This window comes from Manis pentadactyla, chromosome 3, assembly GCF_030020395.1.
Source record: "Manis pentadactyla isolate mManPen7 chromosome 3, mManPen7.hap1, whole genome shotgun sequence".
Classification (NCBI taxonomy): Eukaryota; Metazoa; Chordata; class Mammalia; order Pholidota; family Manidae; genus Manis; species Manis pentadactyla.
In genome coordinates, this window is record NC_080021.1 from 81868584 (window position 1) to 81940672 (window position 72089).

At 39.4% G+C, this 72089-nt stretch overlaps 1 long non-coding RNA gene across 1 annotated transcript; it reads right to left on the reverse strand.

Moving 5' to 3' along the window:
* Window positions 1–1257: 1257 nt before the first annotated feature.
* On the reverse strand, window positions 1258–30807 carry LOC130682888 (uncharacterized). The gene is made up of 2 exons (XR_008996315.1): window positions 30616–30807; window positions 1258–1712 (listed from the first exon to the last, which is right to left on the reverse strand). It is a non-coding gene; the product is annotated as an uncharacterized LOC130682888 (long non-coding RNA).
* Window positions 30808–72089: the final 41282 nt, after the last annotated feature.

Here is a 72089-nt window from a genome sequence, read left to right on the forward strand (position 1 = left end):
GGGAGTATAGTAACCATAATGTTGTTCAAGTAATTGTACATTAACAATATCAGTAAATAAATAAAGAAGTTGTCTTCCAAGGAAAAATACACAAAATCAAAAGAAAACAAATTGAGGAAAACATTTATCTGATAAAATAATTCAAGAAGAAAACACCTACAGTTCCAAAAGAAAAATAAAATTATACTGAAGTAACATTTTTCTTTTACCAGACTGGAAAAAAACAAAATGTTTGCTTGCCTAGCACGTTGGTAATGGCGTGAGGAACAGGCATTCTTATACTCTGTTAGTGGGAGGGAAAATCGGTAAACTTTTCTACCTATAAATTTGTTAATAGCTACTGAAGTTTAAAATGTCCCTAACCTTTGATTTAGAAATTCTACCTCTAGAACTTCGTCCCTCACTTACATAGGATAAGCAGAAGTCTATTAATTAACAAAGTATATGTGATAGTAAAAGGTTGAAAATCACTTAAATATCTAATAATATGGGATTCTTGGAATAACTTTCACATTCCTGTAAAATAAACTACTTTAACTGCTTAAAAGAATGAAATAGCTCTATGTATTTTGTAATGGAACAATCTCCCAGAAATATTGTTCAGTGAAAAAGTAAAGGCAGACTATTTGTAAGGCAAAAAGAATACTTTTGTAAATGCTTGTATTGTAAGCACTGAATATCTCTGAATTATATAAAAGAAGTTGGTAACCATCAATGTGCCCAGAGAGGGAGCTGACATCTCGGGGCACAAGGGAGACTTTCTTTTTATGTTGTGAATGTTTAATATTTGTATCATGAACATGTTGATAAGTGTGTTGGTGTAAGAAAGGATCACTTATCTCAGTGGTAATAAGCACGGTTGTTATGGTAACTACTTGTGGTTCATCCAACTTGTGGAAACAGCTAGGAAAAAAAATCATTTAAACTGTGGGAGATAAAATTAAACCTTCCTTGAGACTAATTTTATGCAAATATATATTTGTTTTGCTTTTTTAAATACAGTTTTTGGATTGTTTTACCAAAATGTACAAAAAAATTAAGAAAATAAAAATCTATTATCCAAAATTATTGTGATGGTGTTACCAAACAGTTAATTTAATTAAAAAATTCTAAGTTACTATCCAATATTCACTAAAATTAAGTACCGCTAATAGATACTAACCCACAGCCTAAGGACCTTGGTTTTCAATTATATAGAAAATGTAGCATCTCTCTCACCAATAAGAAACACAATCAAGAAAAGACCACACAACTGAAGACTTTGGACCTTCATATATTCAAGTAATTATTCTCAGCTCAGGTAATAATAAATAATAACAGTGGATAGTAATAAATAATAATAAAGAATTTCAGTTTGGAATGGATCATCTATTTGTTTCTTTGAACAAATAAAGCTAATGAGACTGTAGCATCATAACAGGTCTTTACTAAGACTTCATGTACTGCCATCTTCTGCCCAGTTTATGAAACTTGAAGTGCCATGTCCTCAGCAAATGCTCATCCCCAAAACTTGGGAACTCAGAGGTGGGAAATTGAGACAAACATAGAGAAAAAAAAGAAAGTTAATTGTTTTGTTTTGTGAATAAGAGATGGATCACAAATAATTACATTCACTTACAAAACTCAGACCTTGTGAATACATCCCCCCGAGTCTTCTCTCAGTGGTGGTCTGCTGATAGTATGTCACTCACTGTTAGACCTTGGCGTTCTTCCTTTTAACATAAACAAATTCACAGAACATTGACATCAGACAAGGACGCTCTGTGACCATGATAAAGTAGCCAAAAAACAAGATCACTGCATAATTTTTTATCTAAGGACAGACAAAAACAAGGTCATTGTGCAAACCACAGAACTACAAAAAACACCTCCCTCTTCTGACAATTGCAAGTGACTGATGCCTCTTTATTAATTACAGCTTTGACCTCACTCTAGTCTTCCTGTTTTGTCCATAAGATTTATTAAGATAGCCAATCATAGAATTATCTCTGCTTCCAGACAGCTTCCAGTTCAGAGCAAAGATCCGGTTCCTTAAGCACCCCCATAAATTACCAAACTTCTTGCTGAGATGCCCACCATTCCCCTAGTGTGTGGTCTCCATCATTGTAATGAGCAATAAGCCCTCCTTGCTTGGCGGCAGTGCATTCTCAGTGGCCTTGGCTGGAGAGGCACAGGAGTTGCCTACACTCAATGATTTAGATTCTTCTCCTTCAATTCTTTCTTTAACACATGTCAATCAGGCTTTCATCCACACAAAGCCACTGTAACTGCTCTTGTCTATGTCACCAGTGACTGCTACATGACTAAATCTGATGGTTAATTCACAGTCCTCAGGTAACTTGACCAATCCTTCCACTCATAATAGTTCTTCACTTGGTTTCCATAATACTTAATTTTCCTCCATAGTCAGCCATTCCTCATTAGCCTCCTTTTCTGGACTCTGTCTCATCTCCCTAATTTCTAAGCATGGTATGGCCCAGGGCTTAGTTCTCTGACTTCTAGCTATACTTATTCCCTTTGTGATCTCTAGTCCCATGCTTGTATCATTTATGCTGATGACTTGTGTATGTATTCATTCATCCCATCCTGAATTATGTATATTTGTATATTCTGAAATATAAAAATCTGACTAAACAATTAGAATTAGTTCACATGGTGTGCGGGGATCATGGGGAAGACAGTGTAGCACAGAGAAGACAAGTAGTGACTCTGTGGCATCTTACTATACTGATGGACAGTGACTGCAATGGGGTATGGGGAGGACTTGATAATATGGGTGAATGCTGAAACTACGTTTTTCATGTGAAACCTTCATAAGAGTGTATATCAATAATACCTTAATAAAAAAATTAAAAATTACAGCAGAAAATTTTTTTAAAATCTGACTAAAGAATGAATATATATAAATTGTATATTCATTCAACTCAACTGAATATATGTATTTTTTTCATTCTAGTTCAGTCAAACTTCTATCCTGAAATTGGCATTCATATCTAACTACTTCCTCACCATCTCCATTGTGATGTCGTATAGACCCCTCAGATTTGACATTTGCCCAAATATAGGTTCTGATATCTTCTGGCAGGGAAAGGTGAACACTTGCACATCTACCCATCTCAGTAAATGGCAGCCCCAATCTGAAGTTGCTCAGGCCCAACGCCATGGAGTCATGCTTGACTCCTCTCTGTGTTCACACATTGCATCACTCCATACAAAATCTAGCAGTAACCCTTACTGAATCTGGCTCCAAAAAATATCCAGAATACATGCACTTTTATTACCTCCTCTTTTACCATCCTGATTCAGACTGTTATCATCTCTCACTTGGCTTATTGCAATAACGTCCTTCATTTCCTACCTGCTTCTGACCTTGACTCCACTTATTCTGGTCTCCACATAGTGGCCATATTCAGCATTTAAAGGCATAAATCACATATGGTGCTCCTCTGCGCAAACCCCTGCAATGACTTCCTATCTCACTCCTTGTAAAAGCCAAAGTATACGGAAGTCAACATGACCTGCTCCCCTCACACATACAGAAACTTACCTCTCTAGCACTGTTTAAGTTTTTCAAGGCTCTTGCTTTAAAAAAGAACCCAATTATTTAGTGCATCAGAAGACTGGATTTCAAAGGCAAAGTTTCAGGACAAAAACAATTTTAAAAATTCAAATCAATGAGCATGAAATGTGGGATTTTTTACCTTAATGATCTTATAAGAGTCTAAGGTTAATGAATGACTACTGGATATATTGGCAACCCTAGGAAATGTCAGGGCCCTTGGGATTGTGGGGTCCTTCCCACCCCAGATGTTTGATGAGACACATTCTAGGACCCTGAGAGCCCCCCAGCCCCTAATCCAACTCCCCTCTGCTGGGCTTCTCAGGGGTCACCCCATACATGGCGCCTCTGCCACAGCTTCTCAGAAACAGATCAGAGAATCCTCATCAGGTTAACTTCCAGGCTGCATGTCTAACAGCTTCTTTACACCAAGGCTTAATCTAGCAATCTTGAAATAAAATGTGCCAAGTACAGCTTTTTCTTTATCCAACAAAAAAGATGTTAGTAAAGCAACAAGGATAATAAAGAATCACAAACTGTTAGATCTGTGTGAGCTCTTTGAGATTACCTAATCCAAGTTTTTTTCTGGGAAGGTCTACATAGTAAATAGCTTAGGTTTGGGAAGTCATGCAGTTTGTGTTGTAGTGACTCAGCACTTCCCATGTAGAGTGAAAGCAGTCACAGAAAACATGTAAACAAAGGGTGCGGCTGTGTTCCAGTGAAACTTTATTTGTAAAAATGCACTATAGGCTGCATTTGGCCTGTGGGCTATAGTTTGCACATTCCTGATCTGATCCAACTCAGTCATTTCATAAATGCAGACAAGATAATTTGACACCAAGAATAAATCAGGTGACCTATGTTCATTTTGACCAGGACAATCCCAGTATGTGCCTGCTGTCTCAATATAATTATTAACATGTCCCTTTTCACTTTCAAAAGCACCCTGGTTTGAATAACAAATTACATGTTCACCCTTTATAATATCACATCCTTGGAGTTATATAAATCCCCGTATTTCTGGTGTATTAACAGTGCCCCACAAAAAATTCAAAATTGAGTAAACATATAGCACAGATATCAGTAATGTTTAAAAACTACTGAAATTAGCTGAAGAGGCCTATAATATTTTTAATAGTCCAAAAGTAATCCATTTTCTAAAATTCAGAAAGTAATACTGGATAATGGAACAAAAGATTCAATAGACTGTTAAATGTTATATAAGTACACTGTAATTATAACTACTCAAGAAAAATATTGAACAGTTTTCTTCTGCATATACAAGCCAGCTTTCAAAGCACTAGTAGTAGCAAATATTTAGAAAGCTGGAGGCCCAATATTAACCAAGTTATCATAAGTTGTAACTTTGAATCCTATCCTTTGACATGACATACTCCAAGAGTTTGCTTCTTCCCCTTGGACACTCCTCCTTGATGTTTTCACATGATCTCAAAGTCAGGCACAGCCACAAATGGAAGCATTTTTGAGGTTTTTATGTTAGAGAAAAGCAATCAGCTCTGAGAATTAAAGGGAGGCAGAAGCTTCACGTGATTGCAATTCTTTCCTGTGCCCTGACTCTTCCTCTAGCCTGATTCATGCCTTTAGATTGGGTTCAGAGTCTCAAAGACTCAACACAAGATGTGGTTAACCCATTTTTAGGATTGTATGTTTGTATCTTCCCCAAATTCATATAGCGAAGCCCTAACCTCCAGTGTGATGATATGTGAAGATGAGGTCTTCGGAAGGTAATTTGGTCTAGATGAGGTCATGAGGGTGGGATCCTCACAATGGCATTAAGACCTTATAAGGAGACACCAGGAACTTGCTTTCTCACTGTCTTTCTCCCTCTTTCTCCACCACCTGAGGACACAGTAGGAAGGAAGCATCTGAAAGCCAGAAAGGAGGCCCTCACCAGGAACCATATCTGCTGACACCTTGATCTGGGACTTCCCAGCCTTCACAACTATAAGAAGTAAATGTCTATCATGTAAGTCCCCAGTCTGTGGTATTCTGTTACTGAGGCCTGAGCTGGCTAAGAGCTAGCATTCTACCAACAGTACCTGTGAACAAGCTTACCACCACCATTGTCTGGCAGATATAAGATGGCGTGCGTCCTTACTGGTGAAACATGAGGTTTTAGTTGAGACTTTCCAAGACAACCTGCCTGTGGGAATTTTTCATGTTTGAGAGCAATTACTCTTGAGGGTTTTAAATAGCTTTGACAAGTGTGCTGAGTTTTAGATTTATGTTTTTGTAAGAAATTATATTTAGGAAGTAATTTTACTCCTAGATAAAACATTTTATTTTCAGAGCAGAAATATTTGAAATAAGCTTGGGGGTAATCATTCCAAATGGAATGATAAAAGTTTATGTCACAGTTTAAAATATTGTCAACATTTGCAGCCTACCCTACTAAATTTGAGCCCTGAGGCTTGCAAATCATTCAGTTGTCATCTGCCCAAAATGAAATCTTATCTTTTGAGACTTTTGTGTAAATGGCTAAAATGCTGAAGGACATAAAATTACCCATTGCTATTGTCCCCAGTTTGAAGAGGGAAGTGGGAGCAAAATCACCTTATTTGAGATCATCAGTAAGGGCAGATTATGAACTGGATAATGTACAAAATGGATGTCTTTTCACATCTCCAGAAGATCATTCATTTTAACTCAGAATTAAGCTACCTGAGAGGAAGGGTCATACTTCTGTTTAAAAGTTTCATAGTGATTCCATAGTTATGCCAAGAATCCTGGTTGGAATTGACCACCCAGCACAGCTCTTGAAGAAGTCTTAATGACTAAGGAGTCCACCTTAATTACCCCTCAGTACGTGATGTCAGAGTGCAGTTTAAGTCAAGGTGCACTCTCGGTTCCTCTCAGAATTTTCACACCTAACAAATCTGCCACAACCTGTCAGGGGACTGACTCAAGGCAATGAATTTCTAAACCACGTATCTCTGGGTTTAGGGAGAGAAAAACACTACAGTGCTAGCAGGCCTCTCAAACACAGCCTTCCATTTCTGACTCCAGAAAGTAAAACGGGGCCACAATGCAGCGACAGCATCCTCTGGTTTACTTCATCCCCAGCCTAGAAGCAGCACAGAAACTGAGATTCAGAGAAAGAGAAATACTGTTTCTTCTCCCTGTATCCCCCCTCTGGAGTAGGCAGTGTTTACTGAAGATAAATTCATAAATCAGTGCCATAGGAGGAAGGATGGTATCTGGGTTAGTGTAATGGAGACAGCTAAGTATCCATCAAAATCCATCTTGCTTTGAGCGCCATGCCAAGCTATGTTATGCAGTCTCCCTCTTAGAGATGTGTGGCCATATGACTAAGTTCTCAATAATTAACTTAAGAAAGTGAGATCTCCTATTTCCATAGGCCCTGAACCTTTAGACAGTATCATTGCCTTCTCTGTTTCATTTTCCTTCTTGAAAACTGGTGCCCATCAGAAGGATTAGTGTGTGTAGAACAGGAATCCACCCTCATCTCTGCCCATAGGCTTGGGACTTTTGTTTCTTCAGAGGCCTTAGAAAGGAAACACCCACTCCTTCTCTACTTCTCAAAAGTCCTTCCAAGTGGAAGGAGAGTGATTTATCTGACTGGTGACTTGGACACCTGGCCCAGGCTGGCGGCTCTCACTTCGGAAACTCTCCTATCCTCAAAGTGTTCATTTTCTTTTTAGCCACTCCTCATTCTTGCTAATAAATATACCTGGATGAGGGGTCAGGGTTAACCTTCCTTGGGAAGACCTGGAAGCCCATCTTTTTCAGCTTCTGCTTCCCTAGGAGACTTGATGTGTACAGCAAGGACAGCCATCAGGGTAAGTGCCCTTATAAACCCCACTCTTCAGACACAGCTCTTTCCAGTAGCAAGCCTCCAATCCAGACTGTGAGATGGGAAGATAGTTGAAAGTTCCCTCTCTACTTGGAATAGAGAGCCAAGCATAGTCTTTATTAAACCCACTGGATTTATTGTATTATGCTCTCCACTTGACTCCTGGATTTATTTCTCACTTTGGTTCAGAATCCTTAGAGAAAGAAGGATGTAACTATTGGCACCTTTATGCCTCAAATGCAAGGGCAACGCCTCATAATACTATAAAGCCCAATATTTATTCAATTATACTCCTTCTGCTTTGACAATATGAATTTTGACTCATTAGGTTCATGGATACAATCATTCTGAAGGATTATTTGGCATGCTCTAGCTATAGTGTTAAAAATGTGGTATAGCTGAGACATCTACTAGAGTGCCAGTGATTCATACATCCCCTTACCCAGATCAAGTAACAAGCTAGCCAGGGTCATTTCCCATCTCCCCTAACATCTAAGTTAGGCCATGTGACTCATTCTCACCAGTGAATATTGAGCGGCTGTGAGGAGCATCATTTCTGTGCCACAGAGCTTAAGGGATATGTTTTCCTCATCCTTTGTTTCTCCCTCCCCTGGCCTGAAGCACACTGTCAGGATAACCCTGGAGGCCATGTCCTGAGCGTAGTGGAGCTCAGAATGGCTAGAGATGAGCAAATCAGCCATACCCACCTAAAACCTGAGTAAGAAATTAGCTTTTGTTGTATTTGAGCCATTATACTGCTTTAGTCTGCTTCTTACAGCAGATAACCCACCTAATAATAGAAGTGTGCAGTATTGTAGCTGTAATTCTACTTACAGGAATTGGTACCAGGAAATAATTATAGATATTCAAAAAAATTCATGCCCAAGGATGTTATTAGATAGCATTATTTATGATAGTGAAGCCACTTGGAAACAACATAAAGCTCAAACAAAAGATAATCCAGTAAGTAAACATATTTATGATAGAATATTTTTAAGTATTTAAAATAAATTTTAATTTTAAATAAAGGGATATAATAATTTTTTAAACAGCTAGTTAACACTTTCAAAGTACTTGCCACATTTCATGCACTGTTCTAACCACTTCCATCATTACAACAACCCAGTCATCTGCATTTTATGGATATGGAAACTGAGGCAGAGAGGTGAAATAGCTTACCTAAGGTCACACAGCCAACAAATGGTGGCACCAAGAAATGCTCATATGATAGGTGAGAATATCTGTTTTAGATATGAAGATTAAGAAGCAGAGAGCAAAAGAGATACATATTCTCAGTTCTATTATTTTGGTGAGTGGGTTGGCTCAACTGGGAGACATTCATGTATTCATTCATCCAAGCATTCAAAATTATTTATTGAATGTTTACTACCTGTGAGGCCCTGCTCTTGAGCAGTAAACAAGACCAGCCTCATAAACCTTCCCTTCAAGTAAGAGAAACCCAAGAAACAAATGTTGGTTACCATAGGGGAGCGAGGGGGAAATGGGTGCAATAGGTGAAGGGGATGAAGAGGTATAGACCTCAGATTAGAAAATAAATTAGTCACAGGAATGGAAGTACAGCATAGAGATCTTAACCAATAATATTGTAATGTCTTGGTATGGTAGCAGCGGGTAATCACAATTACTGTGGTGAGCATTTAATAATGTATATAATTATCAAGTCACTATGTTATACATCTGAAAACAATATAATATTGTATATCAACTATATTCTAAGAAAAAGAAAGAAATGCATAATGAAATTTGAAGTCGGCTTGAGAAGTGCTACACAGTAATGCCTATGGTAAAGGTAAGGGAATAGAAACTGATTGGGGGGCAGGGCACCCCCTTTAGGAAGGATCCTCAGATAAGGCCTCTATGCCAAGACAGAGAGGAGGCAGCAGGTCCTGCAGAGCTCTGGGGAGGGACTCTGTTCTCGGCAGGGGAAAGTGCATAACCCACAAGGCAGGAACAAACTTAGAGTGTTTGTTGATCAGCAGTAAAGCCAAAGTGGCTGTACTGGAATACATGGAGAGGGAGGAGGTAGGGCTGGCAGGCCCAGTTTGCACAGGGCCTTCCTAGGAAGGATTTTGGAGCTGTTTTGTGAGACAATTAGTGTGATAGATTGAGTTCCCTGGGACAGGCTCCAAGGTGGAAACATGTGGGCAGGAAGTTTCTAGAAAGGCATCTCAGGCATATCTATAGAAAAATGAAAGACAGGATTTGGCACAGGGAAGAGCTGAACTGTGATGCAGCCTTCACTGCCAGGAGCTCTAAAGCTAGAATGGCCCTACAATGCAGGCTTTATGCTCCTGCGCCAATCCCAGTGGATGCAGGCTGCCGTGAGGGTGGTCTTGATGAGGCAACTCTCTTCAGGAGAGTGATTCCTAAAGAGAGGCACAGCTGAGGGGTGTCAGCTGCCAGTCATCCCAGCATTTGGGGAAATTAGTGCCTCAGTCCTGGGAAGGGTATGTGGGCAGCTCGTCAGAGCATCCACTATGGGAAACCATTGGAGGATTCTGAACAAGGGAGTAACATAATTGGAATCATGCTTTTAAGGATCACCGTGGCTGCTGTGTCGAGAAATGATTGTGGAAGCAAGAGTGGAAGCAGTGAAACCAGTCAAAAGGTGAGTACACCATTTGGGCTTCTGGCCTTGCTCCGTCTAGAAAATAAGCCAGGAAGCAGCGTGGAGCTGGTAGGTATCCGGAGCAATTTCTTGGTTAGTCATATCAGAGAATCAGCAACCACTGAAGAATTCCATTTATTGTTTTAGCACAGGCAAACATGTCTGTAGGAAGTGTCACGGTTCCCAGAAGGCACCGTCAGTTCCAGTTCAGGGAGAGACAATGCCGTGATTGCTTTCTACAGTTACAATAATAAACCAAAAAGGACTTGAACCATAAGGTGACTTTATCCCATTAAGAATTAAGTTTGGAAACAGGGTGGCTGTTAATTGAAATTGACAAAAGAGACAAAACAGGAAATGACAATCGTCCTACCCCATTGGAGGAGACATCTTTTGTCCAGGCTACTGAAAACTTTACTGCAATAAGCACAAAAGGTATATATGAAAAATTCCAAAATGAAAATTTAACACTAAGTCTCCTGATATATGACCTTATCAAACCACAGATATAATTAGTAAATATTTTGCCAATTTGGATGTTCAAATGTCTCCAATCAAGAGAGAGGTTTTGAAACTTTTCTGTGCATGCTAACCACATATTTAAAATGCAAGTCCCAAGACATCAGTCCTAAACCCTTAATACAGGTCTGGTTGTGGCTCAGATACCCTGGATGATTCTGAGGGAACTCGTTGATGAACATCCTGAGAAATGGCATCTAGAAGAACATTCACCACAAGAAGGCAACCTGCATTCTAATGTGGTCAACCAGTTATGTTGTAAGTAAAGCAAGAGCATGCAAATGTGAATGGGCCTATGGTCACTGTCACCATAAATCGCCTCTGCCCCAATCAGTTGTATCTCACCCTTCAATAGGCCTGAGTTTAAAGTAGTCCTCAGTCCCAGAGTCCTACAAACACAAGTTCATAATGTTAGTGCCAGAATGTAACTCAGCTGAAAGTAATTAGCCAAAGGAAATGCCACAGACAAAAATCACAGGAACACAGGTAACCATTTGTACTTATCGCCACAGCTGCTACATTGCATAAGAAAGTTTGGGTTTCACACCCAAAGTGAAAGAATAACTTAAAAATCTCATAAACAACACACTGAAGAGAGAAAAGTCATTCTGATGCAGTAAGTACCTACAGAGGCCTGCTAAGATAAAAGGCTCTGTTCAGTGTTTATCTTGCTGGCCAGAGAACAAGGCAGGCAGTGAGGCCGAGTTGTAATTGACCTAAAAGCATATATGAGAAATGAACCAAGGAGAGAGAGGATATAAAGGCCTCATACCAAAAAGAGAGCTGGAAGGTAAAACCCAGCAAATCTGCAATTCAGATGATACAAAAACATATTAATGTATGTGATTCAATATACTGATACACTGGGTTTGTTTAAAAGTCAACTTAGTGTATTTGACAAGATACAAAAATAAATGTGAGGTTAAAGCTTTGACATCCTGTCTCTTAGACACACTAAAGGACACAGTTAACCAGAACAGCTGGATACAAGCTTTATTGGAACCTCTAAAAAGCCAATACATTCCACTGCTAAGCCTGTAAGCTGAAACCTACAATAAATACTGAATTTGTAATCCAAAATTCTTATTAATTCTGGTCAATACAATGTCTAGCCTTCTTGTAGGACCATAGAATTAGTGTTAGAATATCTATTTGATGCTTACTATGTTAGCAGACATTTGAAACTGCCTTCTGACCAAAGTTCTGTTTTCAAACATAAAAAGAGATTGTTATTTGATAAAAGGCCTGATACAGAAAGTTATATTTAGTACAAAACAGTCAATTCTTAATTATCTACAAGAATGTAAAAAATCAGAGCAAAAATAGTTAATACTTGACTTTGATATTTTAATACTTCATAGATTTCTCTTATCAACTGTTTTCTCTTAGAAAAATACTGCATTTAATTTTTTTTTCTCTTTTGTCCTGAGCACACTCAAAATGAATAGGAATTGGCCCAGAGAGGAAGGTGTCAGTGTTGCCAGGCAGCTGTAGCTGGGGAGGTCTCTCAATGAGCACGACGTGAAATCTCAACCTGGACAGGGGAGGGTTCTTGCCTCTGAATGAGAAAATTCTCAAGCAGAGCTGATGAGTGTAGGTAAGAAAGGAATTCATTAAAGAGCAAGTAGCAGGGAATGGCAGCTGCTTTGCAGGTGGCTGCGAACAGGAAAGTACAGAGGGAAAGAGGGAAAGTTCACTGAACTCCTTCTCAGCACAGGACAGATTCCCTTGCCAACTCCTAAAGCCAGGGTCACCATGTCCACTTGGATCTGCAAGGTGTGGGAACTAGCCCCTACCACTCCAGGATATGGGGGAGCTGTGGAGCCCAGGATTCAGTGAGATTATGTTCTGAAAACTTCCCAAAGAAAGGAGAGTTTCAGGCAGGCTACCTACTAAAGAGCAGATCACACAGCTGCAGTTCTGTCTGGGTCACCAAGGTGATGGGAACTTGCAGGCCCAAATCTGAGCTCTTAACAGCCCCTCCCTAATTATCAGGAGTAAAGCAGAGACCAAGTGAAGATTTGTAAATAGAATGAAATAGCAAAGAAACAAAGACTCTTACCACTGGAGAAGTCTAGAGAGACAAAACACAATGAAGTTAAGCAGTGAGAAAGCTTAATTTAAAGGTACACACTTAAAGAAAAGAAATTGCAGCATCTTCAGAGAGGAAATATGCTAAAAAGGCTGGGGGTTCCATATTTTAGTAAGTTTTGGGAATGTGACAGAGGACCAGGGCATATAGATCTATAAGTTGGTCTATAAATGCTTCTCTCTGGTGAGAGACATTATGTCTCTTCTCCTCTATTATCAGTCCTCCAGGTAATTCTGAAAAATTAACTTAACACAAGAAACTGGTCAGTTCCTCTTCAGGATAACAGCTTCTCTCTGGAACATGTTAATCAAAACTGCCCACCCTGCCCCCAAAGTGGGTTGAGGTAATATCTGTTTACCAAAGAATATGTTAAGAATTTTACCTCCTAACTTCCCGGTTTTTAAAATGGAATCTTATACATAAGATGCAATCCTTCCTTACTACACTGTTTATATCTCAGCTTGTTGGATAATTTATCATGATGCTTGTCCCATGTTTCTGCCCTATCTCATCAGGATAAATTCTGTTGAGATTTAAAGCTAACCCTTGATAATCTGGAATCAGAATATGAAAGGTATAGAACTTGTACTTCCATCTTTGATAGAGTAAGTAGGAGATTTGCCCTCCTACCAAAAACTATAAAGCTAGACAAAATATAAGAGGCAATTGCTTTCAGTAATTGAAAAACACGTGGCACAGAACTTTGATCCTTGAGAGAAGGAAACACGCACATTAACCTCCAAGATATCCCAATTTTCTGCCTGGAGACAAATTCTTTCTGTGGCAAGGAGGTGGAGCCTAAACAAAGCAGCAGTATCAATGAGCTGAGATGGTCTGAGCAGAGTTCTAGACTGCTGAGGCAGCTGGAATTTACAGAGCAGGAGGTTAAAGAAGGGGGAGAAACACAAAGGGTCACTGCATAAACCTTGGGTCCTTGGCCAAAGGCTGTGCTATGCATCTGCAGGGTGTATCTATAAGAAAAGACTCTGAAAGCTTGCAAAGATCATATGCCTCAGACAAGCTGAGATCTGTCAGGTGATACCAAAAGTTACAGAATGCTGAGAGACATTGGAGTTCTAGTTCAATCAGAGTAGAGTTTGCTCACTAACCAGCCACACCCTTGAATAGGAGCCATACTCCAGGATTAAATTCAAAACAAAATAGATTCTCCCAATAAGAATATACTAGTAGTATAAACAGCCCCATTAATTTAACTGGCTACCAAAACAAAATTCTATGCCCTTTCAAGAAATATTATACAATTCAGACTCCATACAACACACTGTCCACACTGTATAATATACAGCAAAAAATTACAACAGTAAAAGAATATAAAATACAATAGACATATAAGTAAGCAAGATAGCATTATTCATAATCATGGACAAGAAGAATTTAATGGAAATAGATCCAATTATGATCCAGATGTAATTATAATTGTGATCAAGACTTAAAAGAAAAGATAGTCATAATGAATGCAGATGGCAAAAATTGGCATAGAAATGGAGACTACAAAATAATGGAAATTATTAAATTAAAAATACAGTATCTGAAAATTAAACAGGGTTTAAATCTGAGTTTAACAGCAGATTGTAAATGCAGAAATAAATGCTTAAATTTAAAGATAGATCAATAGAACTTTTACAATATGAAGATCAGAGATAAGCAAATTGGAAAAAATAAACAAGTAAATATAGACCAACAACCTGTGAGTAACATTAAGTAGTCTAAATGTAATTGGTGTTCCAGAAAGAGAGGAAAGGGAAAATGGGGCAGAAAAATAATATGTGAAGAAAGAAAAGTCAAAAATTTCCTGTATTTGGTTTAAAAAAAGCCATGAACTTATAGATACAAGAAGCTAAGGATATCCAAGCAGGATAAAGATCAACATACCTAGCGGCATCACAGTCAAAGTACTGAATACAAAAGACAGAGAAAATCTTAAAACTATTCTTGATCTGGGTAATGGTTATATAAATATACACAGATCAAAACTCATCAAGCTGTAAACTAAGATTTCTGCACTTTATTGTATGTACCTCAATTAAAAATAAATAAATAAACAAAATGTAGCATGATGATAAATGTTTTTCAGAAATAAAAAGGATCAAAATATTGAAAAAGATATTCAAAAGAAAAAAAGATGGTTTTCGTAATGAGAATGTACACAGAGTTGTCTTAAAAAGTTATGACAATCAGAAAGCAGTAAAATTACAGCTTTTTAGTGTTTGAAAAAAAAACTCTGCTACTCTAGAACTCAATGTTCAGTGAAAATATCCCTCAAAAATGAAGACAAATAAAAACATTTTCAGATGGAAGATAGCTGAAAGAATTAATCACTAGAGGACATGCACTGTAAGAATAAAATAGCTACCAAAATTAAATTATGATCTTCACAAAAAATGAAGAACCATGGAAATGGAAAATAGGTGGGTAAACACAAACTAATTTTCATTTCTTTCAATTTCTCTAAAATATAATTGACTGATTAAATAATAATAATCACAACATAGTGAGACATATATGTAAAATATAATGCACAACAAAAATAGCAAAAGGGACACAATGAGTAAAAATGAAAGTATTATGTACTGTTACGTACTCACATTATATGTGACTTGATATAACACGCAGTTAGATGGCAACAAATAAATGATACTCATTACAAACCTTAGAACAATCACTTCAAAAAAAACCAGAAGGTGGCATGGTATATTTAATGCAATGAAACAGAAGGGCCTCAAACCTAGAATATTCTACACAGCAATATTATCAATTAAATTTGAAGAAGACATTAAACAATTTCTAGATAAGCAAAATTTGATGGAATTTACTTCCCGTGAACCATCTCTACAGTGGATTTTGGAGGGACTGTTATGGATGGAAGTGCTCCTAAAGCTAAATACCTGTCACCAGAGAAAATAAAACCACAGTAAAAGAAGTAGACCAATTAATTACAAATGGATGCAAAATTAAATGCATTAAAACCAAACAAATGCAAAATTAAATCAGCTACCCACAAAGTCAGTCAAAGGATACATAGAGAGTACAGAATATGACACCTAACATATAAAGAGTGGAGGAGAAAGAAAAATAAAGGAGAAAAAAATCTCTATATTCTGTTTACAACAGCATAATAAGTGAGTTAAGTTAGACTGTTAGACAGCAAAGACACTACCCTTGAAACTTTGATAACCACAAATGCAAAACATGCAATGGCAATAAGTACATGTCTATCAATGATCACTCTAAATGTAAATGGTCTGAATGCACCAATCAAAAGACTTAGAGTTACAGAATGGATAAAAAAGCAAGACCCTTGATCTGTGGCATCTTGCTGCACTGATGGACAGTGACTGCATTGGGGTATGGGTGGGGACTTGATAATATGGGTAAATGTAGTAACCATATTGTTTTTTTATGTGAAAACTTCATAAGAGTGTATATCATTTACCTTAATATAAAATTTTTTTTAAAAAGAAGAGACCCGCAGAACAATTGAACAGAATAGAGAGCCCAGATATCAACCCAAACATATATGGTCAATTAATATATGATAAAGGAGCCATGGATATACAATGGGGAAATGACAGCCTCTTCAACAGCTGGTGTTGGCAAAACTGGACAGCTATGTGCAAGAGAATGAAACTGGATTATTGTTTAACCCCATATACAAAAGTAAATTCGAAATGGATTAAAGACTTGAATGTAATATGCAAGTCATGAGACCATAAAACTCTTAAAAAAAATAGGCAAAAATCTCTTGGACATAAACATGAGCAATTTCTTCATGAACATATCTCCCTGGACAAGGGAAACAAAAGTTAAAATAAACAAGTGGGACTATATCAAGCTGAAAGGCTTCTGTACAGCAAAGGTCACCATCAATAGAACAAAAATACATCCTACAGTATGGGAGAATATATTCATAAATGACATATCCAATAAAGGGTTGACATCCAAAATATATAAAGAGCTCACGCACCTCAACAAAAAAAAATCAAATAATCCAATTAAAAAATGGAAAATAAAAAGCAAGACCCTTTTATATGCTGCCTACAAGATACTCACCTCAAATCCAAAGACATACATAGACTAAAAGTGAAGGGATAAAAAAAGATATTTCATGCAAACAGTAGGGAGAAAAAAGCAGGTGTTGCAGTACTTGTATCAGAAAAAATAGACTTCAAAACAAAGAAAGCAAAAAGAGACAAAGAAAGACATTACATAATGATAAAGGGGTCAGTCCAACAAAAGGACATAACCATTATAAATATCTATGCACGCAATACAGGAGCACCTACATATGTGAAACAAATACTAACAGAATTAAAGGAGGAAATACAATGCAATGCATTCATTTTAGGAGACTTCGACACACCACTCACTCCAAAGGACAGATCAACCAGACAGAAAATAAGTAAGGACACAGAGGCACTGAACAACACATTAGAACAGATGGACTTAACAGACATCTACAGAACACTCCACCCAAAAGCAACAGGATACATATTCTTCTCAAGTGCATGTGAAACATTTTCGAGAATAGATTACATGCTAGGCCACAAAGAGCGCCTAAGTAAATTCAGAAAGATTGAAATTGTACAAACCAACTTCTAAGATCACAAAAGTATGAAATTAGAAATAAATTATGCAAAGAAAACAAAAAGGCCCACAAACACTTGGAGGCTTAACATGCTCCTAAATAATCAATGGATCAATGACCAAATAAAAACAGACATCAAGATTGGATTAAAAAATGGCAGTGTGAGAGGAGAGATAGAGGCTTCCTCCTAAAACTGGATACAATTAGAAAATTTAATTGGTGCAACTAATCCTAAGAGAGCAACAAGAAAGAGGACAGTGCCAGACAGCACACACCTGGAGGAAAGAGCAGACCTCACCGAGCGGGGTAACATACCAGAGCTGTGGCTCTGCAGGACCCGAGCCCTTCCCTCACCCCAGCTCACCAGCTGGAGGAAGAGAAACAGAGCAGGGAGGGAGTGGAAGGCTTGGGACTGCTGAATACCTAGCTCCAGAGTCCTGCTCTGGGAGCACAAACCTACATTTAATGGTGCTTTCATGAGACTAGCATGACTACTAGGTTTGAAAGTTAATACAGGCAGAGTTCCAGGGGAGACTGGGATTCCGGCTGCTTGTGGAAAGCAGAGATACATATCGGCTGCTCTTGGACAGAAACTTATCCCTGTGTGCTCGGCCCACTGGCTCAGGCAGTAGAGACAGGCACAGCAGTCAGGAGGCGGAGAACAGCTCTTTCCTCCCCCCAGGCACCAGTACTGCTCCCCTGCAACCCCCGACATTGCTTCAAGGGCTGAGCAGCTCCAGAATAGAGCGTCTGGACACTAGAGGGCGCCATATACAAACATGAAATGCCAAAGGAACCTTGTCCAAAGTAAAATTATTAATACAACTCCTGAGAAAGATTTAAATGATATGGACCTCGTGACTCTCCCTGAAAGGGAGTTCAAAAGAAAAATCATCAGCATTCTAATGGAGGTATGGAAAGACATCCAAGAACTCAGGAATGAATTCAGGTCAGAGATCCAATCATTGAAGAGCATGATGGAGGGAATTAAAAGGAGGTTGGATATGGTGGAGGAGACAATAAATAAAATAGAAACTAGAGAAGAGGAATACAAAGAAGCTGAGGCACAGAGAAAACAAAGGATCTCTAAGAATGAAAGAATATTGAGAGAACTGTGTGACCAATCCAAGCGAAACAATATTCACATTATAGGGATACCAGAAGAAGAAGAAGAGAGAAAGGGATAGAAAGTGTCTTTGAGGATGTAGTTGCTGAAAACTTCCCCAATCTGGGGAAGGACATAGTCTCTCAGGCCATGGAGATCCACAGATCCCCCTACACAAGGGACCCAAGGAAGACAACACCAAGACACATAGTAATTAAAATGGGAAAAGTCAAGGATAAGGACAGACTGCTAAAAGCAGCCAGAGGCAGAAATAAGATCACATACAAAGGAAAGCCCATCAGACTAACAACAGACTTCTCAGCAGAAACCTTACAGGCCAGAAGGGAGTGGCATGATGTATTTAATGCCATGAAGCAGACAGGCCTGGAACCAAGATTACTTTATCCAGCAAGATTATCATTTAAATTTGAAAGAGGGATTAAACAATTTCCAGATAAGCAAAAGCTGAGAGAATTTACCTCCGACAAACCATCTCTATATTCTATTTTGGAGGGACTGCTATAGATCGAAGTGTTCCTAAGGTTGAATAACTGTCACCAGAGGTAATAAAACCACTGTGAAGAAAGTAGAACAGCTAATTACAAAGCAAATGCAAAATTAAATTAACTATCCCCAAAGTCAATCAAGGGATAGACAAAAAGTACAGAATTTGATACCTAATATATAAAGAATGAAGGAGGAAGAAAAAGGAGGAGAAATAGAAAAGAACCTTTAGATTGTGTTTGTAACAACATACTAAGTGAGTTAAGTTAGACTCTTAGATAGTAAGGAAAGTAACCTGGAACCTTTGGTAACCACGAATCTAAAGCCTGAAATGGAAATAAGAATATACCTATCGATAATCACCCTAAATGTAAATGGACTGAATGTGCCAATCAAAAGACATAGAGGGGGGATCATGGGAAGATGGTAGCATGAGTAGTTCAGAGGAAATCTCCTCCCCAAAACATATTTATTTATGAAAATACAATAAATACAACTACTCCTAAAAGAGATACCAGTGGATGCAGTACAACGGCCAGGATACATCTACATCTATGAGAACTCAACATCACACGAAGGGGGTAAGATACAAGCCACAACCAGGCGGGACCCAAACGCTCCCCCACCCCAGAACCCAGCAGGAAGAAAGGAGTCAGAACGGTGAGGGAGTGAAAGCCCAGGACTGCTAAACAATCAGCTCTAGAAATCCACACCCGGAGCGCAGACACAAGGTGCACGGGGAGCTGGATATTAGAGAAATGGAAAAGCAAAACCTGTGGGCAGGTCCCTGCAACCAGCACCCCTGAGACAAATGAAAAGCAAGTGCTTTCTGCAAGTCTTAAAGAGACAGGGACCCCATAACTGGACAAAGTCATCCCGGCACACTTAGCCAGCAGCTGGGAATCCCGGGGAACCTTAGGTGCCCTAAACCCCAGGGAGGCAGTGCAGCTCTGAAGCCCCTCACAGCACTAAGCAGCCTGCCAGTCATTCCTCCAACTGGCGTGGACCCTGACACACCGGCCCAGTAGCAGGAGAGTGGCAGCGCATGCCGGGGGTGGCAGCACCGGAAACAACTGGGAGCAGATCGTGTGCACCAACAGTGCAAGAGGGAACCAGGAGAGGCTTGTGTGAGCCTACAGTGGCGGCGACTGAAGAGCCTGGGTGCGGCTCACGCGCACCAGTGGCAGTGGTGCATAGGAGCCCGGTAGAGGTCCATGTGGGAGAGACCCACGCACACCTGCAGTGGAGCCAGAGTGAGCAGGCGTGCTCCCAGCAGCCGACCAGAATCCCAGCCTAATGCAGAGCCACCTGGGCCAGACTTAAAGGCTGTTACTGGCACACAGCTGCCCAGCAGGGGTGCCGCTATCACGGAGGAGCACATCTGTCATGCCTGCAACTCCCCACAGAACTTCACGCTTCTCTGACAGAGACCCTGCCCACAGCAGCTTAAGGGACTAACCCGGTGGCTGCTCCAGGAGTGCGGGTAAATGACACAGGCAGCGGATAAGGGCAAGGCATCCAGCAAGCAGGAAAGGACTTTCTTCTCCCAGCTGACAAACCCGCAACCTGCCTACAGCCACCGCTATCACCATGAAAAGGCAAAAAAATTTAGTGCAGTCCAAGATAGTTCAGATAACACCTGAAAGAGGATCTGCAGAGACAGACCTAACCAGTCTCCCTGAAAAATAATTCAAAATACAAATCATAAGCATGCTGACAGAGCTGCAGAGAAATATGCAAGAGCTAAGGGATGAAGTCTGGAGGGACATTACAGATGTCTGGAGGGAGATTACAGAAGTGAAACAAACTCTGGAAGGATTTATAAGGAGAATGGATAAGATGCAAGAGGCCATTGATGAAATAGAAACCAGAGAACAGGAACGCATAGAAGCTGATGCAGAGAGAGATAAAAGGATCTCCAGGAATGAAACAATATTAAGAGAACTGTGTGACTAATCCAAAAGGCAGAATATCTGCATTATAGGGGTACCAGAAGAAAAAGAGAGAAAAAAAGGGATAGAAAGTGTCTTAAAAGAAATAATTGCTGAGAACTTCCCCAAACTGGGGGAGGAAATAGTTGCTCAGACTACAGAGGCACAAAGAACTCCCGAGAGATGGGACCCAAAGAGGACAACACTAAGATACATAATAATTAAAATGGCAAAGATCAAGGACAAAGACAGAGTATTAAAGGCAGCCAGAGAGAGAAAAAAGGTCACCTACAAAGGAAAACCCATCAGGCTATCATCAGACTTCTCAACAGAAACCTTACAGGCCAGAAGAGAATGGCATAATATATTGAATGCAATGAAACAGAAGGGCCATGAACCAAGGATACTATATCCAGCACAATTACCATTTAAATATGAAGGAGGGATTAAACAATTCCCAGAAAAGCAAAAGTTGAGGGAATTTGCCTCCCACAAACCACCTCTACAGGGTAACTTAGAGGGACTGCTCTAGATGGGAGCACTCCTAAAAAGAGCACAGAACAAAACACCCAACATATGAAGAATGGAGGAGGAGGAATAAGAAGGGAGAGAAATAATCATCAGACTGTGTTTATAATAGCTCAATAAGTGAGTTAAGTTAGACAGTAAGGTAGTAAACAAGCTAACCTTGAACCTTTGGTAACCACGAATCTAAAGTCTGCAATGGCAATAAGTACATATCTTTCGATAATCACCCTAAATGTAAATGGACTGAGTGCACCAATCAAAAGACACAGAGTAATAGAATGGATATAAGAACAAGGACCGTCTATATGCTGCTTACAAGAGATTTATCTCAAACCCTAAGACATGCACAGATTAAAAGTCAAGGGATAGAAAAAGATATTTCATGCAAACAACAGAGAGAAAAAAGCAAGTGTTGCAATCCTAGTATCAGACAAAATAGACATCAAAATAAAGAAAGTAACAAGAGATAAAGAAGGACATTACATAATGATGAAGGGCTCAGTCCAACAAGAGGATATAACCATTAAAAACATATATGCACCCAATACAGGAGCATCAATATATTTGAAACAAATACTAACAGAATTAAAGGAGGAAATAGAATGCAATGCATTCATTTTGGGAGGCTTTAACACAGCACTCACTCCAAAGGACAGATCCACCAGACAGAAAATAAGGACACAGAAGCACTGAACAACACACTAGAACAGATGGACCTAATAGACATCTACAGAACTCTACATCCAAAAGCAACAGGATACACATTCTTCTCAAGTGCACATGGAACATTCTCCAGAATAGATCACATACTAGGCCACAAAAAGAGCCTCAGTAAATTCAAAAAGATTGAAATCCTACCAACCAACTTTTCAGACCACAAAGGTATAAAACTACAAATAAATTGTACAAAGAAAGCAAGAGGCTCACAAAGACATGGAGGCTAAACAACATGCTCCTAAATAAATAATGGATCAATGACCAAATTAAAATGGAGATCCAGCAATATATGGAAACAAGTGACAACAACAACACAAAGCCCCAACTTCTGTGGGACACAGTGAAACCAGTCTTAAGAGGAAAGTATATAGCAATCCAGGCATATTTAAAGAAGGAAGAACAATCCCAAATGAATATTCTAATGTCACAATTATCGAAATTGGAAAAAGAAGAACAAATGAGACCTAAGATCAGCAGACGGAGAGACATAATAAAGATCAGAGAAGAAATAAATAAAATTGAGAAGAATAAAACAATAGAAAAAAATCAATGAAACCAAGAGCTGGTTCTTTTATGGAGGCTTAACAACATGCTCCTAAATAATCAATGGATCAATGACCAAATTAAAATGGAGATCCAGCAATATATGGAAACAAGTGACAACAACAACACAAAGCCCCAACTTCTGTGGGACACAGTGAAACCAGTCTTAAGAGGAAAGTATATAGCAATCCAGGCATATTTAAAGAAGGAAGAACAATCCCAAATGAATATTCTAATGTCACAATTATCGAAATTGGAAAAAGAAGAACAAATGAGACCTAAGATCAGCAGACGGAGAGACATAATAAAGATCAGAGAAGAAATAAATAAAATTGAGAAGAATAAAACAATAGAAAAAAATCAATGAAACCAAGAGCTGGTTCTTTTATGGAGGCTTAACAACATGCTCCTAAATAATCAATGGATCAATGACCAAATTAAAATGGAGATCCAGCAATATATGGAAACAAGTGACAACAACAACACAAAGCCCCAACTTCTGTGGGACACAGCGAAACCAGTATTAAGAGGAAAGTATATAGCAATCCAGGCATATTTAAAGAAGGAAGAACAATCCCAAATGAATATTCTAATGTCACAATTATCGAAATTGGAAAAGAAGAACAAATGAGACCTAAGGTCAGCAGACGGAGAGACATAATAAAGATCAGAGAAGAAATAAATAAAATTGAGAAGAATAAAACAATAGAAAAAAATCAATGAAACCAAGAGCTGGTTCTTTTAGAAAATAAACAAAATAGATAAGCCTCTAGCCAGACTTATTAAGAGAAAAAGAGAATCAACACACATCAACAGAATCAGAAACGAGAAAGGAAAAATCACGACGGACCCCACAGAAATATAAAGAATCATTAGAGAATACCATGAAAACCTATATGCTAACAAGGTGGAAAACCTAGGAGAAATGGACAACTTCCTAGAAAAATACAACCTTCCAAGACTGACCCAGACAGAAACAGAATATCTAAACAGACTAATTACCAGCAATGAAATTGAAGTGGTAATCAAAAAACTACCCAAGAACAAAATCCCCAGGCCAGATAGATTTACTGTGAAATTTTATCACACATACAGAGAAGACATAATACCCATTCTCCTTAAAGTTTTCCAAAAAATAGAATAGGAGAGAATACTCCCAAACTCATTCTATGAAGCCAACATCACCCTAATACCAAAACCAGGCAAAGACCCCACCAATAAAGAAAACTACAGACCAATATCTCTGATGAACGTAGAGGCAAAAATACTCAACAAAATATTAGCAAACCAAATTCAAAAATACATTAAGAGGATCATAAACCATGACCCAGGGAGAATCATCGCAGGAATACAAGGATGGTACAACATTCGAAAATTCATCAACATCATTCACCACATCAACAAAAAGAAAGACAAAAACCACATGATCATCTCCATAGATGCTGAAAAAGCTTTAGACAAAATCAATATCCATTCATGATGAAAATTCTCAAGAAAATGGGCATAGAGGAAAAGTACCTCAACATAATAACGGCCATATATGATAAACCCACAGCAAACATCATACTGAACAGCGAGAGGTTGAAAGCTTTTCCTCTGAGATCAGGAACAAGACAGGGATGCCCACTCTCCCCACTGTTATTCAACATAGTACTGGAGGTCCTAGCCACAGCAATCAGACAACACAAAGAAATACAAGGAATCCAGAGTGGTAAAGAAGTTAAACTGTCACTGTTTGCAGATGACATGATATTGTACATAAAAACCCCTAAAGACTCCACTGCAAAACTACCAGAACTAATAGCAGAATTCAGCAAAGTTGCAGGATACAAAATTAACACACAGAAATCTGTAACTTTCCTATACACTAACAATGAACTAATAGTAAGAGAAATCAGGAAAACAATTCCATTCACAATTGCATTAAAAAGAATAAAATACCTAGGAATAAACCTAACCAAGGACATGAAAGACCTATACCCTGAAAACTACAAGACACTTTTAAGAGAAATTAAAGATTTCACTAACAAATGGAAACTCATCCCACGCTCCTGGCTGGGAAGAATTAATATCGTCAAAATGGCCAACCTGCCCAAAGCAATACACAGATTCGATGCAATCCCAATCAAATTACCAACAACATTCTTCAATGAACTAGAACAAATAGTTCAAAAAAATTATATGGAAACACTGAAGACCCCGAATAGCCAAAACAATCCTGAGAAGGAAGAATAAAGTGGGGACTATCTCGCTCCCCAACTACAAGCTCTACTACAAAGCCACAGTGATCAAGACAGTTTGGTACTGGCACAAGAACAGAGCCACAGACCAGTGGAATGGAATAGAGACCCCAGATATTAACCCCAAAGGTATGATATATGATAAAGGAGCCATGGATACACAATGGGGAAATGACAGTCTCTTCAACAGATGGTGCTGGCAAAACAGGACAGATACATGTAAGAGAATGAAACTAGATCACTGTCTAACCCCATACACAAAAGTAAATTCGAAATGGATCAAAGACCTGAATGTAAGTCATGAAACAAAGAACTCTTAGAAAAAAACATAGGCAAAAATCTCTTGGACATAAACATTAGTGACTTCTTCACGAACATATCTCCCAGGGCAAGGGAAACAAAAGCAAAAATGAACAAGTGGAACTATATCAAACTGAAAGGCTTCTGTACAGCAAAGGACACCATCAATAGAACAAAAAGGTATCTTGCAGTATGGGAGAATATATTTATAAATGACAGATCTGATAAAGGGTTGACATCCAAAATATATAAAGAGCTCACACACCTCAACAAACAAAAAGCAAATAATCCAATTAAAAAATGGGCAGAGGAGCTGAACAGACAGTTCTCCAAAGAAGAAATTCAGATGGCCAACAGACACATTAAAAGATGCTCCACATCACTTGTCATCAGAGAAATGCAAATTAAAACCACAATGAGATATCACCTCACACCAGTAAGGATAGCCACCATCCAAAAGACAAACAACAACAAATCTTGGCGAGGTTGTGGAGAAAGGGGAACCCTCCTTCACTGCTGGTAGGAATGCAAATTAGTTCAGCCATTGTGGAAAACAGTATGGAGGTTCCTCAAAAAGCTCAAAATAGAAATACCATTTGACCCAGGAATTTCACTTCTAGGAATTTACCCTAAGAATGCAGCACTCCAGTTTGAAAAAGACAGGTGCACCCCAATGTTTATTGTAGCACTATTTACAATAGCCAAGAAATGGAAGCAACCTAAATGTCCATCAGTAAATGAATGGATAAAGAAGATGTGGTACATATACACAATGGAATATTACTCAGCCATGAGAAAAAAAACAGATCCTACTATTTGCAACAACGTGGATGGAGCTAGAGGGTATTATGCTCAGTGAAATAAGCCAGGCAGAGAAAGACAAGTACCAAATGATTTCACTAATATATGGAGTATAAGGACAAAGAAAAACTGAAGGAACAAAACAACAGCAGAATCACAGAACCCAAGAATGGACTAATGGTTACCAAAGAGAAAGGGACTGGGAAGGAGGGATGGGAAGGGAGGAATAAGGGCAGGGAAAAAGAAAGGGGACCTTATGATTAGCAGGTATAATATGGGGGGGCACGGGGAGGGATGTGCAACACAGAGAAGACAAGTAGTGAGTCTACAGCATCTTACTACGATGATGGACAGTGACTGTAATGGAGTTTGAGGGGAGGGACTTGGTGAAGGGGTAGTCTAGTAACTATAATGTTCTTCATGTAATTGTAGATTAATGATAATAAAATGAATATTTAAAAAAACAGACATCAAGCAATATATGGAAACAAATGAAAACAACAGCTGAACACCCCAACTTCTGCGGGATGCAGTGAAAGCAGTTCTAAAACCAAAGTATATAGCAATACAGGCCTATCTCAAGAAAGAAAAACAATCCCAAATGTACAGTCTTAACTCACAATTAATGAAACTAGAAGAAAAAAACAAATGAGGCCCAAAGTCAGTAGAAGGGGGAGTTAATAAAGATCAGAGAAGAAATCATTACAATTGAGAGGAATAAAACAATAGAAAGAATTAATAAAACCAAGAGCTGGTTCTTTGAGAATATAAAGAAAATAGATAAACCCCTAACCAGACTTATCAAGAGAGTCTACACACATACACAGAATCAGAAACGAGAAAGGAAAAATCACTACTGACCCCACAGAAATACAAAGAATTATTAAAGAATACTATGGAAAACTATATGCTAACAAATTGGATAACACAGAAGAAATGGACAACTTTCTAGAAAAATACAACCTTCCAAACTGACCCAGGAAGAAACATAAAATCTAAAAAGACCAATTACCAGCAATTAAATTGAATTGGTAATCAAAAAATTTCAGAACAAAACCCCTAGACCAGATGGCTTCACCACTGAGTTTTATCAGACATTTAAAGAAAACCTAATACCCTTTCTTCTTAAAGTTTTCCAAAAAGTAGAAGAGGATGGATACTTCCAAATTCATTCTATAAAGCCAGCATCATTCTAATACCAAAATCAGGCAAAGAAACCACAATAAAAGAAAATTACAGACCAATATCCCTGATGAACATAGATGCAAAAATACTCAACAAAATATTAGCAAACTTAATTCAAAAATACATAAAAAAGACAATACATAACGATCCAGTGGGATTTATCCCAGGGATGCAAAGATGGTACAATATTCGAAAATCCATCAATATCATACACTACATCAACAAAAAGGACAAAAGTCACATGATCATCTTCATAGATGCTGAAAAAGCATTTGACAAAATTCAACATCCATTCATGATAAAAACTCTCAACAAAATCGGTATGAAGAGAAAGTACCTCAAAATAATAAAGGCCATATATGACAAAACCACAGCCAACATCATACTTAACAGTGAAAAGCTGAAAGCTTTTCCTTCAAGATTGAGAACAAGACAAGGATGTCCACTCTCCCCACTTTTATTCACCATATTACTGGAGGTCCTAGCCATGGCAATTAGAAAACACAAAGAAATAAAAGACATCCATACTGGTAATGAACAAGTTAAACTGTCCCTGTTTGCAGATGACATGATATTGTACGTAAGAACCCTAAAGAGTCCACCCCAAAACTACTAGAACTAATAACTGAACTCAGCAAAGTTGCAGGATACAAAATTAATACACAGAAATCTGTTGCATTCCTATATACTAATGATGAAACAGCAGAAAGAGAAATCAAGAAAACAAGTTCATTTACAATTTCATCAAAAAGAATAAAATACTTAGGAGTAAACCAAACCAAGGAGGTGAAAGATCTATATCCTGAAAACTACAAGGCACTCTAGAGAGAAATTAAAGAAGACACCAATAAAGGAAGAATTAATATTGTCAAAATGGCCATCCTGCCTAATGCAATCTACAGACCCCTATGAAAATACCAACTGCATTCTTCAATGATCTAGAACAAAGAGTTCTAAAATTTATATGGAACCACAAAAGACCCCGAGTTGCTAAAGCAATCCTGAGAAGAAAGAATAAAGCCAGGGGAGTATGCTCTGTGACTTCAAGCTCTACTACAAAGCCATAATAATCAAGACATTTTGGTACTGGCACAAGAACAGACCCAAGAATCAGTGGAATAGAATAGAGCATCCAGATATAAACCCACACATATATGGTCAATTAATATATGATAAAGGAGCTATGGATATACAGTGGAGAAATGACAGCCTCTTCAACAACTGGTGTTGGCAAAACTGGACAGCTACATGTAAGATAATGAAACTGGATTATTGTCTAACTCCATACATAAAAGTAAACTCTAAATGGTTCAAAGACCTGAATCTAAGTCATGAAACCTAAAACTCTTAGAAGAAAACATAGGCAAAATCTGTTGAATATAAACATGAGCAACTTTTTCCTGAACATGACTCCTTGGGCAAGGGTAACAAAAGCAAAAATGAACAAATGGGACTTCATCAAACTAAAAAGCTTCTGTAGAGCAAAGGACAACATCAGTTGAACAAAAAGGCATCCTACAGTTTGGGAGTATATATTTATAAGTGACATATCTGATAAGGGGTTAACATCTAACATATATAAAGAGCTCACACACCTCCATACCCAAAAAACAAATAACCTGATTAAAAAATGGGCAGAGGACCTGAAAAGACACTTCTCCAAAGAAGAAATTCAGATGCCAAAAGGCACATGAAAAGATGCTCCACACCACTAATCATCAGGGAAATGCAAATTAAAACCACAATGAGATATCACCTCAAACTGGTTGGGATGGCCAACATCCAAAAGACAAACAACAACAAATGCGAGCAAGGATGTAGAGAAAGGGGAACCCTCCTACACTAATGGTGGGAATATAAATTAGTTCAACCACTGTGGAAAGCAATATGGAGGTTCCTCAAAAAACTCAAAATAGAAATACCAGTTGACCCAGGAATTCCACTCCTAGGAATTTACCTGAAGAAAACAAGTTCTCAGATTCAAAGACATATGGACCCCTATGTTTATCGCAGCACTATTTACAATAGCCAAGACATGGAAGCAACCTAAGTGTCCATCAATAGATGAATGGATAAAGAAGAGGTAGTACATATACACAATGGAATATTATTCAGCCATAAGAAGAAAACAAATCCTACCATTTGCAACAACATGGATGGAGCTAGAGGGTATTATGCTCAGTGAAATAAGCCAGGCAGAGAACGACAAGTACCAAATTTTCACTCATCTGTGGAGCATAACAACAAAGCAAAAACTGAAGAAACAGAATAGCAGCAGACTCACAGAACCCAAGAATGGACTAACAGATACCAAAGGGAAAGGGACTTGGCGGGGGGGTGGGAAGGGAGGGAGAAGGGGAATAAGAGGCATTATGATTAACACACGTAATGCAGTGGGGTCACAGGGAAAGAATATAGGATAGAGAAGAGAATGACCCTATAGCATCTTACTACACTGATAGACAGGGATTGTAATGGGGTATGTGGTGGGGACGTGATAATAGAAGGGAATATAGTAACCATGGATTGCTTATGTGAGTCTTTCATAAGATTGTATATCAATGATACCTTAATTTTAAAAAAACCCAGAGAGATGTAGCAAATATTCCAGTAGAAGAAATAAAATACATTACTGCAAACACTTAATCTAACAGAAGGTGGGAATACAGAGAAAAATGCAAAGTACAGAAGAGACAAATAGAAGACAAAAAAGCAAGAAGGACGTAAATCTCTCCACATTAATAATTAAATTAGAGGAGTTTAGCACTGCAGTAATAAGGCAGATTGTCCAATTGTCTTGGCACCTCAAGGAAGGAAGTTTACCCAGGCAGGAAAATAATATATATATGCATTTATTGTTGCTGTTTTTGTCGTTTCTGATGTTATAGAAGATGTCACTACTTGTGCTTACGTTTGATCTTAAATGTGCTGGAATGCTGACCTTTGTCTTCAGGCCATTTTTCTTTTTGATCATCTCCAAAAGTGTTCTATGAGGTAGATTTAGTCTTCTGATGTTATTGTCTGTGCGCTGGTCAGTATAATCAGAAGACGGACACTATTAATCCAGCATTGCTGATGAAGAGACTGAAACTTAAGAAGAATGTGCTTTGTACACTCACAATGCCAATTCTTAAAGTAGGCACACCTATTTCTAAATACATATGGCCAGCACATTAATCACATTCTCCCAGTTTGAGATTTAGCATCATGCAGGCACATTTCAAATGATCTATAAAGTTAGTAGACTGTCCTGCTCAAAGCCTTAGTATATAAAACATATTCCTTTATCATTATTAATATGATTTTAAAGTTTAGAGGAGATAATTTGGACTGAAAATATTTTGTCACCATGGATTCAAAATATGAAAAGATTAATACTAATAATTGCCAACATGTATTAAGCATTTACCATATGCTAGATCCTATGCTTAGTGCTCCACATATAATAGCTTACAGTTACTATAAGAAAAAAAAGCAACACATTCCCATTTTACAGATGAGTTTTAGATTAATTGACTCACCCATGAAGTGAGCCTGAGTAGTTTGGAATGCAGAATATCCAACATGAGAGCATATACAGTTCATTTTCATTCTTATTTTTCCTCCTATGCCTCTTCCCTCTTTGGAAAGAGCTCCTATAAATATTACCTGCCAAGATAAGCAGATTATGAAAGTGATCAGTTAGATGGAAATCAGGCTAAAAATTTGACTAAGTACCCTGCATTATTCTAATGAGCCCTGTCTGCCAAACTTAGCCATAGGCAACCACAAAAACACCTGGGGAAGAAATGGGTCAGCAACACAGAAGAATAATTTGTTGTGCAACCGAATACCTTCTTGGCAACCCGATCTCTAATATGAGATCTGTGCATCAGAGAAATGAATTCACGATGACAGAAGTGTTTTCTGTCACTTGCATACTGGCCAGGAGTCTCAACCCTGTTGCCACATGGGATGCCTCTAATGAGGTCATCAGCAAAGTCACCACTAAGTGACTGGGCATGGACAATTATTACACAAGCATTCTTGGCTGTGGACAAGCTGAAGGCTGGCATATAGTAAACAGTCCTGGAGGCTGGAATTTCATGCTTATAAAAAGGAAATAATACCACATTTGTCCTGTTGAGCAATCATTTTATTGCTGGAAGAATACAGTTTATCTCCAGCCAAATACAGAATATGCTTGGAAAAGACAAGGATTGCATTATAATTTTTGCTACTGATGAGACTTTGATGATTCTGTCTTGGGGATTCAAATTCATGATCACACAACTGTACTCTGAATTACTATAGGTACAAAATAATCACATTTCCTTCAGTTACATGATCACTGTGCAGGCAAGTGAAGTAATTAATTTGTAAACGATTGTGACTCAAGTCTAAGAATGCTATTTGCTCATCATAAGAGAGTTTAAGGTCTCTAAGCAAAAATAATCACTGGCATTATATCATTACACATATCAAAAGCTGGAGAAGTTTGCTAACATGGCGACTGCTCAGTATTTCAGCAGAGTGGACTGTGAGCTACTTTTAGGGAATGCGTGGCTGTGTAACAAATGCCAGCTTTGAAAGTTTACTTTAGGAAAGAAAAATAGTCTTTTGTAATCTATCTGCTTCCATTCTTCCAGCTCACTAACTTCTATTACTCAAGAGAATTCAGTGTCTACTTATTCTTGGAGAGATTAAGAGTCTAGGACTAAATAGCTTATTTTTTTCCTTCCTATTTTTCTCCAAACCTGGCTTTCCTAAAAGCAGGGTGAAGTGTTAGTGATTACTTATTGAACTAGGCTGTGAGAAAATATTTAGGAAAAAAGAGTTTGTATAGTATTTCATACACAATTTATTTTTTCAATAGCTTCATTGGAGAATAACTTACATACCACAAAATTCACTCACCCTAAGTATATAATTCAATGATTTTTAATAAATTTGGAGAGTTGTGCAACCATCACCACAATCCAGTTCTAGAATACTTCTATTGCACCAAAAATTTATCCTGTTGTATAGTTAATCCTTCCTTCCTGTGTGTAGTTAATCCCTATTCCCCACACCAGTCCCATGCAGCCACTGATGTGTTTTCTTGATACATAAAGCTATCTTCTCTGCAAAAATTTATAAAAATGGAGTCTATAATATGCAGTTTTTTGTGTCTATAGTCTTTTACTTGGTATAGTGTTTTTAAGGTTCATCCATGTTGCAGCATGCCTAAGTAATTCTTTCCTTTTTTTTGTTAAATAATATTCCACTATATGACTACTACATTTTATATACTAGTCACCAGTTCGTAGACATTTGGCTTGTCTCCAATTTGAGGCTATCATGAATAATGGTGCTATGAACATGGCTACAAGCCTTTGTGCAAGCATTATTTTCAGTTCTGTTGGGTAGATGCCTTAAAGTGGAATTGCTGGGTTGTGTGGTAAACTTATGTTTAATTTTTTTAGTAATATGCCAAACTGTTTTTCCAGTGTGGTTGTACAATTTTCCATGCCCATCAACAGTGTATGAAGGTTATGCCTTTCCACATATTCAGCAATTTCTGGTATTGTCAGTCTTTTTTTTATTATAGCTATTTGTGGTGACATCATATTGTGGGTTAGACATGCAATTTTTCTAATGACATGATGTTGAGCATCTTTTCATGTGTTTTACCACCATTCATATATCTTTTATTGTAAGGTATCTGTTAACATATTGTGATTTTTGCCCTGCTTTTTTTATTAGTCTCTGTTATTGAAATGGTGAGAGTAAACATACTTGTTTTTGTATGTCCTGGACACAAACCCTGTGTCTGATATATGATATGCAAATATTCTCTGTCAGTCTGTTGCTTGTCTTTTCATCTTCTTCATTGGGGTCTTTTAAAGAAGAAAAGATTTTACTGTTGATGAAGTTATTTCATATTCTTCATATCCTATCCATATTCTTATTTATGGTTTCTGCTTTTAGTCTCTGAACTAAGATACTCTTGCTTAACCCAAGGCAACAGAGATTTTCTCTTATATTTTCTCCTGGAAGTTTTACAGTTTTAGGTCTTCCACTTAGGTCTAGGATCCATTTTAAGTAAATTTTTGTGTATGATGTGAAATGAGTCTATGTTCATATTTTTTTGCATATGTATATCCAGTTGTTGCAGACCCATTTGTTGAAAATATCATCTTTTCCTTATTGAAATGTCTTCACACGTTTTTCAAAAATCAATTGACCAGCACAAGTTGACTATTGTGAATGAAATTATTCTCATTTCATTTTTGGATTGTTTTCTGCTAGTATTTTAAAATAAATTTTGGTATATTGATTGTGTATCTTGTAACCATACTAAACTTATTTATTAGGTCTAGTAATTTTTGTTGATTCGTTAGGCGTCTCTATATAAAAGGTTAATGTCATCTGAAAGTAAAAAGTTTTACTTCTTCCTTTCAAATCTACATGAAATTCCTTCCAACCTTCCTCTCTCCCTTTCCTCTCCTCCTCTTCACTCCCCTCTTCTCTCTCTTCCATTTTTTTCCTTTTTTCTCTTTTCCTTTCTTTCTTTTTTTACCTCCTTTTCTTGCTTTCTTTTCTTTTTCATTGTTCAGTGTCCTAGAACATCCAATACAATGTTGAATAATAATAGTGATAGTTATCATCCACATCTTGTCCTGACCTTAAGAGAGAAACATTCCATCTTTTATGATGAAATATGATATAATATTAGCTATGGGTTTTTCATAGACCATTTATCAGGTTAAGGAAGTTCACTTCTAATCTTATCATTTGTTGAACTCTTGGATATTTGTCATCATATTTGGGATATTTGGGGCATTATTTCTTCCCATGTTCTCTCTGCCTCTTTCTCCTTTCCCTCTGAGATTCCCATTATGCATATGTTGGTAAAATTGATGTCTTATAACTCTCTGAGGGTCTATTAACTTTTCTTGAGTCTTTTCTATCTGTTCTTTAAATTAGATAAATTTGATTGATGTTTTCAAGTGATCACAAGATTAGTGATCCTTTCTCTTGACATCTTAATTTTACTGTTGAATCCATTTAGTGCATTTTTCATTTCAATTAGTGTCTTTTAGCTCTAGAATTTCCATTTGTTTCTTTTTTAAAGTTTCTATCTTTTATGGACATTTTCTATTTATTGAGTCATTGTCATATTCTCCTTTAAGTCTTTAAATATGGTTTCCTTTAATTCTTTGAATATGTTTAAAATAGCTGCTTTGACATCTTCCATCTGCTAAATACAATATTTGGGCTTACTCAGGGGTCATTTGCAATGCCAGCTTTCCTCCTTGTGTGGGTTATACTTTTCTGTGCCTCTGTGTGACTCTGCATAATATTTTGTTGAATACTGAGCACTTCAGATAATATATTGCAGTAGGTCTGAATTCTGATTGTGTCTGTGTGAAGAGACTGTTCTTGCTGGGTTTGTTTGTTTGTTTTTTGTTTTCGTTTGATTTGGTTTTACTAATTTTTTCTGGACTAAATCTGCTATATACCCCATGATGTCAGCTGTAATGTCTCTGATTATTGTTTGTATTCTTATTTTTACTTTCTAGCCTGATTTTCTAGGATGTCTGCACGTGCCCATGTATCTGCACAGCACAGTAGTTAGGCAATGTTTGGTTAAAGGCTGTGGTTAAACATCTTACACCCATTAGCTGTCCGTTCTGTGCCAATGGATCAGTGTGTGGTTGGGAACACATCTGAAGTTTGGGCATTTTCAAATCTCCTGTCTTCTGCTTTCTGCGAGGCATTTTGCACATCTTTCCTGAGCAAGCCTTCTCATCAGCATGTGGAGAGCATGAACTCTCTTAGGCCCCTCCTGCATATGAATGCAGCCCCCAGATCAGCCAGGTGAGGAGGGCTTACCTAACACCATGACAGCTCTTTGAGTTTTAAGGTCTCCCTGTTAAGTTTCTAGAGATTCTACCAGTCTGCTGCTCCCCCAGCCAGGACTGCAACCTCCCGTCTGCCTGTTCTTTCCCTTCCAAGATTGCTACTTACTGGCAATGTCACTGAGTGCGGATTTTCTCCCTTGCCCTCTTAATCAGAGCAGTCCCCAACAGTGGACTTGCTGGTTTTCATGGTCAAGTCCATCCCGGTAGAACAGTCACACTGAGAGCTGGGGATAAGGGTGGGAAGGCAGCCACCCTAGACAAGATGGACACAAACTCCTACTGATCATACATAAAGTTCAGAAGGTTTTTGTCAGTAAATATGTCTCAACTTATTGTTTGCTTTTGGTCAATTTCCAAAGCGAGAACTGTTTTGACAATTTTGTCCAGTTTTGTAATTGCTTTTATAGAAAGGATTTGCCAACCACTTCAGTTGCACCTCCCATGCGCAATTTATTTTTAATTCTCTACGTTATCTCTCATTACACCTGCCTTCTCCACCCTCCTGTTTCTCAGCTTTTGTTCCCTTGATGTTGTCTAGCCTCTCAGTTTCTATTTTCAGCATTTTACTGTATTTCTCAGGAAAGGCAGGAACGGAGGGAAGAGTATCGTCTATGGATATTGTACTAGAATTACAATCACATAAAATACACATTATGATGGAAATAGAATGCAAAAAACCTATTAATAATAACCATAAAATGGTGTGAGACTGTGGGTGATTTCTTCCTAATTTTATTAATATTATTATATTATTAATCTTGCTAAATGGTGGCTACTGGCATACTATCTTCCATCAAGAACTTGGAAATAAGGAGAATCAGGCCACCACTCAGGAATTAAATTTGTAATCAATGTGTAGTGGGTCAATCAAAGATATATAAAGGTAGCATGAATGAGAACATGGCTCCCAAACCACCTTGTTTGATGGTAAATGAATGTATGTGTTGATAACTCCAAAGAGCAGTTCATGAGAGGTAAGCCACGGACCTAGAAAAATGAAGATCACAGAGGTAGTATTAGCGGTGCCCCACCAAGCACTCACTGCCTGGCAAGACGGTGTCTTGGTACAAAGGCATGATATGTTCAGTCTGAGTGACATGTCTGTCTTCCTTGAAGAGGCCAGTATAACCAGCTAACTTCTCTTCATGTCGTTAGACAGCCTAATTCTTTAATTAATTCCCTTTCTGTACTAGTACACACCAGTGATCCTTCCAATTATAACTGGCTTCCCATATGGCTTGCCTTTGAGAAGCACATTAGCTGGCCACAGTATGTGAGTGCCCCGTTGACAGAACTTTCTCCTTTTAAATTAGAATGTGGGCATCCTGATGAAATGGAGCATTAGGACAGTGTGGGATACATTTGAGTCTCTAAAGGATGTCTGAAATCAGGGAGATGGGACAGGCAGCTATGGCATCAGTCATGACATGAAGAAAAAAGGACCTTAAGGTGGCAATTAGAGTAAAACAGAAAGAGAAACATGGAAACGATGCTACGCAGAGAAAATTGGCAGGAGAATATCTGGTGAGACACAGGATGAGAAAGAGGTAGGAATCAAGTGTGACCCTGAGAGCTTATGGGCAGGTAAATGAGAAAACCAGAGTCATGGAGACAAATCAAAGAGCCAAGAAGGGAAGTCATCTGAGAATGAGGTGACTGATGATCTCATTTGTACGTGCTGAATCTGAGTGATGCTGAAACATACGGGGAGATTCAGTAGGCGGGTGAAAGAGCAAAAGTGAAGTCTGGGAAATTAGATGGTAACAGAGAATCAGGTTCTGGAGAGGGACCCAAGGTTGGATCATTGGGCAGAGCCTTGATATTGGGTGGTCTCTGGGTAGTCTGTCTGGAAGAGAGCAGGAAAGGAGAGAAGAGCAAGGGCTGGTGGAATGTGATGCAAGGAGTGTCCGCATTGGATACAGGAGATGAATGGGGACATAGCAGGGCTGCAAGTCATGTGGCACAGTGTTACCTGGTTTGCCTGAAGTTAGGAGTCAACTATGTGCCTTATCAAAATTAGAAATTCACTGTTCCAAGTCCAGATGTACTGTATCAGAGATTTCCAAAGATGGACTCAGAAATTGACTTTGAACAGATACCTTTTTTTATTCTTGTGAGCAGGCAAACTTCTACAAAAAGTATCTATCACTGAACCAGCAAGTTTCTGAAAACCATGGAAGGAGAAATGAGGGAGCAGATGGAAAGAAAAGGAAGAAGTGGGGAGTAGCTAAATGGGGCTTCAGGAATAAGCAGAAAAAAGTATTTTTAATAGGGAAATAATTAAGGCAGAGGAGAAGGAGTTAAAAAGGAATTAGAAATGAAAATTCTGGGGGTGGGGTGGGTACTGATTGGAAAAAGAATGTGTCAGGCTAGGCTAGGAGATCTGTGAGGCTGAGAACCAATCTGACTTGATCACATTGGTCCCCTGCCCTACAGCAAATGTGTACCATGCCATAGGATCTTTATAAATCACTGAGGCATAAATGATTTCAGGCATAGGATCCAACTACCAGTTAGAAGGGTTAACCTTAGAAATGAGGGTTGTGTTTTCTTACTCTCATCCTAGAGGAAAGAACAAAGGGATTTTATATATATAAAGGAATGTACATACATACATGTATACATATATATTTATATGCACACACACACTCACACACACACACACACATATATATGTATGTATACACACACACTAGTTCTGTTCCTACAAAACAAAACTGATATTTAAGGGACACAAGTTTTCTACTTAACTGAAAAGGAGGGTCATTCATGAAGGGGAACATGTAGGGAAAAGGTGATAATACACCTGTAGAGAAATGTATACACTTGCTTTCCTGTTAAATGTGGCTGCTCTCTCTTCAGCACTGTTTATATTTTTTAATGGACTGACTAGTAACTATTTTACAAACAGAAACCTTGTCCAGTAAGTAAAGCATTTCAAATTCACAAACCAAAGATAAAGATGTCCTAAATTCTGGTTCCCCCTGAAAGAGGAAAGGAGTAATATAGTAACTTGGCTGAAAGCAATAGCATCAGCTGAATCCTGTGGAAACAGACGCAAATTCTGGTGGTGACTGGGAGAAAAATAGTGTATGTTAGACCAGATTCTCTGCATTTCCTTTTCTGACTGGAAGGAAATCCTAAGGGAAGTTCTCCTGGGTCTATGCCAGTCGTAGGGTGAGCAGAGGGCCATACAGATGAAGCTGCTACCTCCTAGCTGGTTGGAGCTGGCACTCAATTCAAGATGCCATGCCCACGGGGGAAGGCAGGAGCCCTGTGGCTGTTCATGGGAGATTGAACAGTAGAACTGAGCACCACAGGATTCCAGGACACCGAGCCGAAACAGCCAGAGGGGGTCTACTCTGCAAGCTGCAAATAGAGCTCGGGGTTGTGGCACCTCAAGGCACACCCAACAGTGGCCAGCAGCTCAGCCCCTAGGGTGATGCCCCAGCTGGACCACATTGCCAGTTGGCTGACCTGGGAGAGGATGGCCAGGAAAAGTCATAGCACATGGGGGAGTGCTTCAGAGAGTTAGCCTCCAGAATAGACAGGCTGCCATCTGGGACAGGTGACTTCTGCACCTCAGTGACATATCAGATTGGTTATGGATAGATAATGCATTTTATGCTAGCTCAGATGGCTGCATTTTACTATCAAGTCACTTTATTTATTTGTGTTTGCCCCCACATCCCATTCATGAAGGGAGAAGCAAATCTCTGTTGACTCATCTTCCTAGGAAACAAGAACCCCAGGAATTCCTGAAAACTGAAGCAACTCAGGAGAAAAACAGGAAGATATATTTGGAAGATATATTCCAAATACACTCCTCATAAGCACTTTCAGATAATATTACCTTTTAGTTATTTATATAGTGATTAAAGATCTGATTGTGGAGTGAATACCTGTTGTACCACCAAACTGTAGTCAACCATCTTGCAAGAGTGTAAAACAAGGCATCTGGGCCAAAACGTGCTCAAATCAGTGCAAAGTTCCCCATTGGGGTTCTTTACAATTCAAAGAGTATGCCATTTCAATCATCATTTTTATCCCAGAGACAATTTATTCTAATTAATTATCCCAAAACTCTCTGGATATAATCTTCCAATTCATCCCAGAATTTTCCATTTTAGATGAGAGAAGATTCATTTATTCAACAACAAAAAAAAAACCAAATGCTCTATTTAGTGTAATGGAGATTTAACCACACTATATATGCCAAAGCACACATCATTCACCACTCAACCTAAATAATAATATTGATAATTTTGAAGGATGTAACAATAGAAATGTACTATTTCACATAGTGTAGTCCTGAAAGGTTTCATATAGGTTAAATTTCTGTTAGTCAAACAATGCTTAAAATGCTTGAAAAAAAGTCTATAATGAATTATTTTGTAAGTGAAAAAATGCTTTTAAATAAGAATAATTATTTCCTAGTCTGTCTTTTATAAATTTGAAAGCTGTACAGAAAAAGGCAAAGGGCTGGGAATGAAGCAGCCCTGAGATGTGTGGGAACAGGCAGGTCAAGCAAACAGTTCCTCATGTGGACTGTGACCTACATGGTGTGTGTGTGTGTGTGTGTGTGTGTGTGTGTGTGTGTGTGTGTGTGTGTGTGTGTCTGGGTGCAAACACACTCCATATATATGATGGCCACTGTAAAGAAGACAATGTATATTTATGTGCCCCTCAAGGTCATAAGGAGCTGAGCAGCTTACAATCCTCAGGGCTGGAACAGAGACTGAACATTAGGAATATTTCTGGAGGTTGACAATGGTTGTTATAGGCAGGCTTGATAGGTGCCTCACATCAAACATCATGCCAATGCCACATATTAGAATCTGGCATGCTAAAACGTGAAAGCCAGAAGTCTAGCCCAACCCTAAAGTGTTTGACAGAAAACACTGCCATAGTGTCCAGCCTATTGTTAGGATGACTATCGTTAATGAAATTTTGGTCATATAAAATTCTTAGAACACAAGAGAAATAAGAGCTGACTTTCTAACATAAAGGATGTTCAGAATTAAATTGAGGGCTTGAAAATCACAAAGCATCTCTGAGCAACCCTAAGAAAAGGGTCTAAGTGAGAAACAAGATATGAGACGCAGGCCCTGGGACCCTAAAGGTAGAGGAACAGTGTGGAGGAAGGCCCAGGGGCTGTTGCGGAGTTCTTGCTGTGGCAATGAAAGAGGCCTGACACAGCCTCAATCTCTCCCAGCAAGACTGGTGCTGGGCACTGGTGTTTCTGGACCCGCCCAGGGCCAACTCACCCATCATAGCAAAAGGGAGTAACTCGTCCTATTTGAGGGAGAATTCATGACAAGATTTGGATTTTGAAACCTGTCCTGCCCAACCTAGCTCAACGTGTCCTCCCTCCATTCACATCTTACTCCTTTTTAAAGTTATCTTTAGTGCCTGTATTACTATTTGAAAATGTGGATTTGTTCTGTAGGTTTCTCACTCATGTCCCTGCAGGTGCTATTTATTTGTTTTGAAATGCCTTATCTACACATTCATCACTTCAGGCTCTGTTTCTGGGGAGCTCCTTCCCCTAGTAAGGAAAACCTTGTGTGGGTGGACACTTAGGACATGTTCACCACTGGAGCACCCAGCACACAATGTACTTGCCGCTCAACAAATATCTACAAGTGAATGAATTCTATCAGTGTTTGGGTGGGCTTCCCATAGTAGGATTCTATTTTCTATGCCTTCTTTCAAAAGTTCAAAAGACTTTCTGTTTGTTTTGTTATTTTTTTCAAATAAAAGAAAAAGATCAAATAGAACTGGAACAAAAGCACTCTATTCTAGCAGAGTTAAAGGGTGACATAACAGGAAGTGATCAATGGCCATCTATTTTAATAGGACCTATTACACTGTTGACTTTATTTTGGAACAAAAGATCCAACACTGTGCAGTCAAGTTTCAGTGTCGGAGGGGATGTTTGAAGTGATGTGATAAAGCAGAAGGTTTGAAGTTTTCTTGCATCTTGGGAGAAAACAGGGCTAAATTTTGAAATTTTATCCTACAAGTAAAATATCCAAACTTCATTTTTTAAATTTTTTTATTGAAATAGATTTGACATGATATTATATTAGCCTCAGGTGTATAACACAGTGATTTGATATTTATGTGCATTGCAAAATCCTCATCACAATAAGTATAGTTGCAATCAGTCACCATACCAAATTATTACAATATCATTGACTTTATTTCCCATGCAAACTTCTTAAGCCATTCCATGCTTTCTATGGCAGAACGCAGAGACTGGACGAGACAAGTGGAGGGAATATAACTTGATCACTGTGCAGAGCTCAAGGCCAGTGAGGCTCAACGTCTGGGGACCTTCTCTACAGGATAGCTGCATCCACCCACATACAGCTTTCTCCTCTCAAACCAGCACTTAGGACGAAAAGCCATTAAATGTATATTACACATAGGCTGGCATGATATTTTCTTACAAAAGACTAATCAATCTTTTTATTTTATTATGGCCACATAATCACTGAAATTGGAAAATTAAACTTACAGTTTATTCTATTGTTTTAATGCTGCCTGCAAATTAAAGTCAACAGTCTTTTTTAAAAATACATGTGCCATGGCTCCATTCCAGAGATTCTGGGGTTTAATTTTTCCAGGGTGGAACTCAGCATAGTGTGTAGTCAAGGCTGAGAACCACTGCTCTCCACTATTACAAATTCCACCTAGGACACACAGACATTATTCTGTCTTCCCTTGTCGAACATCACTAATAACAATAAACTTACATGTCACATTTACCCTATTTTTCAGACAACTCTTATCATTAGAAAGCTCTGTCTTCCATGTAACTGAAACTTTCCTTCCATGTAACTGAAACTTACATCATTGATGCTAGTCTGTCTTTTGTAGTACATACACCCTTTTCGCCCCACATGACAAACCCAGAGCCCACTATCCATTCTCTATGGATTCTGAAGAGTCCTCACCCTGTTATTTTTGCAGTACTAAAGCTAATCAGGCCATTCTCTGGTCCAGCACCTCTCTCAACTTCCTCAGAGTTCTCAGGCTTCAACCTACCTTGATTTCTAACCTCATCTCGTGCAATCTTCTTCTTTCCTGAATTTTCTCCCCTCTCTTCCCCCACTGCTGGCACGTGGGTCATTCAAGGCTCACTGTGTTTTCTTCTAAAAATGGCTTCATTACCTTCAGTCCCTGGTGGACTCCTACTTGTCCTTAATGTCCAGTGGGGACAGCTTCTCTCTCCTCCTCCTTCAGGAGCTGGTCTTCTGCTCTGAGCACTGCACAACCATCTTCATACCTTTGAGAAGCACTTACCAAGTTCATACTCATTCCTGTATATGTGTCACTGTCTCTCCCACTAGAATGTGTTCCTCAAAGTTCCCCATCTATAGCACTGTGCTTGGGAATGTTTGTTAAGTAAACGAATGGATGGATGGATGCCATATATTTTCCCAAAAAAATCACGTAACTCTTAAGGCTTCTATTTTCTAGACTAAGTGGAGTTTGTTCTTTCCCTCTTTCCAAAGTGTCATCATTTTCAAGCTTCTGATTCATCTTGGTTGTTCTTCTCTTATAAATAAAATTAAAACTAAAGACTAAAAAACCCTCCCTTTGTTGAAATCCTTCTTAAACTGTAATGTTCATAACTGAATGCAATATTCAAGATGCAGTCTCATGCCACAGAAATAGTCCCTCTGTTGCTGTCTAGAATTAGCTTACAAAGGAAATGTATGTACAATTATCTTTGCTTGCCAACCTCATCACCATCACTTTGAATTTGCAGCCACCTAAACCCCCAAGTAAATCTCATTGTGGTATTATCGTGTCATGACCAGTGTTTTAACCTCTGCGAGGAATGACACATTTAATAACTTAGTCTCTTTTTAATGGTCAAAGATATTTTTTATTGTGGTTAAATATACATTACACCAAGTGTATCATCTTAGCTATTTTAAGTGTATAGTTTATTACATTAAGTGTGTTCATATAGTACTACCACCACCACCTTCCGTCTCCAGAACCTGTTCATCTTTCCCAGCTGAACCTCCGTGCCTATTAGACAGCTCCTCAATCCTTCCTTCCCAGCCCCTCAGAACCACAGTCCTACCTTCTGTCTGTGGAATGAGACTCTAGGTACCTCATACAAGTAGAATCATATTATATATGTCCTTCTGAGTCTGCCTTATTTCTCTTAACATAATATCCTCAAGGTTCATTCATGCTATAGCATGTATTAGACTTTGTTTCCTTTTTAAGGCTGAGTAATATTCCTTTGTATGTATGTACCACATTTGGTTTATCCATTCATTAGTCAATGGACACACTGGTTACTTCCAATAACTTTTATTATATCAGGCCATTTATTCCAACCCCTAGAAGCATATCTAGATCCTGACTCTGTAACCTCAAACATGGGGTATGCCTGCAACTTCTGTTCACCTAGGGAATGTCCTCAACCCCATTATTGATGCCTGTGCTGCTCCTAGAAGGCTTTGAAGGCCCTCAGCACATCTATGTTCCTGCCCAGCCTAGGATTTTCACCCTGGTTACAACAAAGTCTTTCTCACATTTGAGGACCCTATGCAAATATCAGCTTCTCTCTGAAACTCTGTCTTCCCAAGCCTGGATATTCCCAAAGCCCTCTCTGCATGGCCACAGCCCCAGCTGTGATAAACTGCAAGCCTTTTAATTATGTGTACTTCCTCTTCCCCTTCATGGGGTCACACTAAAGATATCTTTAAATCATCAGGACTTAGTTCAGTAGATGGTGCATTCTTGGTACTCAGTAAATGTTTTTTGAAGGGATGAATAGAAACATGAATTCTCACTGCTTTCAAAATTGAAAAAGTAAGTTGAAAGTAGTATGTTGTGTAATTTTCACCCTCTTGCCCTCTGAAATGGCTTTGTGTTTTTCTTATTTTTTTCCTGCATTACAATATCTAAAGCTGTCAGTTAACATGATACACAAATCCCAAGTGAGGATTAGATTATTTAACAAAAGAAAGACTTGAAAGAGACATAAAAGAAGAAAACGCAATGATGGACCGGCATAGCAACATTGTCTTCTCATGATGCTGTCATTTAAGAGGCACCTGGGTATAAGTCTTCAATGCAGAGACCTGTAATGACTAGATCTTTATGCACAGCTGGTCCACCCTGAGCGTGTGGCTGGCTTTGCTGACTTCCAGCTCCCAATGGCTTCCAATGCAAACAGCCTCTCCCTGGGAAGATGGGGTGCATGATAATGCATAGGAGTAGCAGATCAAGAAATGGCTCTGTCTTCAGCAAGTGACTCCCAACTGCATCAAAATGCTGCAATTTATTTTGAGGAGAAGGCATGGTAGCAACATACAATTAAGATTAAAGAAGCCTTCCAGCCTGTTGGTTACCATCCATACTCCTTCAGAGTTTCAACTGCTATTTGAAAATATTGCTAATGTGGACACAATTTATCATAACTAGCAAGAATCCTGCATTAGAAAAGAAGTATTTGAATTACACATGAGATGTGCTGACATACATGCATGGAGAAAACATATACGGTGCCAGATTTACTGAATTTGGGTTTCAGGAATAAGTTTCTTATTTCATATTCCTAATGAAATTTCCAAAATTTCAAATTTTCCCAGGTATTGAAAAAATTATCTTTATCCATCAGCTCTAACCTTCAAATGTATACTTAAATAAATGCATTAATATTTACTACTATTAAAAGAAAGAATACACCAAACTCCCTTCTGCAGAGCCTTGGAGTCATATGGGAGAATTTGGCTGCCACTACTGGAAGGAGGAGAGGAGATTAAGGGTTCCAAACCTCAAACCTCTCGCAAAACAGCAAGTCTCCTTTCAGCAATTTTATACGTTGCTTACCTGCAAAAGACATATTTCCATGACTTCAAAAAGTTTGAATATCTCTAAACAAAAAAAACAAACAAAAGAAAAGAAAACCAGGAATCCAAGGGCAGCAGAATCTTATGGAAAGGACCCAGGGCTCAGATTCAGGAGATCTGGGATCCAGCTCAAGTTCAACACTGACTAGACCACCACTAACTGGACAAGCCACAGAGACACTTGGGGTCACAATTTCTTCATCTGAAAACTGATGTGATGAATAAGACCCAATAGTCTGTTTCAACTCAAAGACTCTGAAATGCAAATGAAATTTTCTGAACAATATTAATAATCACTTGTGGATATGTAAACACAATCTCTGTTTCAGATGTTTGAAAAGGAATTTTCTTTTTTAATGCAATGACATGCCATACAATAAGTGTAGTATGTGGGAGTCAGCTATCTTTAGTATGTGTTTCTCATAATTGGTGCTTAATCTCAATGTGTTCCTTGAAATCCTGTCCCTGTTGATTTGGGTTGCCTGATTAGAAACTGCAAAGATCTGAACCAGACCTCCTATTCAATTTGCTCAACTTATTAATTATTTAAATTATGTAGTTCAATTAAACTGAAAAGGAGATCCCTAACACCCCTAGGTGATTGAGAGAATCTGAGACCTAATCCATAATTCAAAAATTATAAAGATATGGTTGAGCTTAGGAGCTCAAGACTGTCCCATAGGCCACAGCAAGTGCTTCCCTATGTTGCCCATAAAATAATGAATATACTGCTAAGTAATAAAACATTTTACCTCCTTAGATGTATTACACATAAATCAGATACACCAACATTAAAAACACATATATATCTATTCAACTTAATATATATGTGATTTTCAGGCATCTCATGTATTTAATATCTATTTAATTTTCACAACCCTAAGAAGTGTGTATTTGTGTGTGTGTGTGTGTGTGTGTGTGTGTGTGTAAACAAGAAATTATCAACAATGTTAATTACACTGCCTGCTGTCATATCTAGCAGGGATCTGTGATCAGGAATTAAGCACAAGTTTTGAGATCTCATTCGTCATGCTATCAACTACATTATCTCGACCATGGAATTTTCCATCCAGGGTAGTGTCAACTGTCAAGCACCTAGGAGGTGCAAGGCAAGGACATCACAGGAGAAAGGAGAGTCCTTACCCACAGAGCACTCCCATCTAGCTGGCAGGCAAAGCACAGAGGTGGCAGCATATACTGAAATGTCCAATTAGAAATATATCCCCTGGGGCCATTAGAACTTAGGGCAAGGGAAACTATAGGCCACATGGAGAAATGCTTCATGCAGGAGATAGGACCTGACCAGAGTTTTGAAGGGTGAAGGTTTGAGTACATGAAGGAGCAGAAGGAGGCATTCCAGGCAGGGATGGAGTGCATGCACTAAAGCAGAGAACCAAGCAAGAAAAGACAACACACAGGTAGAAGCAACAGTAAAGCTCTGGCCCAAAGCTAGGGGAGAGGAGGAGGCTCTCCATGTTCATTTCATTGGTATGCTTCAACACATACATACATATGTTATACATATTATTTTGCATGCAGTTGTTCCACAATAACACTTGAGCAGGTATATACAGGGAACAATTGACAGAAAGTCCTTACAATATAGTGCCTCTAGTTTGAGGAGAGGAGGAGATTTGGCAAATGGATTGAGATCAAATGAAAACTGACTTCAGTACAACAAGGAAACAATGAACCGTTAAGGACATGGAAACCATTGGGAAAAATACAAATTCCATGTCATAAAGTCAGTGTCATATTTTCACAAACATGAAAGCACTATTTTTCACTTACTGCATCTAATTATATTTAGTAAATAATCCTGGGTAATCTTACACATTTCTCTGGTTCTTGTCCACATGGTAGTCGCTGGCACAGCCCATTAAATGGTGCTAAAATCGTGGAAGCCCTACACAGGTGCTATGATGTGTTTGTGTCATCAATCTACTCAACTCCAGCATGTCAGTTACCTAAATCTCGGGGACATATAACCATCTAATATACAAAATGATTTAAACTAGTTAGTGTTCCAGAGGCTAGAGATGAAGTTTGTCTACTTCACTGCTCTAGCTCTAGAGCCTAGAATTTGAACTGATGTAGTCGCTCAGTTAATATTTATTGAATACACAGATGAAAAAGAAAGAGATGGAAGGAAGGACAGGCTACTTAGCTTTATTTCCTTCTCCAAATACATCACATTTTTTACTTAAGAAGTCAGTGAACAAGTATTTATTGAGCACCTTTTATGTGCTAGTCACTGTTCTAAGTTCTGGGGAATCAGCAGTGATCAAATCAGACAAGACAGTCATGCCTCATGGAACATTTTTTAATAAATGCACATTCAGGAATAAGCTTTTTCATTCCTTCTGAATGTGATTTCCTGTAATAACCTTCTATTTTTAACTAAGTTGTGAGTGTGTGTTTGTGTGTATGTGCATGTGTGTGCATGTACATATGTATAACAGAGTTTACTAGTTTTCGGTTAGGATACATTAAAAAAATTTTTTTTCAAATTAATCAGACCTTCCTTAAATTTTATAATTAAAAGCTGCAACACATTAATAATATTGTCCTGGTACTTGAGTGGTATATTTAGGAAAAGGAATAAACAATCCATTTTGTAATAATGATATTTTCACATTTTCCAAGGTTCTAGTACAGAAATGATAACTCTTTAAAATAATTGGAAATAACCTAATTTTGATTCATCCTAACAAGGCCATATGAAAACTGCTTTGCAACCTTAATTTCACATTTCTGCATGTGGTTCATTTGTGCAGACCTCTGGTTTCTTTTCAGGAGAGATCAGTTAGAAGGCAGCAATTGGCATGGGCGGTGTACTCAATAATCTGACTCAATCAAGTCAAGTTCTTGTTTTATTGACTGAAAGATAAAGGTTTCTTGGATGGAATGATTCAAAGTGACTCAAAGTTATGCATGCTAATGTGAGCCAGATAAAAATGAACTGCCCTGGAATATACCATATGGGACTCAGAACTCTAGTTACAGATATGTTTTACTTACTTAGTGCCAAGATGCTATTTCATTAGACTTACCTCTCTCTCCACTCTGAGGGATCACTGGGGTGTAAGAGAGGACAATTCCCCCAACATGCAAGATCAAGTTTATGAAGCAAAGTAAATAACATTAACATTTTATAATCCTCAGGCATCTCTACCTCACAAGGGCACACGCACATACATACACTTCATCACTGTAGTCCCCATAGCTTAACAGCTTAACAAAGCCTTCTTCATTGAATTGCTTTCTTCAATATCCTAACTAGATTTTCATTCCTGGGTTGATTTTCTTTTAGCTCGACTATGAAAACACAAAATAATCTGCTACGATGTTTGTCTTAATTCCTAAAGTAACATTTTTAGTAATCTAATAGATGAGTTTTAGTTCAAACAAAAGCACCCAGATAGGATCCCCATACTGCTGTAAGATATTGACTTGTGTTTCAAATTCCCACTGCCCCATTTTAATGAATTCTTCCTGGAGACATAGAGAATGAATGTTTAAAACTTATTAACTGTTAGTCAAAATAAATCCTTAAAATGTCTTTTAATTATATAGAAGGCCCAAATGGTTTCCCAGCCAAAATTTCTTCTACTCCCCCAGCATATTATTAATCACAGATTATAATAAAGTTTGTAAACTCTCAGACCCTGCTCTATGAAGTTATAAATTCTGTGATGGCAGGGAATATGCCTATGTGATCTCCATATCCCAAAACCTCACCAATGTTGGGTATATACTAAATGCTGAATAAATGTTTGCCCCAAGATTAGCATTTCCTAATTTGTATTGAAAGCACAATTCCAAACAAAGAATATATGAATGTATAAATACAAATATATATACCACTTTATATAGAAAGATGCAAATATGTACATATATTATGGAGGAAAGAATGGCTGTTCCTGTTCTGGGAAAAGCCAACAGCAATATCACATGCTTTGGAAGGCCTTTTTTGTTCAACAAGGCTGTGGAAATTTCTCAGGCAACTGAAAGGACAGTTTATTTTGTCGAGATAGAATGATTAGCAGAGAGGAACTCTGACATATAGGGTAAGGAAGAAGCACAGAGCAAGCAAAGCCTACGCTTTCTAGAACACGGGTGGCATGGCAACTTTCTGCATTAGAGGATGTAGAGGAAGACATGGATGGTTTTCTCCTTCCGACCAGCTCTCTTAGGGGGAAGAAGAGGATTTCTCTCACAAGCTTCGTTATTTTGCCAATTAGGTGTGCTAGTACTATCATGATGAGGGGAGGGCAGAGATAGGTCCCTAACATCAGGTTGCCAGATTTAGCAGATAACAGCACAAAATGCCCAGATAAATTTAAATTGTAGTAAAAAAGGAATGATTTTGAAATATATATCCCATCTGTCCCATCTGGAAGTCCTATATTTTCGGACAATCCTACCCCAATAGCAGGGTGATTTCAATCCATGCTTCCCAAGAAGGCAATTTTAAATTGATTGCAGTTCCATTTCTTTCTTTTCCTGCTATACCTGTCACATTTTGTCTCTCTTGGAGCTGAATGACTAACTACATTGGGGATTTTTGTTTTTGTTAATCTTCTGAGGATATTTTATTTGCTTCTGTCATGATGACTTCCCAGTTTTTCCAGAGGAAAAGCAGGTCCACTTACCGACCCGCATCCTCTTCCTGTGGGCTCTTGTTAGTAGCTGCAGTTTCTCCAACATTGGCATAAAAGGACACCCTCATGACACCATTTTCAGACTAGATCAAATAGACTTCATATGCAAAAAAAGTCTGCACAACCTGTGGTCTTTTGACAGAAAGTAGAGAAAGAATGAAAGGTGTTGTCTTCAGAAACCCTGGACTTCATTTCTGGCTCTCACAGTGACTTCCTGTTTAGACACGAGGCAGGTCATTTCAAGAATTTTGTTATCCCCAGTATTTCATCAGTGGGGTGCTGATAATTCCAGCATCTTCTAGCTGAAAAGAATATTACAATATTAAGATGAAAACTCTAAAAAAAAAAGAAGGTGAAATCTTGCGAAAAAAATGTAACATCACTTATTTAGAAAATATCTGCTTCTCAGAAGGACTTAGGGTAGCAGAGAATATGTATAAATATGATCTCTCTTTTTAAGGAAGAAGATGTCTCATTTCCTTGGCATTTTCAGAGAATGTTCCACATTAAGCCAAGACTTCAGAAAAATATTTCTAAGTCCTGCCTTTCTGAGGTTGCTGAAAAATAAATTGCATTTTTTTGATGATTCAAGGGCACATTAAAAGCATTAGTTATTGTGCTTTTGTGCCATGCAAAACAAGTAAACTAGAAACAAACACATAAAAAGATTTTAGACTTTTTGAGAGCTCCTGGGGCCATTGTGACACAGAGGGTGGTCTGCCTTTGTACTAACTTCTCCAGATGCTGGGCTCTGACAGGGCTCTGTCCCTTGGGCTGCTGTCATTTCTCATCGCTGTCACAGGTCATCATTTCTCCGGGGTGCTGTTTCCCACTGTCTCCCTTACTGTGCATGCAGTTTTATTGGGAAGGGCACATCTTTTACAACAAAGCATGTGGAATTTGCCCCTCAAAGGCATTTCTACTACTTCCTTCTACTTGCTGCCTGAGATTGGCAATTGCTAGGAGGTTCTGTTATATAGTCCTGTCATTCATGGGCTCTGTGTACATGCAATACACTTAACAAGCATTGATACTTATTTCAAATGGTGAATGGCTAATATACCTCAAGGTACATAATAACTGTTGTATTATTTTTTAAATTATATATCTTTTATCAATAAGTAATGAAATTTTTATTGATAATTTCATTATTGACTGGCTAAGCCATGCCAGTCAGCAGCATTACCATATTTCTTCATTTTGAGCACACCTGAATAAACATGTTTCTGAAATTGAGATAAGTCTTACTGTTGGTATGTGTCTGTAATGGGATACAGTTCTTTCAATTCCCAAAAAGCTGTTATTAAGAATGATGCATCTTCAACTGATGATCTTGCAGATTAGAGAAATAAGAGCTTTTGTAGAGTTTTTCCACACAAAGCTCAAAGAGCTAAGAATAGATACTGTAAGAAAAGAAGTCTTATTACAGATACTATGAATATAGCTTTAATCATCATCACACCTTACACCATCTCACTATCGCCTCCCACATTCCAAAGGCAAGTATAATTCTGAAATACAGGCTTCTATTCCATTTTTCAACTTTGATATATAGCCTTCCAGTCCATTTATTTATTTACTTACTTATCAATTTATTTATCTCTAGAACTTTAAATATGTATTACTTTGTATGTGTTTTATATTATAGAATGAGATAGTAATATTGTGTAAAGTGCTTGCATCACTCCACATTATGTTTTGAAAACCATCCAATACAAATAGATAAAGTTATGTAGAAACAGTTAATCTCTTTTAACAGCAGTATGACCTTCTCCTAACTTATCACAGGTTATGTATTCATTCCTCTGTTGATGGATATTGAGTTCACTTTACATTTCTGCCTCTACCAACAATCTTCAGTGAATGTACGTGTTCAGATCGCCTGAGATCATGCAACAAAATGTCTCCCAGTGGTGTGTGTGCTGGCCTCGGCTCAGATACCTTGTGAGAGCTGATGGTGCACACCTGTTCCCCACTCCAGTGGCAGTGATGTTACATTGGTAACTTGAATATGACCATGGCAGGAGCATTTGCTCCATGGAAAACTACAAATCAAACTCCCCATCCCCCAACCAGAAAGCTAGTCATTAAACATTTACCATCAAACCACTGACAGTTACCAGGGCAGCATTGAGTGTGTTGTGAAGTGGAATTGCTGGTATTAGGATAAGCTTCTTTGCATTTTTTCTGAATGCAACCAAAGTTGCTGTTGCACCACCTACTCCCACCCAACAGTGTATAAAAGTTCTGACCCTGAAATAGCTCTACAAAGGCTTGATATTGCCAGACATATTAATTTATGCCTATGTGATAGATAAAAATCAGAACCTCGTTACTGGTTACATTTGCATTTTCCCTCTGGGCACTGAAGCTGAGCACATGTTCATATTCACAGTAGACATTTGGATTTCCTTACTTTTAAATTACTTTGGCCATTTTTAAAGTGGCCATTCCTTTTCCTAACAAATTGTAAGAGTTCTTTACATAGTCTAGAAAATTAATCTTTGCCTGTTACACAACTTACAAATATCTTTTGTCAATTTGTTGCTTATCTTTTGACCTTGCCTATGATATTTGCCATGTACTAGCTATGTGACCTTAAGAAAGTCACTTACCATCTATGTTTCTCATGTATGTATATCTCATTTCTCATCTGTAAGAATGTAGCAGTATCTGAACCCGCCTTGTTGGTTGAGTTGATGCATGTACATTAGTGCCAGGCGTTATGGTTATTGTTGTTATTATCATTACCATTATTATCACACACTGCTCTATGGAAGTTCTTGGTTTTGATAGAGTTACTTTCCTCCCTTTATGGTTGTTGAAGAAATCTTTCCCAAGTCCAAGAGATGGGGAGATAGACTATTCTATTTTCTTCTTGTAGTTTTAGAATTTTTTATGTTTAGGTCACTTACACATTTGGCTCTGCTTCTTTTTCCCTTTATTCTAAGTACCTGGAAACAGAATTCCCGGAGCCAGTAGGATAATATGTTTGCAGAAAGAAGAAAAAGAGGGTCAGAGGAATGACCATTATTAATTTTTGTAAGTGATTCTGCTAAGAAACTCCAAGAGGAAGAGGGATGAAGAGCAGGTGGGATAGATTACTATTAGGCTACACTCACAACCCATTAAAATGGAAATCCCTTACTCCATTGTCAGATTTATGTCAAATTTTATAGAGGGTTTTAAAAATTGACAACTTCCAAGACAAGAGCACTTGGTATCTAGGCCTTAATATGTTTTATCCTATACACAATAATGGGCTTTCCCTTCATTTGCTCCCCAGATAATATCTGTCTAATTCTTAGACCCTAAACTGTCTCTCCCTGAATCATGTTTTTCTCTACACATTCTTGGTACTTTGGGAAAATCTAATTTAAAATTACAGTCAAAAAAGTAGGATGGGAGTGCATGCTGACCTTCAGGTGTCTGCTCTTATTCCCCACCAGCCTCTACCCAGAGGTCATGATCTTTGTGGGTGAGCCACAGAACTAGTACACAAAACCCTCAAATCGAGTATATCTATACCTGAACTGAAGACCTAATGGAACCATCACTAGCAACTTGGGAGTCCTCATTCTCAAAAGTTTGGGAACCACCAAACTAAATAATAGGCAATAAGAAAGATTTCCAAGTGCCTACCTCGAGTCAAAAATTTCAAATTCCTGCCAAGCTGGAAAGCCATGAAGTTCATTATCAGCTGATTTTAGCTTATTGGCACCTTATCTTTGCACACCTGCTTTCATTTTATCATCAACCAATTAATTTATTCAAATGTTAAATTCCTGGAGATTAGGGACTTTATTGTTTTTCTAATAATTTTCCCCATTCCCATGAGTTATACAATGCACATTTCTAATGTCCAGCTTGCCACATTGCACCAAACTAAAATGATCTACAAGTGGCCCTTTCTTACAACCAGAATTTTTGCCAAAAGTCTTCATTGGCCTAAAGCATTCTTTTGGTACCAATTTACATTTATATATATCAGCTTCTAAATGCACAGTTCAAGCCACGGAGCACTATATAGTCTCTCAAACATTTAGACTTCTGTGATTACCACCTTGATCAGTCAGCAGTCTGCATTGCAATTACTAGGATATTGCACTGAAGTTTACAAAACCAGGTAAATGGAGAAAATAAGAATGATGATCCTAAGGAAAAGGTAATTGTGACAAAAGTGGAATTACTATCATGCTGAAATTAAAATATATAAAACTTCAATTAAATGCTCACTTGTCTTAACATGGCCATTCACACATTGTTTTGAATGGAAAAACAAATGTAAATGTGTTTTTATAAAGCTAGGAATACGTATATAGGGAAGTGTGTCTAGAAGGTGATATGTAATTATGGTTGGAAGAAGGAAGTATTATCTACACACAACTGAAAGATGCCTTTCTGACTACATGTGTCCCCTGCTCCTTACGAGGAGACCTTTTTTCCTTGGTCTTTATAGCCTAGCACCAAGCACATGTTATCTCCAAACAGGTGCCCAAGAGCTGTGCTTAACTGAACCAACTTGCTTAATTTTGTGTGAACCACTACTTCTATTTACCCCAGATATCCAAGACCACCTTCATTATACAAAAACTTAAAATAATCCTTAGCGGTTGGAGTTTTCCTTCATTTCTGTTCAACCATAAGAATGCATGCCCCTTTAAACACCAAGTATAACCCTCACCAAGAATAAGCCACTTATACAGTCTAAACAGATTCTAACTCACATTTAAGTGCCCAAATCCTGCCTTACCCTATTCCTACTTCTTATATCTACTACTGCACTCATGAGCCATCTTAGTGACAAAATCAATGGGCACCATTTTTACAATATGTACAAAATGACTCCATTCAAATGAATTCCAGTCATGCCTCTTTTGTGCAAGCTTTTCACTGGTGCCAGTGAGAGCTTGGCTAGAGAAAGCCTACAGGGATTGGTCCATCACTGGAGAATGGAGAGGAGGGAGCACTTTATGAAAGTGGGATCATTATAATGCTTCCCATTAAAACATTTTTAGTGCTCACATTTCAAGCTTAACACAGTCTGCCTGTAAATTGGCAATACCCCAGACCCAGGAACCAATAAGCTGCTCACTGCTTCCTGAGGCTTCTTAGGCAATGAAGCAGGCAGCTCTTTCCCTTTTCTGATCACCATCAAAAGAATAAATTACAAAACAATAGACAATCCTGCTTCATTTAAAACATATGAAGCACTTCACAATAGTAGTGCTGTATTCTTTGGTCAAATGGAACAGCTGTTTTAAAAGCATAGCATTAGACCTTAAAGATTATTCATCTCACTTAGAATGATTTAATCCATTACCATACACACTTCACACTAAATAAAGGCTGTCAGTTTCATTGAAGTTATAAAATTGCCTTAGGAAAATGGTCTTAGAAAAATCTATTTCTTTGAGACACTGTGATAAGATCTTTCTTTCAGAATGTCAAAGACCTTGCTAAATAAATTAGATTTGTTTAAAGCAAACAGAGTTTTGTTTTTTTAAGAAACGAAGAATACAGACTGCCTATAAACATAACCCTACCCTAAATTCTTATGGGCTGTGATTCGACCCCTGAAGTTTTTCTATGCTGTGAAGCTACACACTCAATAATAACCCTGGTTCATCACCTTTACTACCTGTGTATTTTTGCTGATATCACTAGACCAAACAATTTCCATCAGTCAGTGCAACATGAGCCAAATTTATCTTTTGTTTTCTGAAGTTTTATTTTTCTTACCATCTTGAAAAGCAAGTGATGAACTTAGCCTTACCCTTGTTGCTAAGCTAGTGGTTAGCAATTTCTAACAACTTTAAAAGAGGATAGAACCGATGGTTTCAAATTGAAATTGATATATGGCTATGTAAGCCACAAAGGAAGTAATGACATCTAATCAAAATATTAAAGTCAGTAAAGCCTCTTGCCTCCAGTCAGTTATCCAGTATGCTAAACTATTTTCTGAAAAGTACATTTATAGATGTATTTTTGAACTTCCTGTGTGTCTTTCTATGAGAAGTAAACATCCCTAAAAGTAAAATCCTGCAAAACAGAAAAAGGAGAGAGAGCTATGAAGTCAACAGTGCTGTTCATGACCTTCTGTGATGTTCTTTCAAGTGGCAGAAATATTGTGTCACATATGATCTAGCAAACTAGGGAATCACAAAATCTAATGTGTCAGCAAAGATATCTGACAAGAAAACAAAAAAGATAAATGATTGCATCTGTGTATGTGTATATGTTTGTGTGTGTCTGAAGACACAATGAAAAAACAACAGTTTATTGATAAAATTTTATGCTAGGGTGTTGTACGATCAAAAGTTATTGACTAAGTTGCAATCAATTAATTATTTTGAGCACCTATTTTATTTAAGAATTCGTCTAGACACAGTAAGATATAAAAGAAAAGGAACTTACTAGGGACCCACATTCAAGAAGTTAATCACTTAGTTGGGCCAAAAACACCAACACATAGAAAGATGATAACTCTAGGAGGCAGAATATAAATGACCAAGTGACAGAGACCATAAAAAATCGAAGGATCACTTTTGGCTGGGGACACCAATAAATATTTCCAAGATGAGGGAGGTATAAGTGACCCCCAAGCCTTGTCAGTCAGAAGATAATCCTTTACTTTTAGTATTTGTCCTTCAGTGAATTCCTTGGCAATAAATATGATTGTCTAAAATTCAATTAATAGGTTACTTTAGTCACATGACTTCAGTGTCTCTCTCTTTTGCAAGGGCCAAATGAAAACCTCATTCAATAAAACATAGTATTGATACTTCTAAGCAGATGTTGAGATAAGAATCATAGTGCTTATTCTGAACTAAATCCAAAACGAATATAAGAAAAGCAACAATTTGAATGTTTACAAGACCATGACTTTTTAAAAAAACTAACTAACTAACGAAGATTTCATTAAAATGTTTATCTCGAGAGGTGGAGACAACATGGCAGCATGAGTAGGACAGTGGGAATCTCCTCCCAAAAGCATATATATTTTTGAAAATACAACAAATACAACTAATCCTAAAAGAGAGACCAGAAGACACAGGACAACAGCCAGGCTACATCCACACGTGTGAGAGATCAGCGCCTGGTGAAAGGGGTAAGATACAAGCCCTGGCCCGGAGGGACCCGAGCGCCCCTCACCCCAGCTCCCGGCGGGAGGAGAGGAGTCAGAGCAGGGAGGGAGAGGGAGCCCAGGACTGCTAAACACCCAGCCTTAGCCATCCACACCAGAGCGCAGTCACAGTGCATGCGTGGAGGACTGGAAACTAGGGAAACAGGGCAGCAAAACCTCTGAGTGGGTCCCAAAGCTGATACCCCTGTGGCAAAGAAAAGCGAGTGCTGTTTGAAAGTCTTAAAGGGACAGGGATGCAACAGCTGGACGGAAACAAACCAGGTCACAGTACAGCAGCTGAAAACTCCAGGGAAACCCGAATGCACTAAACCCCTGGGCAACAGCTCTGAGACCCCTCACGGAGGTAAACAGCCAAACAGCCACCCATCCATTACCCCACTGGGGCGTGGCCATAGCAGAGAAGCAGCCTGAGCCTGGCCACCCCTTCAGCAAGGGAGCTTCCTACATACCGGCCGGGCAAGACACAAAGACCCAGTCTACACGCAATTGCCCAACACAAGCCACTAGGGGTCGCAGTTGTCCCAGTAAAGAAAGGCCAGTAGATAGGGGAAAGTTTGGCTCTCCCAGCTGACAGTCAATAGCACCTATCAACATGAAAAGGCAAAAAAATTTGATCCAGACAAGAATAACCCAGACAGCTTCGGCATCTGCTACATCTTCCCCTGAGAAGGAACCTGGGGAGATAGATTTAACCAGTATTCCTGAAAAAGAATTCAAAACAAAAGTCATAACCATGCTGATGGACTTGCAGAGAAATATACAAGAACTAAGGAAGGAGAATACAGAAATAAAACAAGCTCTGGAAGGACTTCAAAACAGAATGGACGAGATGCAAGAGACCATTAATGGACTAGAAAACAGAGAACAGGAACACAGAGAAGCTGATGCAGAGAGAGATAAAAGGATCGCCAGAAATGAAAGAATTCTAAGAGAGCTGAGTGACCAATCGAAATGGAACAATATCCACATTATAGGGGTACCAGAAAAAGAAGAAAGAGAAAAAGGGATAGAAAGTGTCTTTGAAGAAAGAATTGCTGAAAACTTCCCCAAACTAGGGGAGGAAATGGCCTCTCAGACCACAGAGGTACAAAGAACTCCCATGACAAGGGATCCAAGGAGGGCAACACCAAGACACATAATAATTAAAAAGGCAAAGATCAAAGACAAGGACAAAGTATTAAAGGTAGCCAGAGAGAAAAAAAAGGTCACCTACAAAGGAAAACCCATCAGGCTATCATCAGACTTCTCAACAGAAACCCTACAGGCCAGAAGAGAATGGCATGATATACTTAATGCAATGAAACAGAAGGGCCTCGAACCAAGACTACTGTATCCAGCACGAATATCATTTAAATATGAAGGAGGGATTAAACAATTCCCAGACAAGCAAAAGTTGAGGGAATTTGCCTCCCACAAACCACCTCTACAGGGCATCTTATAGGGACTGCTCTAGATGGGAACACTCCTAAAAAGTGCACAGAAAAAAACACCCACATATGAAGAAGGGAGGAGGAGTAATAAGAAGGGAGAGAAATAAAGAATCATCAGACCATGTTTATAATAGCTCAACAAGCGAGTTAAGTTAGACAGTAAGATAGTAAAGAAGCTAACCCTGAACCTTTGGTAACCACAAACTTAAAGCCTGCAATGGCAATAAGTACATACCTTTCAATAATCATCGTAAATGTAAATGGACTGAATGCACCAATCAAAAGACACAGAGTAATAGAATGGATAAAAAAGCAAGATCCATCCATATGCTGCTTACAAGAGACTCACCTCAAACACAAAGACATGCACAGACTTAAAGTCAAGGGATGGAAAAAGATATTTAATGCAAAAAACAGAGAGAAAAATGCAGGTGTCGCAATACTAGTATCAGACAAAATAGACTTCAAAACAAAGAAAGTAACAAGAGATAAAGAAGGACACTACATAATGATAAAGGGCTCAGTCCAACAAGAGGATATAACCATTATAAATATATATGCACCCAATAAAGGAGCAAAAAAATATCTGAAACAAATACTAACAGAACTAAAGGAGGAAATAGAATGCAATGCATTCGTTCTGGGAGACTTCAACACACCACTGACTCCAAAGGACAGATCCACCAGACAGAAAATAAGTAAGGACACAGAGGCACTGAACAACACACTAGAACAGATGGACCTAATAGACATCTACAGAACTCTACATCCAAAAGCAACAGGATATACATTCTTCTCAAGTGCACATGGAACATTCTCCAGAATAGACCACATACTAGGCCACAAAAAGAGCCTCAGTAAATAACAAAAGATTGAAATCCTACCAACCTACTTTTCAGACAACAAAGGCATGAAACTAGAAATAAACTGTACAAAGAAAGCAAAAAGGCTCACAAACACATGGAGGCCTAAAAAAATGCTCCTAAATAATCAATGGATCAATGATCAAATTAAAATGGAGATCCAGCAATATATGGAAACAAAAAACAACAACAAAACAAAACCCCAAGTTCTGTGGGATGCAGCAAAAGCAGTCTTAAGAGGAAAGTATATAGCAATCCAGGCATATTTAAAGAAGGAACAACAATCCCAAATGAATGGTCTAATGTCACAATTATCGAAATTGGAAAGAGAAGAACAAATGAGGCCTAAGGTCAGCAGATGGAGAGACATAATAAAGATCAGAGAAGAAATAAATAAAACTGAGAAGAAGAAAACAATAGAAAAAAATCAATGAAACCAAGAGCTGGTTCTTTGAGAAACTAAACAAAATAGATAAGCCTCTAGCCAGACTTATTAAGAGGAAAAGAGAGTCAACACACATCAACAGAATCAGAAACGAGAAAGGAAAAATCACGACAGACCCCACAGAAATACAAGAATTATTAGAGAGTACTGAAGGGCCCCCACCCATAAGATGGTGAACTTCCTGCTTCTCTTCCGGGTCCTTGGTTCCCGCCAGCGCCACCTGAAGCCCAGTCACCCCTCGCCCCCCTAATCCCAGCACCTAGCCAATAGCCACCAGCCCCGTAGACGTGACACCACAATCACCCCATGCCCCTTCCTATATAACCCAGCACCTTTCCCTAATAAAGCGGAATTCTCCGGTGAATTGCTGCTGTGTGTCGCTCCTTTCCTTTCATTGGTGCCGAAACCCGGGAGATGGGACACCCCAACTGGGCCCCGTCTTCCCCCCGACACCAGCAGCAGCTTGCCCTCGTCCTCTTTTTCCGGCGCTGGCTCCTCACACTCACCACTCCTCTTTGGCCTTTGGGTAGGTTTTCCCCCAGAGCGGGCTGCTCTTCCTCAACAAGGAGGGAGCTCTCCCCGCCTTAGGCCTTCACGGCTGCGGCGGACCCTCAGGCCCCTCCTCCAACAGCCATAAACGAGGTGACTCCTTTGCGGATGAGAACGCTCCCTTCCCCCCCACTCCTCCTTCCGTTCCTTCCGCCGAAAATTCCTTCCGCTGAAAACTCCTAGTACTAGGTTCCTCGTGACTCCGGCACTCTGCCATCTTAGAGAAGTCCAGGTGACGACCCACACTTCCTAAGAAACCGACTCGTATACGAGTTTCCGCAGACCACCAAGGATCACCGGGGACGCCCTTTGTCTCCTTGCGGTCTGTTCCCAGTCCGAGGATCTCCGTTCGTCTTCCCCTGTTTGTCTCCTTCTCTGTCCTTTAGCCATGGGAGCCTCCTCATCCCTCCCTGAAAGTTCACCTCTTGAATGCCTGCTCAAACATCTAACTACCCTCTCCCTGACGCCTGATATAAAACCAAAACTTCTCCGCAAATACTGCTCCCAAGATTGGCCGACATACCCCGTAGACAATAACAACCAATGGCCCGCAGGGGGAACTCTTGATCCTCACATCACTCGTGATCTCTTTAACTACTGCCAGCGCCTGAAAAACTGGAAGGAGATTCCCTATACCGAAGCTTTCCGCCTCCTCCCCCCGCCTCCCCCCAAGTTCTCCTAGCCTGCAAGCCGTCTCCCCCGCAGAAGCCTCCCGTTCCCTCCCTTCCCCCTCCTCTCCTACAACAGCCCCTCCCCCTTCCTCCAGCACCATCTCCTCCCCCACCTCACCCCCCTGCAGATCAAGCCTGAGCCTTTCAGCCCCCCTCTAACTAAGTCCCAGGAGCCTCCTCCATCTTTGCCCCCATCACCTGTTTCTCCCCCACAGACTGAGCCAGAACTCTTCAGTCTCCCACCGCCGTGGGTCTCCGCTCTCGAGATATCGTTGCCTGCTGCTTAATAGCAGGTCTGAAAAACACAGCTCGTAAAGTAGTCAATTTTCAAAAGCTCCAAGACATAATTCAAAGGAGGGAGGAGACTCCCTCTGAGTTCTTAGACAGACTCACTCAAGCCCTATTACAGTATCCCAGCCTGGACCCAGAAACGCCTGACGGGAGACATGTCCTTATGACATACTTCCTAGCTCAAAGCTACCCCGACATTAAAGCTAAACTCAAAAAGTTAGAACAGGGTCCCGCTACCCCACAGACTGAGATCCTAACAGTGGCCTTTAAAGTCTTCCGCAACCGGGAGGAGGAGAAAGAACGCCGTAAACAAAAGGCTGATCAGGCCAATTTCCAAACGTTGGCCCAACTGATAAAACTACAACCTGGGCGCCCTTCTACAAACAAGCCCTGCCCAAGAGCTTGTTTCTTTTCTTTTTTTTTTTTTTTTTTTTGTAGATAAATATTTTTTATTGAAGGGTAGTTGACACACAGTATTACATTACATTACTTTCAGGTGTACAACATAGTGATTCAACATTTATTTACATGACAATTCTAGGTACCAGCTATCACCATACCAAGCTGTTACAATATCTTGACTATATTCATTACATCCCGGTTACTTATTATTTAACGATTGGAAGTGTGTACTTTTTTTGTGTGTGTGTATGAGGGCATCTCTCATATTTATTGATCAAATGGTTGTTAACAACAATAAAATTCTGTATAGGGGAGTCAATGCTCAATGCACAATCAATAATCCACCCCAAGCCTCCATCAGTCTCCAATCTTCTGAGGCATAACAAACAAGTTCTTACATGGAGAACAAATTCTTACATAGTGAATAAGTACTTACATGGTGAACAGTACAAGGGCAGCCATCACAGAAACCTTCGGATTTGTTCATGCATTATGAACTATAAACAGTCAGTTCAAATATGAATACTCATTTGATTTTTATACTTGATTTATATGTGGATACCACATTTCTCTCTTTATTATTATTATTTTTAATAAAATGCTGAAGTGGTAGGTAGATACAAGATAAAGGTAGAAAACATAGTTTAGTGTTGTAAGAGAGCACATGTAGATGATCAGGTGTGTGCCTGTAGACTATGTGTTCATACAAGCTAGACAAGGGCAATAAAACATCCACGTATGCAGAAGATTTCTCTCAGAACAGGGAGGGTGAGGTTCTAAGCCTCACCTCTGTTGATCCCCAATTTCTCACCTGATGACCCTCCTGCGACTGTGCCTGTCTTAGGTTGTTCCTCCCTTGAGGAATCTTACCCGTCTCTGGCTAACCAGTCATCTTCCGGGGCCATACAGGGAAATGTAAAGTTGGTAAGTGAGAGAGAAGCCTTATTGTTTGAAATGGTTAGCTTTTTATTTCTTTGCATATTTATGCCCTGTAGCTTCCATGCCCAGCATTTGTCTTGAGGTATCTTTACCACTTGGAAGAATTATGATACTCGGTAAATTTGATATGAGGCACGAATTCTATTTAAGGGTTGTAATTAGGAAGGAAGAAGAAAAGCTATAGAAGAAGCAGGCGGAAGAAAACATGGGAAGATTGATTATTTCTTTGACATATCTTCTTGTAGACTAACTTCAGCATGTATAGGTTTTAAGCTACTACTTAAATTGCACACACACATTAACATAATAGGAGTATAGTTACATAACCAAAGCATATCTGTAATTACCAGCCATCTCCAGTGAAACCAAGAAAACCAGTTAGGCACCTTAGGCATTTGTGAAAACTTATCTATGATATGATGGATATTGTCCAACTGAACTTGAACAGTCTGAGAGAAATCAGACAAATTAAAACAACCCATTTCTGGGGAATGTTCACATCCCTTATGTTCTTTTAACAGTAAATAGTCTGTAGTTGTAAGATTTTGGAGTGCTACAATTTGCACTTCTCCTAATTCTTGATTGAGTTCTAACAGTATAGATCCAGTCAAGTTTGTTGTTTTACTGTATACACAGGCCAGCTTAGATATCTCCTTCCTCATTCCCATGGAAAGTCCAGGAACTGGTGGGATGAGTGCATCTACAGCTGTAGCAGTGCATGGATCTTTGTTATGGTTTTTTGAGGATGATCTTCTGGCATCAGTCTTCCAGAGAGTGCTGATGTTGGAAGTTCTTTTTCATATCATATCTTAGTTCATTTTCGGGGTAGCCCAATTAGGCTTTGATCCTCTGTATAAACACAAACACACCCTTTGCCTACATTTTTATATGCCCTTTATACTATTGTGTAGAACTCATTGGAGGTTACCACACAGGAACTGCCCTTTTTTTTTTTTTTGGTATCACTAATCTACACTTACATGATGAATATTATGTTTACTAGGCTCTCCCCTATACCAGGTCTCCCCTATAAACCCCTGTACATTCACTGTCCATCAGCATAGCAAAATGTTGTACAATCACTACTTGCCTTCTCTGTGTTGTACAGCCCTCCCTTTTCTCCTACCCCCCCATGCATGCTAATCTTAATACCCCCCTACTTCTCCCCCCTTATCCCTCCCTACCCACCCATCTTCCCCAGTCCCTTTCCCTTTGGTACCTGTTAGTCCATTCTTGAGTTCTGTGATTCTGGTGCTGTTTTGTTCCTTCAGTTTTTCCTTTGTTCTTATATTCCACAGATAAGTGAAATCATTTGGTATTTCTCTTTCTCCGCTTGGCTTGTTTCACTGAGCATAATACCCACCAGCTCCATCCATGTTGCTGCAAATGGAAGGATTTTCCCTTTTCTTATGGCTGAGTAGTATTACATTGTGTATATGTACCACATCTTCTTTATCCATTCATCTACTGATGGACATTTAGGTTGCTTCCAATTCTGGGCTATTGTAAATAGTGCTGTGATAAACATAGGGGTGCATCTGTCTTTCTCAAACTTGATTGCTGCATTCTTAGGGTAAATTCCTAGGTGGAACTCCTGGGTCAAATGGTAGGTCTGTTTTGAGCATTTTGATGAACCTCCATACTGCTTTCCACAATGGTTGAAATAACTTACATTCCCACCAGCAGTGTAGGAGGGTTCCCCTTTCTCCACAGCCTCGCCAACATTTGTTGTTGTTTGTCTTTTGGATGGCAGCCATCCTTACTAGTGTGAGGTGATACCTCATTGTAGTTTTAATTTGCATTTCTCTGATAATTAGCGATGTGGAGCATCTTTTCATGTGTCTGTTGGCCATCTGTATTTCTTTTTTGGAGAACTGTCTGTTCAGTTCCTCTGCCCACTTTTTAATTGGGTTATTTGTTTTTTGTTTGTTGAGGCGTGTGAGCTCTTTATATATTCTGGACGTCAAGCCTTTATTGGATGTGTCATTTTCAAATATATTCTCCCATACTGTAGGGATCCTTTTTGTTCTTTCAAATATATTCTCCCATACTGTAGGGCTCCTTTTTGTTCTATTGATGGTGCCTTTGCTGTACAGAAGCTTTTCAGCTTAATATAGTCCCACTTCTTCATTTTTGCTGTTGTTTTCCTTGCCCGGGGAGATATATTCAAGAAGAGGTCACTCATGTTTCTGTCTAAGAGGTTTTTGCCTATGTTTTCTTCCAAGAGTTTAATGGTTTCATGACTTACATTCAGGTCTTTGATCCATTTTGAATTTACTTTTGTATATGGCGTTAGACAATGGTCCAGTTTCATTCTCCTACATGTAGCTGTCCAGTTTTGTCAGCACCATCTGTTGAAGAGACTGTCATTTTGCCATTGTATGTCCATGGCTCCTTTATCAAATATTAATTGACCATATATGTCTGGGTTAATGTCTGGATTCTCTAGTCTGTTCCATTGGTCTGTGGCTCTGCTCTTGTGCCAGTACCAAATTGTCTTGATTATTATGGCTTTACATGAGACCTTGAAGTTGGGGAGTGAGATCCCCCCTACTTTATTCTTCTTTCTCAGGATTGCTTTGGCTATTCGGGGTCTTTGTTGTTTCCATATGAATTTTTGAATTATTTGTTCCAGTTCACTGAAGAATGTTGCTGGTAGTTTCATAGGGATTGCATCAAATCTGTATATTACTTTGGGCAGGATGGCCATTTTGATGATATTAATTCTTCCTAGCCACGAGCATTGGATGAGATTCCATCTGTTAGTGTGGCCTTTAATTTCTCTTAAGAGTGACTTGTAGTTTTCAGAGTAAAAGTCTTTCACTTCTTTGGTTAGGTTTGTTCCTAGGTATTTTATTCTTTTTGATGCAGTTGTGAATGGAGTTGTTTTCCTGATTTCTCTTTCTGTTGGTTCATTGATAGTGTGTAGGAAAGCCACAGATTTCTGTGTGTTGATTTTGTATCCTGCAACTTTGCTGTATTCCGATATCAGTTCTAGTAGTTTTGGGGTGGAGTCTTTAGGGTTTTTTATGTACAGTATCATGTCATCTGCAAATAGTGACAGTTTAACTTCTTCTTTACCAATCTGGATTCCTTGTATTTCTTTGTTTTGTCTGATTGCCATGGCTAGGACCTCCAGTACTATGTTAAATAACAGTGGGGAGAGTGGGCATCCCTGTCTAGTTCCCGATCTCAGAGGAAATGCTTTCAGCTTCTCGCTGTTCAATATAATGTTGGCTGTGGGTTTATCATAGATGGCCTTTATTATGTTGAGGTACTTGCCCTCTATTCCCATTTTGCTGAGAGTTTTCATCATGAATGGATGTTGAACTTTGTCAAAGGCTTTTTCAGCATCTATGGAGATGATCATGTGGATTTCGTCTTTCTTTTTGTTGATGTGGTGGATGATGTTGATGGACTTTTGAATGTTGTACGATCCTTGCATCCCTGGGATGAATCCCACTTGGTCATGGTGTATGATCCTTTTGATGTATTTTTGAATTCGCTTTGCTAATATTTTGTTGAGTATTTTTGCATCTACTTTCATCAGGGATATTGTTCTGTAGTTTTCTTTTTTGGTGGGGTCTTTGCCTGGTTTTGGTATTAGGGTGATGTTAGCTTCATAGAATGAGTTAGGGAGTATCCCCTCCTCCTCTATTTTTTGGAAAACTTTAAGGAGAATGGGTTTTATGTCTTCCCTGTATGTCTGATAAAATTCCGAGGTAAATCCATCCGGCCCGGGCGTTTTGTTCCTTGGTAGTTTTTTTATTACTGCTTCAATTTCGTTGCTGGTAATTGGTCTGTTTAGATTTTCTGTATCTTTCTGGGTCAATCTTGGAAGGTTGTATTTTTCTAGGAAGTTGTCCATTTCTCCTAGGTTTCACAGCTTGTTAGCATATAGGTTTTCATAGTATTCTCTAATAATTCTTTGTATTTCTGTGGCGTCCATCGTGATTTTTCCTTTCTCGTTTCTGATACTATTGATTTGTGTTGACTCTCTTTTCTTCTTAATAAGTCTGGCTAGAGGCTTATCTATTTTGTTTATTTTCTCAAAGAACCAGCTCTTGGTTTCATTGATTTTTGCTATTGTTTTCTTCTTCTCAATTTTATTTATTTCTTCTCTGATCTTTATTATGTCACTCCTTCTGCTGACCTTAGGCCTCATTTGTTCTTCTTTTTCCAATTTCGATAATTTTGACATTAGACCATTCATTTGGGATTGTTCTTCCTTTTTTAAATATGCTTGGATTGCTATATACTTTCCCCTTAAGACTGCTTTTGCTGCATCCCACAGAAGTTGGGGCTTAGTGTTGTTGTTGTCATTTGTTTCCATGTATTGCTGGATCTCCATTTTGATTTGGTCATTGATCCATTGATTATTTAGGAGCGTGTTGTTAAGCCTCCATGTGTTTGTGAGCCTCTTTGCTTTCTTTGTACAGTTTATTTCTAGTTTTATGCCTTTGTGGTCTGAAAAGTTGGTTGGTAGGATTTCAATCTTTTGGAATTTTCTGAGGCTCTTTTTGTGGCCTAGTATGTGGTCTATTCTGGAGAATGTTCCATGTGCACTTGAGAAGAATGTATATCCTGTTGCTTTGGGATGTAGAGTTCTATAGATGTCTATTAGGTCCATCTGCTCTACTGTGTTGTTCAGTGCTTCCGTGTCCTTACTTATTTTCTGCGCAGTGGATCTATCCTTTGGGGTGAGTGGTGTGTTGAAGTCTCCTAGAATGAATGCATTGCAGTCTATTTCCCCCTTTAGTTCTGTTAGTATTTGTTTCACATATGCTGGTGCTCCTGTGTTGGGTGCATATATATTTAGAATGGTTATATCCTCTTGTTGGACTGAGCCCTTTATCATTATGTAGTGTCCTTCTTTATCTCTTGTTACATTCTTTGTTTTGAAGTCTATTTTGTCTGATATTAGTACTGCAACCCCTGTTTTCTTCTCACTGTTGTTTTCTTGAAATATGTTTTTCCATCCCTTGACTTTTAGTCTGTACATGTCTTTGGGTTTGAGGTGAGTTTCTTGTAAGCAGCATATAGATGGGTCTTGCTTTTTTATCCATTCTGTTACTCTGTGTGTTTTGATTGGTGCATTCAGCCCATTAACATTAGGGTGACTATTGAAAGATATGTACTTATTGCCATTGCAGGCTTTAAATTCGTGGTTACCAAAGGTTCAAGTTTAGCCTCTTTAGTACCTTACTGCCTAACTTAGCTCGCTTATGGAGCTGTTATATACACTATCTGGAGATTCTTTTCTTCTCTCCCTTCTTATTCCTCCTCCTTGATTCTTCATATGTTGGGTGTTTTGTGCTGTGTTCTTTCTAGGAGTGCTCCCATCTGGAGCAGTCCCTGTAAGATGTTCTGTAGAGGTGGTTTGTGGGAAGCAAATTCCCTCAGCTTTTGTTTGTCTGGGAATTGTTTAATCCCACCATCATATTTGAATGATAGTCGTGCTGGATACAGTATCCTTGGTTCAAGGCCCTTCTGTTTCATTGTATTAAATATATCATGCCATTCTCTTCTGGCCTGTAGGGTTTCTGTCGAGAAGTCTGATGTTAGCCTGATGGGTTTTCCTTTATAGGTCACCTTTTTCTCTCTAGCTGCCTTTAAAACTCTTTCTTTGTCCCTGATCTTTGCCATTTTAATTATTATGTGTCTTGGTGTTGTCCTCCTTGGATCCTTTCTGTTGGGGGTTCTGTGTATTTCCGTGGTCTGTTCAATTATTTCCTCCCCCAGTTTGGGGAAGTTTTCAGCAATTATTTCTTCTAAGATACTTTCCATCTCTTTTCCTCTCTCTTCTTCTTCTGGAACCCCTATAATATGGATATTGTTCCTTTTGGATTGGTCACACAGTTCTCTTAACATTGTTTCATTCCTGGAGATCCTTTTATCTCTCTCTATGTCAGCTTCTATGCGTTCCTGTTCTCTGGTTTCAGTTCCATCAATGGCCTCTTGCATCCTATCCATTCTGCTTATAAACCCTTCCAGAGTTTGTTTCATTTCTGCGATCTCCTTTCTGGCATCTGTGATCTCCCTCTGGACTTCATCCCATTTCTCTTGCGTATTTCTCTGCATCTCTGTCAGCATCTTTATGATTCTTATTTTGAATTCTTTGTCAGGAAGACTGGTTAGGTCTGTCTCCTTCTCTGGTGTTGTCTCTGTGATCTTTGTCTGCCTGTAGTTTTGCCTTTTCATGGTGATAGGAATAGTTTGCAGAACTGGGACGAGTGACGGCTGGAAGGACTTCCTTTCTTGTTGGTTTGTGGCCCTCCTCTCCTGGTAGAACAGCGACCTCTAGTGGCTTGTGCTGGGCAGCTGCATGCAGACAGGGTTTCTGCTTCCTGCCTTTTGCTGTGGGCGTGGCCTTGTTCGGGCCTCTGCTCCAAAATGGTGGAGTCGTGTTGGAGGGGGAGCGGCCTGGAGGCTATTTATCTCCGTAAGGGGCCTCCCTGCTCCCTGCAGCCCAGGGGTTAGGGTGCCCAGAGATCCCCGGATTCCCTACCTCTGGATTAAGTGTCCCACCCTGCCCCTTTAAGACTTTCAAAAAGCAGCCGCCAAAACAAAACAATGACCACAGGAAAAAAAAAAAAGGGTGGCCGCTCGTTTGTCTTTATCCTCTGGCACCAGCCTCAGGCATCTGCTCACCGGTCTTCCTGCCCTGTTTCCCTAGTATTAGGGTCCCTATCCCTTTAAGACTTCCAAAAAGCGCTCGCCAAAACACAACAGAAAAAAAAAAAAAAAATGGTCACTTGCTTTTCTGGTGTCCTCCGGCGCCAGGCCACCGGTGCCCGCTCACCAGTCTTGCTGCCCTGTTTCCCTAGTATTAGGGTCCCTATCCCTTTAAGACTTCCAAAAAGCGCTCGCCAAAACAAAACAGAAAAAAAAAAATGGTCGCTTGCTTTCCTTATGTCCTCCGGTGCCCGGCCTCCGGTGCCCGCTGACTATTCTTGCTGCCCTGTGTTCCTAGTATCGAGCGCCCTGCACTCTGGCCCGGATGGCTGGGGCTGGGTGTTCGGCAGCCCTGGGCTCCGTCTCCCTCCCGCTCTGCCTGCTCTTCTCCCTCCGGGAGGTGGGGGGAGGGGCGCTCGGCTCCCGCGGGGCCGGGGCTTGTATCTTACCCCCTTCGCGAGGCGCTGGGTTCTCTCAGGTGCGGATGTGGTCTGGATATTGTCCTGTGTCCTCTGGTCTTTATTCTGGGAAGGGTTGTCTTTGTTATATTTTCATAGATATATGTGGTTTTGGGAGGAGATTTCCGCTGCTCTACTCATGCCGCCATCTTCCACCCATCTCAGGAGCTTGTTTCAAGTGCGGACAAGAAGGACATTGGCCAAGGGCGTGCCCCTCCCTGGGGTCTCCTACCACCCCATGCCCCAGATGCCACAAAAAGGGCCACTGGGGGTCTGATTGCCCAGCCACCGGAAGGGGAGGCTGGACGAACAACCCCCATCCTAAGCCCACCATAGTGTGTCTGGCAGAAGAAGATTGACGGGGCCCAGGGGCTTCTCGCCCAACCATTTCCATCACCAAACAGGAGCCCAGGGTTACTCTAATAGTAGATCGTCACCCCATCTCCTTCCTCCTAGATACAGGAGCCACCTTCTCAGTCTTGCGGGAATACCAAGGCCCTACCACGCCTGGAATTACTCCTATAGTCAGGGTAGGAGGTAAACAGATTTTCCCATTAAAAATCCCCCCCTTTTATGCACAATCCAAGACAATCCCATACCATTCTCCCACTGCTTCCTGGTTATGCCCCATTGTCCCATCCCTTTACTAGGATGGGACAGCCCCCAGTACTCCCTTTCTGATGGCCCTCATAGCCGACAACCCCCCTCTACCCAATGAAAGCTCCAGTTCTGCCCTCATACACCCCGTAAATCCGAAAGTTTGGGATATTACAAGCCCCTCCATGGCTCTATGTCCTCCTGCCTCTATCAAATTACATGACCCCTCTCAGTATATCTGTCAGGCCCAATACCCCCTAACCACTTCAGCCCTCATAGGCCTTCAACCCATCATTCAAGATCTTTTAAACAAAAATTACCTCAGACCCACTCACTCCCTGTTTAATACCCCCATATTAGCTGTTGAAAAAAACAATGGATCTTTCTGCCTCGTCCAAGACCTTCGCCTCGTCAACATGGCCATCGTCCCTATCCATCCTTTAGTCCCAAATCCATATACCCTTTTATTGTGGATCCCTGCCTCGGCCTCCCACTTCTCAGTCCTAGATCTCAAGGACGCATTTTTTTTTCTATCCCTCTGGACCCCTCCTCCCAAGATTTTTTACAGAAAAACGGCTCCTCTCTGACCTGCCCGTTCCCAAAACCAAGACAGAAATCCTTTCCTTTCTAGGCCTGGCTGGGTATTTTAGAGCGTGGATCACTAACTTCTCCCTGTTGGCAAGACCCCTATACGACCTCAGCAAGGGCCCCCCTGAAGAACCATTATCCTCACCCCAACACTCCTTCATTGAGCTCCGTCAAGCCCTTGTGGAAGCCCCAGCTCTCCATCTTCCTGATTTGTCGAAGCCCTTCGCATTATACATTCATGAGAGGTCCAGTCAAGCTCTAGGAGTCCTAGGCCAACATTATGGCCCATCCTTTGCCCCAGTAGCTTATCTTTCCAAGCAATTAGACCCCACAGTTCGGGGATGAGCCCCCTGCCTACGGGCATTAGCCGCTGGACAGCTCTTGCAGAAGGAAGCTCATAAACTGACATTCAGGGCGCCCCTTACCATTCTGTCCCCACATCACCTAAAAGTTCACTTAACCTACAAAAGTTTACAGACTCTCCCTCCCTCCAGACTCCTGACCTTACTGTCCTCTTTCCTCCAAAATCCCATTCACCCCCTTTGCCATCCATACCCGAATCATGACTTTTTCCTCCTTTACTGCTCCCTCGCTCTCTCTCGCTTTTTTCCCTCATTCCTATTGTCTTCCCCGCCACCCCAGCCTCCTTTGTATGGCGATTCAAAGTCAGACAGACTTACACACAGCATCAAACAAAAATTACTGCCCTCATTGCCACATCAGACTGCCCTCTGAAAGGCTGCTCTGAGCCTTTATACCTCCACTTTCCTCCCTCCACCGAAGTGTTCACCAGCAGCTACCTTTATTCTCCCTACCTCTGCTTCCTCTATGACCAAAAACAAGCCTGTTGCAGGTGATGGCCAGACACCTACGGGGATGTCAGTACTAGTCTTGTGCCATTCACTACATGGGTAACTCCTGGTACCCACAGTATTACTCCTCCAACCCATTCTCTTCAATACTAACAAACCCCTTCCTTACCTGGCTTTGGCCCATTGCAGGCCCTATAATAATCATTCTCCTCGCCTGTCTCTTCTTGCCTTGTAAAGTTTATCAAATCCCAAGTTGGTAAAATCTCTAATCAAACTTTCAACCAGCTTTTACTCAGGAACTACCAGCTTTTAGCCACAGAAGATCCCTCACCCTCATGTAACCTCCTCACCACATGCTGAGATGGACCCTCTCTCCGCTGGAAACTGTTCCTAGAAACAATGGCCACAGACGCCTGGCTTCTGGCACCCATATCCTCTTGGCATCATTAGGATCAACAAGTCCTCGACCTATGGTTACAAGGAACCTTCATTGATTTCCAACCTGAAGAAGTCCACATCTACTCGTCCTTACTGTGGGGAGTCCTATCAACCCTTTCCTCCCGGACCTCAAGCCCTCACTCCCTTCTCCGCCCCCATTCAGCAGGAAGCAGTCAGAGAGAAAGCAACGTCCAGAACCCCATAGAGGAGAAAGGGGGGAATGAAGGTCCCGCACCCATAGGATGGTGAACTT